Source organism: Protomyctophum bolini (assembly GCF_963924005.1).
Source record: "Protomyctophum bolini genome assembly, chromosome: 3".
Classification (NCBI taxonomy): domain Eukaryota; kingdom Metazoa; phylum Chordata; class Actinopteri; order Myctophiformes; family Myctophidae; genus Protomyctophum; species Protomyctophum bolini.
In genome coordinates, this window is record NC_137864.1 from 28,396,137 (window position 1) to 28,466,954 (window position 70,818).

The window sequence follows — 70,818 nt, forward strand, 5'->3', positions numbered from 1 at the left end:
ATAATACATACAATTTATATAGCACAAGGTACCCAAAGTTGCTTCACAAAACAGTAAAAACTAATTTATTTTAAAATAAACTAGATTAAAAAGGTTCAAAACTAGAATTTTTTGGCATGTTTGTGAAGCTTTTCGGTTCCACACCAGTAACTGCTGTTCAACACTAACAGCTACATCCATGACCTCCCTGCAACAACATCAATGAAGTATGGCTATGCAGACGACCCGAGTACTGTGTCCCAGTCTGGAGCCGTAGCTCTCATGTCAAGAAGCTGGATGCTGCCCTCAACACCGGATGGGCCACCCCAAACAAACTGCCTGCCTGCCTGTTCTCGCTGGAATCACTCCAACAGAGGTCAGACGAGAAGCAGCCACGCTGGCCCTCACCGGGAAGGCACAGCTGAGTGAATCCCAGCCATCTCCTCCACAAGGTCGTCAGAGACACCACAGCACACGTGCCTCAAGTCACGGTGCCCTTTGCCACAACACACACACACACACACACACCAAGTCACAGCGACCTTTGCCACAGCACACGTGCCTCAAGTCACTGTGCCCCTTTGCCACACAGGCCCAGGAACTGCTCCACACAACACCAGCTGACACCTCCAAGGCATCCTGGGTGAAGGCAAGACAGAGGGACCAGTGGAATACATTGAGGACCCCAAATATGTTCTTTGCCAGCACCTCCCCTGCAGAAGTGGGACATCTCGGACAGTGCCCACTATGAATGCGAGGATCCACTACAGACTGTGGAACACGTAATGACCATTTGCCCCAAATACCGGCCACCGAATGGTGATCGTGGCTTAGGTGACCTAGACAATGACACATTGTACTGGCTTGCTGCAACAGAACTGAAGTTCTATGGACATACGGCAGAAGATGTTTAAGAAACGTATTTTTTGTAATTTCTTCATTTTTTCGGCAAACCTTTGTGGCATTTAATTTATGGAACATGTGGATGTTTCTTTATTTATTGGTGAAGTTTTAGTGCCACTTGTGGCATTCTTTGAAATGTATTGACACGTTTGATATATGTTTTTGTTAGGGATGTCCGATATTATCGGCCGATAAGGCATTAAAAATTAATAACCCTAACCCTTAATTTTACTTTATTTATTCTTTTACATTAAAAACATCTATACAAGCTCACAATACAATAAGACACATGTGAGCTTGTGAGAGATTAGATCATTTTAGATGAGACATTTTGCATGAGTCATTATTAATAATTACTTTTGGTATTTTAAGTACATTTTATACCAAAACCTTTGTACCTTTACTCGAGTACATGTTGAATTGTAACGGAGTATTTCTATATTGCAGTATTGCCTACTTTTATTTAAGTAAAAAGTTTGAGTTATGTTTCCACCACTGGAAAAAGCCTGCATATCGGTATCTGTTGATATCGGCAATTAGGAGTTGGACAATATCCAACACTGACTGTCGGACATCCCTTGATTTGTGTGATTTTTGTGGAGCTTTTAGTGAGTTTGTGGCATTTTGTGCAGCTTTTGTTTGTTTGTTTTGTGAACGACCAAAGAGCACACCCAGTATGTATCACAAGGCTATTCCACCAGTCATCTACATCTCATAAGCGGCCATGAACTAAACACCACAGATATCACAATTTGACTTTGGCAGCAGCAAGAAACGACTGATATGCAAAGCTCTTCAGCCATGCTTCTCTCTATACAAACACTCATAATGTCCACATGGACATCTTAGCTGTCAGGATGGGGTGGTTCACACAGGAGACCAGGTTCAGTGTTCTAGCAGCATCTACGGTCATCTCCATCTACATTAGAAAGAAAGAAAGACATCAGAAGCTGACCATATCACTCACAGTAATAGAAACATTTTAAAAGGATCTCTGGCTAATAAGACAAATATTCCTTAACATTATACTTGCCATCTATAACTAAAATTGTAAAATATAAACCAGTTAAATATTTTATTTCTTTCATATAATCTTTTACTACATAGGAACTGTTCCCGTCGCAGGTTTATGATGTCCATGTGTGGTCCAGCGCTATGGAATGCACTTGCTAATAAAAAGTACTTAAAATATTGCTTTGATGCTTATATCAATTAAGCTGTTTTTGTATTAGCAAACACACGGACAGGCCTCTTTCATACTAGAGTAGCCTAATTCATCCGCTTCATTTACAGACATCAGTAAAACGTGACGTGACGTCCGTATTTAGAATACAACAGCAGTGCTTATTTTCCAGATCCAAACTTAGCGTTGCACAAAGCTTGCTTAATAGCGACATCAATTCATTCCAATCCACATTAAATGTCGCGCTCTGCGCGTTCATTCATCCGTATGGTATCGCTCATTTCATTAGCTTCAATAGCGTGACACATCCATGGTTAGATCCTTCCAATCGATCCAATTTCAATACTTGTGTCCGTATCAGAGAAAAGATTTCAACTTGAATGTAGGACCAATATGCCTTTCTTTCTTTTATCACCAGAGATATACGGTTTAACGTGCTCACACTTTGGGACTTGGGCGTCTTGTTGTTTACTCACTTGTAGTCGTTTGTCGATGGCGATTGATGATGACTGTCAAGTTATTCAGGATTTTCTTCAGAAACCTTTTTGCCCAAACTTGAAAAACGGCTTAGCCGACAGGGGGAACTGTGGTCAACTCAAAAAGACAACTTCTTTCCTCTTTTGTTTGTTTTTACTTGAAATTGTGGTACAGGTAAGTACAGTTGTTGGTTAGGTATTAGGTATTTAGGCATTAGGTTGAAAACCTTAAACAGAGAAAAAGACAAAAAACAAATACAAGCTGTCATTAACTATGTAAGGTCTAGCCGCAATTTGCAACTCTAGATTTTTTTTTACAATTGGTTGAATCTAGAGTTGCAATAACCTCCATCGACTTCCTATGCATGTTTTTTGGTTTGTGACCTCCTGGTCTTAAATTACGTTAAACTCACCAACATTGCAGCTGTAGTCCAAGCTTGAATTATCCTCTTTCGATCTGGTGTCGCTTGTTTATCATAAAAGTCCCCCGTAAAGATGTTATGAGATACTTTATGTCCAAAATATTGTTGTGGAATATTTTGGACAGAAAGTAGCTCATAACTTTTTTTATGGGGACTTTTATGATAAACAAGCGACACCAGATCGAAAGAGGATAATTCAAGCTTGGACTACAGCTGCAATGTTGGTGAGTTTAACGTAATTTAAGACCAGGAGGTCACAAACCAAAAAACATGCATAGGAAGTCGATGGAGGTTATTGCAACTCTAGATTCAACCAATTGTAAAAAAAAATCTAGAGTTGCAAATTGCGGCTATGTAAGGTCATACTTAAACAAAAACAATAACTGAAATTCACTCATTTCACTCGAATAACCATAGTTACTAATGTAACCTACATGACTGAATCACTAGTCACTTGGGTAATCTAAATAAACAGGTTGTTTTAACTCATATTTCTTCCATAATTCAATTCAAGATCATCACATCAACTTAGCAAGCCTATATGCAACTTAAATCAAACTTATAGCTAATTATAGCAGTTAAATTTGGCCTAGCAGCACAAAAACATAAATAACTTTTATAATAAATTTAAGCAACAAAATAAACTTCAATGCAGTAACAATTAACGCACCAGTGGCATTCCCCTTGATGGCTTGAGGTTTCGGTCTTCCCAGCTCCAATGTTTGCAGTTCAGTTCATGAAAAGTCTTTCAGTTGTTCTGCTTCTCTCCATGCTGTGTTCTCCACTGCTGCTGCTCTCATACTGGACAAACACTTCCTGTTTTCAGTGCCTCGCCCCAATCAGTGATTGTCACCAGGTGCTGACTACTCATGATCAGTGATTGACACCAATGATTGATGCCAAGGAGGCGGGGCTGCGGGGAGCCCCCATGAGGATCATCAGAACTCGTCGGCTCTGTGCTGTGAGTTTGCATATCTGCTATTTTCCAGCATAGGACCGTTGCACAGTGAAGTATAAACAAGGCTTTAGGATTTATAAGTCGTTTTTAGAATCCTCCTCCTCAGGAGCATGCATGCACGGATATCCCAAGCCGTGCGGACATAATAGAGTTTTTCGCTAGATTCATTAATTATTACTTTACGTTTACAATAATGCTTAAGAAAATATTGCAGTCTACAACCAATAAGTAATAGTAATGTTTGGCTATAATGGACAATATTAGCCTAGCCTGGGTTATATAATATTAGCCTTGGATAAAGACTACCATAGATGTATTTTATTGAGTTTGACTTTTACTTTCGTATTCTAAATGTTAAAATTCATAAAAATACATGAATCAAGAAAGGGTTTCTTTATTTTATTTTGTATCACTTACACAAGCAGCAAAATGTTGGTACATAAGGTTTCATTCGCTGATATAAGGTAAAACATGACACATTAAGTAGCCTACCGTGTCGTATGATTATGTTAACAACAAGTCATATCACCAAAACTAAGGCTTGCTGCAATACCCGATTGAAATCTGAAGTCATGATCATTTATCATATATTCTCAGTCAACAAGTGTTAAACAAACTGCAGTTTGTAGCACACACACACACACACACACACGGACGGGACGAACGCAGTGCAAAACATTTCCCCATGCCTTCGGCCTGGTGGAGACGATTTTTGATCGTTTTGTTTTGACTCAGCATCAGTACCACAAAACACCCTCAGCTCTTCTCGTCACTCACTCGTGCAGAGATGCGTTAAGATCGATGCAGAGAGGGGTCGTCCGACTCGTCCAGCCTCTCTGTCTCCGCATAAAGTATCAGGAATCATATAAAACTCGTTCTCTAATAGTTGTCCGTTTTTAGCAGAAAGTATAGAAACGCATGATTAAAATAAGTTGTTTTCCGTAATATAACACACATCATGGAAATGTGATTAATGTCTTCTAGGGTGACGAACAGAGACGCCCCCTATTTTTTAGCATTAGTGGTATGTCCCTTTACCACGCCGCGCGGGCAGAGGGAAGCGTGCGCACAGTACGGGAAGAAAGACAGTGGCTGTATTTTCTTCTGGTAAACACCATCGATGTGACGGTTATTCTTCGTATAAACTATGGATATATATGTTTGTGTTCATATGTGTACTCGTAGCTGTAGCTTTGAGTGGCTGTATTCTACATAGCGTAACGTGCATCCAGTTAGCATGTATGTTGTTATTGTTGTCATTCACAACTGTTGATAAAACTGTAGCGCTGGCGTCTTTCCTTTTCAATGCAACATTTTCTCGGTAAGCGTCAGACGTCCCAGATGTTACATTGCGTCGGTGAATGCGTCAGATTTGGCATTTCTGTAATAGTACTGAAACGGAGGGTCGTGTTTGAATGAAACGAACTGTCTAGTGTCTACTCTAGGTTTTTGTGCAGACACTCAGTAGATAAGGGGGGTGGGACAACACACCGCGAGCTTACAGTACACACCCACTGAACAGATAAATGAACGTCCTCAACGTATAGTTACGTCATCTGACTCATCTCTATCTGACGTATATAGTTTCAGTGAAAACAATAATTCAAGTTCATGGTCTCTTGCAGTGTGCCAATTTCTGCCAAAACGTTCGACATGGCTCGAGATTTCAAATCTGGTGATTTGATCTTTGCCAAGATGAAGGGCTATCCACACTGGCCTGCCCGAGTAAGTGTATAAATCTGTTTAAGCACATTCTACCATGTAGGCCTACTGCAGCTTGTACTGCAGAAATAATACATAGAAATGTATTTATTTTCTGCAGTCACACATTTGAATGGTCCAGTGAGTAGTAGTATCACTAGTACTTTTTTTTTGTTCCTGACTGTTGAGCTTACTTATTCTTGACACAAAAAAATTGTTTTCCTCTACTAATGAGGAACAGATGCAGAAATATGTGCCACCTCTCTCTCTCTCTCTCCCCACAGGTTGATGAGGTACCTGATGGTGCTGTGAAACCATCCAATGTCAAGTTCCCCATCTTTTTCTTTGGCACCCATGAAACGTAAGTAGGGTTAATTATAATTGGTATATATGCTTTATGTTCATGTATTCAAGCTCGTAAAATTAACAGAGTCAGCATACTTCCCATTCTTGCAGTGCATTCCTGGGTCCAAAAGACATCTTTCCTTACTTGCCAAACAAAGACAAGTATGCCAAGCCCAACAAGAGGAAGGGCTTCAATGAAGGCCTGTGGGAGATTGAGAACAACCCCAAGGTGGAGCTGACCGCCCCCAAGGTAGAGAGCTCCGTCTTCTTGCTCGCCTCTGAGGCAGATTATACAAATGTAAAACCTATGTTTCTAATTGCTATATCAGTGTGTGGTTCTCAAAGCTTTTTCATGTCAAGAACCCCTAAAAAAATTATTAATTTGGCCGCCGACCCACGTCTCAAAATATTTTGTTCCAGGGACCCCCAGAAGCAAAGATTCTGGGGAACTCTGTTCGCTTTAAAAATATTATATTCAAAGATTTGCACAACATTTCCACGATTCCTCCAAAACAAGCTCGCAGGGCTGCACAACGTGGCGCACTGTGAGCTTGTATATCTGATATTTTCGAACGATACAGATGCTTTCCCGGGTTTTAATGATGAGCATTTGAGCATTTATATAACTGCTATCCATCAACACACTACTTACAGTTACGTGCATGCATTCAGGTTTATCCTCATTCACTGCAAGCTGCTCCCATGTTTATGCTCTCAGGGGTTAAAGAGTTCAATTTACATTGTGGATATTATGTACCAATAATGTAGAATGCTCTTATGTTTTTACAGTATTTAACATCTTGGCCTCAGGCACAGATGGGTCTCACCTAATTTGATCTTCTATCTTCCATCTTAACATTGATTGTTCATTAACGTTGATTATGTAATCTACAGGAAATGTTCTGTTAACATGCAATTACTTACAATACTGCACGTATGCTGTCTGTAACGGTATACCAAATCTACGTTGTTCAAATTTAAGTGGAGGTTTTCTTAACAAAAATACAGTTCTTGTATTGTAAACCTTAAATCAAGTCATTGAAAACTTGTACCATGAGCCCATTGCCCTCGACTAAAATGCTGGACATTTACCGTAATGCGCTTCAGCTGTCGGGAACGTACACTGGCGCTATACTAGCCAGAAAAGAGTTACATCTTGCTGCTACTTGGGGCTACTTAGTAGCTAACTTGTATGAAGTGTGAAAAGTCTTTAGTGCAATATTAAAATTAAGATATATGGATATGCAAAACTGTCTGTCCTAAAGTGAGATGTTATGGTTTATTGTCTTTCTCACTGATTCTTTCTCTTTGGGGTTTAAGCCGGTCGGTGTAGGGCCTGCAGCCAACAAGGATTCAGACAGCAGCCCAGATGGTAATGAAATGGAAGTGGATGAGAAGGCTATAAAATCCAGAGTAAGTCCTTGCAATGAAAACGATTCCTAAGTCATACACATACTAATAATACCAAATTAACTACTGCTTCGATTATCACTGCTTCTGCTACATTGAGTCCTGCTTTTCCGTGCCCACATTGTCTGCTCACATACTATATCTGCTTCTGCTGACTGTGATATCTTCACCATTGTGTCTCTGTTTCAATGTGTATAGTGCATGAAGCGTTTTGCAAAAAATAAATAATTGCCCCTTGCCTACCTGGTCCGTGCGTGCACAAAGTTAGTTTAATATAGAAATTTCAAGGCCTGGCACAACCAGAGGGGATCATGGGACCCTAGCTTTTAAAAGACTCATTTAACCCCCCTGCACCCACCACCCCCTGGCATCCTGTGCCATGTCTTGGGTCCATTCAGGTTCAAGGAAGTGAGACTGGACAGGAGAATGAGCAGGAGGAGGATGTGGAGGGAAGGTCTATGGAGGCCTCTGAGCAGGGCCCCCAGAGCCAGGATGTACGTACTATGCATGTTGGGATATCACATGAGGGGTTCTCAGCTCCAGTCTGTTTATTCATTCCAGTCCATTGGCACCATGGAGATAATTTAGACCTGGAACATCAGCTAAATGTAATTAGGTACCTAAACACTTGTAGACGTATGGATTTCCAGGTCTGGAGTTGAGAACCACTGAAGTTGTAGGTTCTCCCTCCACCACCCGTCTCACCACCAAACGGGGAAGCATGCAGCACTTAGTGGTTTTTCATTTGTGGTATTTTATTTTTCCTTTCATCAATCAATCAGTCCCTTAGTAGGACTACAAGGAGATATTGGTGCTTAACAGTGACACCGCTGTCTTTGTCAAGTTTCATCACTGGTTTGCAAAAACAAAGTAAAAGGATATAATCACTGGTTTTTGCAAACCAGTGATTATACAAATATTATTTGCATAGTACGTACAAATATTATTTGTATAATATACTTGTATGGTGAGCAGGTGACTTTGTTTCTTATGTGAAACTGTTTGGCACAGCTGATTAGCATTCTTATACACTGAGGGGCGGCAGTGAGGTAGAGCGGCAGTCCATGGAATCTGAAGGTTCCATGTTCGATTCCCAGCTCCTCCTGGTTAAGCGACAAGGTGTCCTTGAGCAAGACATATATAACACTTCAACTCATATCAATCCTTAACACTTTCCATCCCTGTGATGTTTGCTTTAACTCTGTCAACTTGCTCTTGATGACACTGAGACAGCTGTCAGTTTAATAGCATTACAGTTGTGTTAACTGCATTTTAATTCATGTTTAATCGTGTTAATTTTTGCATGGCTGTCTGTGTACTTTGGAGAAAGGTAAGTTGTGTTTAGTCATTTGTGTTTTTGTGCTCGCTTAACGACATGAATACTGGTTTAAGCGCAAGCTCTTACTTGTAATGAGGATGATCATAATGTCTTCCCTCCCTGACCCTCCCTTCATCCTGCAATCAAACAGATGATGGTTACATTTTGTTCTTCCACTAGATGGTGCTAAGAGCCCAAAAACATGATCCACATTTGAGTCAAGGGAGGCAAAGAGTTATTCTGCCACTTTGAAATGCATAGACTTATCTAATTTCTGCACCCTTTCGTAATTACCAATACCACGTACCAATTCATGTGCTCTGTTCTATATGTATGTTGTTTAGAAATGAGAAACATGTAAAACATGGTTTATTAGCTGTGAGAAAAACAGGATTGATCATAGTAATACGTTTTATCCTTTTGGATTCCATTCGCTGTGTTCATAACCATTTTGTAAGCCGTTACAGACCATGACAACTGCACAACCGGTGAAAAGGAGGGTCATGACCTGTAATGAAATTGATTAAATGTTTCATGTTTCAGGACTCTTCACAGAAGGACTCTACAGACATTCCCAAACCCAAACGAGGAAGGAAGAAAAAGGTTGGTCCTATGCATTGGTCAGCACAGTGACTAGGGACTACAATATTAGAGGGAATTGGAAATTGACTAAATTGGGAGGGAAGTTTTAAAATAACTGCAAAAAAGGAATTTGATAGTAACTAGAAGGTGCATTCAAAGTCCACCATTACACCATTTTATTTGGATATCATTCAGCCACTGTAGGCTTTAACATACACAAACTAAATTGGTAAAGACAGATTTTGTGAATCACCTTATCAGTGAATGTGCTATAACAGAATTACATGGATATAATCTTTATTTTCCCAGAGTGAGGCTGACCAGGACTCTGATAAAGAGGATGTTTCTGCCAGTCCATCTAGTCCATCAGGTAGTAGACCATACTGTCTCTCCAGGGACACTGTAGCTTGTCCATGTGATGTTATGTTTGTGACATGCATTAAGAGGCAGGAAATAACAAAAACAACAACAGGGTTATCAGGGTTATCAAACCTGCTATGTTTGCAGCAAATTGTGTCATATTAACCAATGTGCTCAGTGCAATGGTGATTAAATAATTCATGATGTCACTACTGTCTGTGTGTGTGTGTGTGTGTGTGTGTGTGTGTGTGTGTGTGTGTGTGTGTGTGTGTGTGTGTGTGTGTGTGTGTGTGTGTGTGTGTGTGCACTTGTGCGTGCGTGCACACTTGTGCATGCGTCTCCCCAGGTGGAGAAGGTCCTAAACGTAGAGGCAGGAAGCCCAAAAGTCTCCTTCAGATGCAGGATGGACAAGGCTCTGGAAGTGAAATGTAAAATCCAAATCACACTTTAAAATGTCTTAGAATTTAAATAAGCTTATTCCTGTTGATTATGATTACAGTGCGAAAATATATACTGTATATCCAATTCCTTATACTGGCAACTGAATGTATTTCCTGGACATAACCAAGGAAGCTTTGAGAAAGAAAGGAAATGGTCACGTGACACTTTCATGGGAGCCAAAATTCACACCGGAAGTTCAATGAATGAATACATGGCAGTAAATGGAATTGGCAGTGAATGAATTTCTGAACAATTGAGACCTTTGTCATATAATCGGTTCAGGAATATAAAAGACATATCACAGGTTGTTTTCTAATCACTTGCTTTTCGATGTGCACAGAGTGCAACTGCACAGTATATCATTTTATTTGAGGATCTAAACCGCAGCAGGTATCGTTTCTGGCTCGGAGGTATCGTGAGATTTGACTGATAGACCGGAAACGGTGGGAAGTCTCGCGATACTTGGAACGTTCAGAAAGGTGCTTTGTGCTCTTTAGATATTATACCTCTATAAAATGACACGGTGTACACATCGAAAAGCAACACAGCAGACAATAATGTGTTACATATCTTTCCAGAAGCGATTACTTTACAAAAGGTCTAGTCATTCAGAAATAGTGTTTGTTCATGAGCTGGTCACTGAGCTCTCATTGACTCCAGTGCATTCTGCCAAACTTCCGGGTGTAGTTTGGCTCCTATGAAAGTCTCCATGAAAGTGTCATGGCGCAGCCCAGTCACGTGACCATGTCCTTTCCTTCTCAAAGCTTCCTTGAACTTAACACTAAAGTATCTCCATTCATTCAGGGACTCCACTGAGTCAGAAAAGAAGAGGAAGAGAGCAGGGGATGACAAATCTAAGAGTGGAGATGAGGAGAAGAGGATGGATGGTCGGAAGAAGGAGGAGAGCAAAGGGAAGGAGGCAGATGGGAAGGAACCTGAAGGCAAGAGGAAGAGACAGGGCAAAGATGACAGCTCCTCTGGCTCTGATGACGAAGAGGTAAGTGAGGGCGACAGTCGATCCACTCCACTTTTCTATCTAGCCTTCATCAGGCTGACACAGACACTGATGAAGGCTGGATAGCCGAAACGTTTGTCCCTGTTAAAAAATGAAATGAATGTTTTGAACTGCAGTCTTGGTGTGTGCGGCCCACTACCGTTATTTATTTGATATGTTTTAAACGGGTAACGTACCTAAAGTCAGAGTGTGGTGGTGGTCACATAAAAAGTAAGATAATCTGAAGTGCCCTTCCTTCATACAATACAGTATGCATGTTTAAGTGGTGATACTTTCTGGCACAGGCCTACAGCTTTCCACTATGCCATTTAAAATATGTGTGGTGGATCTAGTAAAACAGGTTTACTAGTTGACAGCATGTCAACCTGTTTAAATTATGTATTTTGCATCAAGACAAAATATGCACAGTGACTCTAGAGGTCATCTTGACTGATAAGTTTCCCTCGTGTTTTGTAATGAGCAGAAAACCAAAGGCCGGAAGAGACAGCAGAACTCCAAAGCAGATGAACTGAGGGAGTATGTACTCACACACACACACACACACACACACACACACACACACACACACACACACACAAACTCGCTTATAATTGAGTGTTTCTTTGCAGACAAAACAAGGATGAAGGTAAGAAGACTGAAGAGAGGAAAGGAGACAAGAAGAAAGGTGAGCTGGCCTATAATTGGGCATGACGTGCATTGCAGGCACAGGCACTGAGACGGATTCAAACCCATCATACTGTAAATATGTTGTTAATGCACTGTTGAGCCCTCACTCCAGGAGATTAACCTTTTTTCCCCCCCAACAAATGGTCACATAAATGTTATTTAATATTTAACGCCTTTAAATGATGTTGAAAATATCAACAGAAATGTAATTTTTAAAATCATGAACTCACCTCTATGTATTACATATTAGTTAATATACTGTAGTATACAGTAGTAGCAATAAATTATTGTTTGGGACCACACATTTATTTTCCACAGAAACCTCGACAGAGTCCAAACTCCAGAAGTTACACAATGAGATCAGACTGTCGCTGAAGATTGACAACCCAGTAAGTTTGACCACTGGAGACACACAGTGGTCCTTATTTATCAACCTAACAAGAAATCAGCACAGATCCAACCGTAGGAATCCTCTCGTGACAAAGTACATGCTGCAATTCTCATTTAACTATCACAGGCACACAGCCTTAAACATTCTTATTTCAGAGCCCTTGTTTATTCTATTTATTTCTCCCTCCTATTCTAGGATGTGAAAAGGGGCCTGGATGCCTTAGATGAGATGTGCACCCTCCAGGTCACCACACAGCACCTGCATAAACACAACGAGCTCATCACCTCGCTCAAAAAGGTAGACAACGCCTCTCCAGATAGAATGTATAGAATGTATTCAGCACCCATAAGATGAACATAGCCAGTTGCCACTGCCTTTTATTGAGATTTCTTTACTCATTTTTCTGCACTGTAATTTTACTCTTATTTTTAATCATTTTGTTGAAATATACTGTACAAACAAACTTAATTTGATAAAATTGGAAAAATAAATACAGTTTTTTGCTTCTTTTGTGGCTACACCTCTGTGTCCGTGCCTCATGTAAACTAAAGTTGTATGTGTTTTGTCAGCTCCGGAGGTTCACGGCTAGTCAGGACATCATGGACAAGGCCGACATGCTGTACAACAAGTTCAAGAGTATGTTTCTAGCGGGGGAGGGGGACTGTGTGCTCAGCCAGGTGCTCAATAAGTCTCTGGCTGAACAGCGGCAATACGAAGAGGCCAAGAAAGGTGCATTGAAGAGAGCTGAGCAGGCCAGAGAACAATCCTCAGGTACCTCATACACATACTGTACTTACTTATCAGTTAAACCCTGTTTGTATTTTATACCTAGGCTACCATATTTAACAAATACTAGCCAGTGCATATAGGCTACTTTTGATTATTGTTTTTATCTTTAGGAAAAATAATTTACCCTTTGCTAAAAATGTAAAAAGATATCCAGTAATTGCAGAGAAACTAAAATCATGCTAGGCCCAGTAACTATACTGCACCCGAGATGTTCTTTTTACAAAAACTGCAACATGGAGCCATTTACTGTGTCCATGCCTTCTTTTCCATCGGCACAAAAAGAACAGGTCATTTTGGCATCTGAACAGATTTTTCTGTTGAGTGGACTTGAAGTCACTTTCACTGCATTAACTACTTTTTTTTTAAAGTAGCACCTGGCACCCCTTTGGTATGTCATATGTGAAAATGTTCACAACATTTTTCAAAATATATATTTGACTCTAGTTACTTCAAGTCCCGCCAGTGGTCTGACCCCTCTTTGCGACCATTGGTTGCTGTTGCTTGGGTGGACAAAAACCCTCTCAATCCATTGAAAAACTTTTTTTCAGTGGCCTCGTACAGTAGAGCACTGAATCTGTAACGATGGAAGTTGAAGATCCATGCCCCACCCGGCTATGCAATATCCGTTGTACCCATGTCAGGGTACCCGTTCCACCCATCTGTCTGTCCCTTTCTTGCCCAGAGATTTTTATATCTTTCTGTGTCCCTTTATTCCTATATATGGGGTTCTGATGTCGGAACATGCCAGTGAGGAGTTTATAAAGAATGTATTTATTGTGTGTGATTCATGTCCCACAAGCACAAATCTTATTTTGACTCATGTATGTTTTTGCTGTAAAGATAACAAGATGACGAATGGTGACTCCAACCCAGAGGATAATAAGCAGGACACTGACAGAGAGAATCTACCTGAGGAGGCATCTGCAGGAGATGGGAGCCGGTAGGAAACAAACCAATAGTCACGTACTGTATGTTACTGTGGTACATCCATGTATACACACTGCAAATAATAAACCTTAGCAATATCTTTTACTTGTATATCTTAAAATATGTTTTGGTTATTGAATCTGCAGTGCTTCAAAAGCGCAGGAGGAGTCCACTTGAAGATAAACTATTTAGCTCCGGATTTCCTCAGATGGCTTCATCCAAAAGTTGGCTTGGGATCTTGTGTCCAATGTTGTCTTTTGAAGGTCACCTGAGTCCTGTCAATGACCGACCCATCACACAGCACATACACTAGAAACATTCTAGTTGAGTTCTAGACCTCTCAGTTCTAGCAGATCATGTCCAGAGTCAAAAACGTATTACGTTTTTTTTTTCCACTGATGTTTTGTTTTATAAAGTTATCCCACTCAGGATATTACATCTGACAATGCCTCCTACAATACAGTACAGTGTCACCAGTCGCAGATACTACGTGTTTATTTACAAGCTCACGGGTTGCGGATGCAAAGTGTTGTGAGCTTATAAATTGATGGCATGTTGTTGGAGCAGTTCTGTGGTGTGTGTCTTGAGGTTTTTTTCTCTGAACTTAAATTTACAAGATTGCACTCAATTGCACTTGTGTCAGTTACAGTGGTCTGTCAATTTAAGATACAATGTGGAGTGGATGTGCAATTCTGTTACTGACATTGACATTTATACAACTTGCAGCTGCATCAGATGTGAGTTATTTTTTTTTACTTTTACTCAATGTACAGTACATTCATGTAAAGGGGTCTGGAAGGATCCTAAATTCCAGTTTGCCAAAGTTTTCTTTTGCCAAGAAAATGCTTTATTCAGTAGTCTTTTTTATGTAGTGTCTAAAATAAGTATTTGTGCCTGTCTAACGACCTTTTTCATCTGTTAATAAAGCAATGTGTCTCATTCTCCATTTTGACTATTACTGTTTAAGTCAGATATAGGATATTGTCCAGTATGAGTAGACTGGAAACCTGATGAATCTGAGGCCTCCTTATCTAATTGTCAAAGTATGTATGACACAGGAAATATCTACATTTCGTGGGGGATGTGGTGCATTGCCAATTTTTTTGCCGTTTGGTTACCCAAACAAAACGGTGCTCCCGACACAACCTCCCATAAGATATATATATTTTTTAAAACATGATTTGTAATGTTGATTCCCTCTACACACCTTCACCGGTTTGCTGGTAAATGAATACATTTACGATAGTTTCCATCGCTTATCGCTGAATTGTGTCATTGGTTACTTAGTATATTGATCCAGACTTTTATTATACAATTGTTGCATCTTCTCTATATTACTATTATTATTGTCTACTCTAGGGTGTCAATGGTGACCTAGTCTCTCGAAACAGATTCAAAGGAAAAAAGGGTGCCGTTTCCTTTGTTTTGCCAATGGGTTGGGTTCCCAGATTGAACTGATTTTGCACCAGGTCCAAGACCCAAATGTTTAATTTATGATTAATTCATGATCCACTATATGAAATAACAATTTTCCACCCCATCAGATTATTTTAAAGTACTTTGGGGTCCTGCCTTGCTATTGTAGGAGCACCAAGTTGAAGGAATAAAATGTAACTTACATCGCAAGCTTTTTATAAATGAAATATTTATTTGAAATAGAAACTATCAGTATACAAAATAATCTAAACATTTCTCCTTAACAAAAATAAACACCTGTGTGAACTGAGCACTGCAACTATAGGGACACGCGGCCAATCATTGGAGTGGTGTGCACTGCTCAAAAATCTAATGGAACAGTATTTTACAGCATTAAATAATGAAACTCAGTGGTTAACTAAATACTTCAGTTGAAGGCACCAGGGTCCACATAAGGATAGGCCAGGAAATCTCCAAGTTTGTTTCCTTCAGTGTCGTAGTGCAACATCCGGAAGCATTTGTCACAGAACAGACAGGGTTCACTCGGAGCAAAGCGGTCGTTGATCGTTAGCCATCTGGAATTAATTAAGGTATAGTTAGCGAAGAAAAAAGTTAGAATAAAAATATGAAATAAAAAAAGCATAACTGAAACTGTATTGTGTGTTTACAAAACTAACTGAAATTATACAAAAATGTGGATGGTTGCTGGTTCTTATGTTTTTATTGACAAATTATTAATAAATTATAAATTATTATAAAAAACATTAACTAACAAACTAATAGCATTTTCAAAAAACATAACTAGAAAATCTGCTCTAAAAATACTAAACTTAAACGAAAAATCCAAAGCACTAATTAAGGTTTGAAAGGAAGGACAACAAAAGTTGCCATGCCAATGTGCCCATAGCTTCCCAGTTTAACATAAACCCTGGTGTATTTGGTCTCATTTAAAACAAGAAAAATCCTTTAAAATGTTTAAAGGAAAACAAATACACAAAAAAGAGAAAACAAATACACAAAATATCTAATGATGTGTACAGCAACCGATTCCTTAACAAAAAAGTAAAACACCTGATAAAGTTTTATATTAAATATGCAATAAAGGAATGACCATGATTTTTTGTTCTTTACCTGCCGATAAAGATGTGGCACACACCGCACTTCCGGGTCATGACCCTGTGTTTGTGGGTGAGCAATGGGTAAAGATTCCTGTCTAGACAATCATCTTTATGAGCCAGCCTGAAACGAAATAATACAAAAACATGTACACAGCACCAGTTAGTAAATGAAATGGGAAAGGAAAACATTTGTGGCACACCTTCAATCTCAAAGGACCACTTCACCACTTTTCAGCCTTCATATAATTGGTTCTCACTAATGTTCATGATAAAATGCCACCATTTTGTTCTACTCTGTCTCATAGGAGGGCTGTCGGCAGTTCAGAAACCCATATTCTAGTGACGTTAGGCTATTTATTTATTTAGGCTATTTAAGTATTTAGATTTTTATTATCGTGAGATCGATGGCTTCCATTATCGCATTGCAACTTTTAAGGAATAGAAAGTGCAGTTTCTATTAACTTGAATTCCCCATCGATGATGTCACTGGAAGATGGGTTTCTGAACTGCCCATAGCCCTCCTATGAGAGACAGAGTAGAAAACAATTTGCTGTTTTATCATGAGCATTAGTGAGGACCAATTATATGAAGATAGGTTGAAAAGTGGTGAAGTGGTCCTTAAAGAAATACAAAGGAGGAAGAAAAAAAAGGCAAAGAAAGAAAGCCAACATTTGAGTATTTCAAGTCCCTACAGCCTCAACAATCAATAACACGGTGAAGGTGGCAGTATTAGCTCAAATGACAGCACGGTAGCACCAACCTGACATCAGTGATGATGACGAGATGCTCACAGTCTCCCTGGTGACAGTAAAGGTAAGGGAAGCCCACCTTTATCTTGAGGTCCTCAAACCTTGTGCCTTCCATCTTGGCATTGGTGTATGAGGGGAAGTCATGGGTCCTTGCCCACTCTATGGAGGTCCTGTTCGGAAAACACGACAGCACATTTGATTAGTAAAGCTGAAAAGAAAAATAACATAATAGGATTTTTTATTTACACATTAGTAACAGTAGCACGTTTATTATCATTTATTGGAAAAGTTTAATCAGAACATTACAGGACTCTTACTGGGATTAAACCCAGTTTATCTGTGATTACAATCTGTTCTATGCTTAATCCACAAAGAATGGTCCATGTAAATAGCTTAACAATGGCAAATGCCAAAAGGCCAGAGATATGCAATATGTAGCCATTAGTAATTATTAACTGTGGGAGAGAAAAATCACAACATAACATTTAGCATTATTCATAAGGTCTCAGCTTTCTCAATCAATGAATCGGGAAGTAAAACGTACTCGCTGATGTCCTGACACTCAGGAAACCGCATGTCATTGTAGAAGACTCCCTCAAAAAAGAAGAAGGCAGACTTGTGATGATCCTGAAAGAGAGAGAAACAGGTTTTTCTTACAATTTACAATTTACAATTTAGGCATTTAGCAGACGCTCTTAATCCAGAGCGATTTACATGGTAAGCTGGCCTCATAGTCATTTCATCTTCAGATATTACTGACACTAACCAGTCTCTTTGTGTATGTGTACACAAATGCTCACCTTGCTGATAAAATCCGGAGCCATGTCGGGCGCAAAGCTGAACTCTCCACACACCTGCAGGTCACTGACACAGCAAATGCCATCCCTCAGCTCTGTGAGGAAGTGGGAACCCGGCATCAGCACGGTCATATGAGGTCTCATTTGCCTGAACTAATGAGAGAAGAGGCAAATGGTCAGTACTGTCGTTGTGTCTCTGATGGTAAAATACATGTTTACTACAACGTTACAATTAATGTGGGAAAACAGTGCATGTGGGAAAAGCGGAAGATTTTACGGAACGGAAAGCAGGGCCTGGCTGTTTGGCCGGGTCTCGTTGAAGACTATACCCCTTGAGGGAAAAAAACAACCCCCGGCCACCATGGTAAAATGCGTCCTCGATGACAGAGCAGCGATTAGTGTTCTTTTTTTTTTGAGTGGTATAACCACTCCAAGGAACAGCAATGTCCGTGTCTATGTGTTGGTTCACCTATGTGACTACCTATGTGACGTTAATGAGCACCAGTATGACTATGAGTACCAGTAAGGGCGCTGTTGTGCCAGAAACAGAGAGAGAGACAGTGCTGCACTGTTGCCTGCTAATGAGAGCGAGGAGGGGGTGAGAGGGGAGTTGCACCACTCAGTTCTCACAGGTGTGATTTTTTTCTTAGCCATCTGCCTCGGCCTGCGCCAAATCGTGGCCAAAAATGAGCAATCCCAGTTCTGTTTTCCCCACATGTGCACCACAAACACTTGCTAGATTTACAGTGTGCCATCATCTTGGATTTAACTTACTGTACCCAGGATTGACTCTCGTATTGTATAAAACATTTCCATTTTACTGATTGATTATACAGAGCACATGCTGAATGAATGTTGGATTGCTTTGATGCCATTTCTGATTTGGTGAAGGTGAATGTATAATATCAGAGTCAGATCAACTCACTCTATCAAAAATGGCTGGGTAGTAGATGTTGAGGGTTAGCATGAGCTCTCCTTCAGGGATCATGTTTTCCACATTCTCAGAAGATCTACCAACAGTTAATCTTTCCTGGAAGACAAAACACAGGACCATGTACTGTATGACAGTTATTACACACACACACACACACTTTAGTTCTTTATTTGAATCCTCAAATTACAATTAATTTTACAAGGAAACAAATATGATGGGGTCGACAGTTCATATTCACTCAAGGATACACATGGCACCTCCTCCACACAGACAATCTGCCTATAACAGCCGAAACAGAACAGTAATTTGGCAAGTTGTTTGGCTTTCCTCTTTGTCATGCCAGCTATTCTTAGGCCACTCAAGGTCAGTTTATGCACGCACACACACACACGTGGGTGTGTGCGTCTCTCTCGCACAGTGCACATGATGGTAGTTGGTCAAATCTATTGTTTTTTTGGGGGGAATACAGTGATGTAGTAAAACAAAGCATCTTTCAGAAAGAATGTACTGTAAATCATCCATCCCACTCTCTTGTCAACAGACTACATAGCAGCACTGTATAGCTTAGATTAGAAGACCCACCATTTCATCAGCGTAAAGATCGTGTCGGCAGATCTTATTGATCTTTAGAGAATTTTTGTAATCTTGCTTCTTCTTTCTTTGTCTGTTCAAATATAATCACAGAAGGAGAATGTCAATGCATGCATGCCATAAAAGTTAGTTACTTCATTTCAGATTTGAAACTGTAACAAGCTGATCTGCTGTTCCTACATCAATGTTTGTAGAGTTGGATCCTCGGGCACAAAGTCTGTGTCAGGGGGTTCGTCCAAAGGGTGGCAGCGAAGTGAATCAATACTTGAAGGAGAAACAAAACAACAGGGTAAGGCTTATACTGGACCAAATAAAATAAAAAATAAATTAAAGCTGGACAACAAATTATATATTATATATACTGCTGTAACAATGCTTCTTCGCTTTTATACCGTTGGAAAGCCTGTTTATTTCCGTTTAAATGGTGCCCCATGTGTATTGTGTAAGGAACATGCATTTTTGGGATTAGCAGTGCAGCTATGTAGGTTGGCATGACAAATCTAACAAACCTCTACCTATGCCAAATAGCTTATTCTGCTGTTGATGTCGACTCTTGTTTTGAGACTCCTACCCCAGGTAAGGTACCCACGGTACATGGGGTGCTGTGTCTCCCCATATGATCCATCCTATGGGGAGACATACAGAGCCCTGTTCATGGACACTAAGGTACCATTGGTACCTTACTTGGGGCAGGATGCTCAAAACGAGTCAATTGGCAAGGAGGGAAACTGGTTGTTGTTGTTGTTGTTGTGTGTGTGTGTGTGTGTGTGTGTGTGTGTGTGTGTGTGTGTGTGTGTGTGTGTGTGTGTGTGTGTGTGTGTGTGTGTGTGTGTGTGACTGGTTACGGTACATGTTCATTCATTGCCTCCAGTTCCTGAAAACGTTACATTGGTGTCGGAAGTGGTCGATGACCGCTGGAGCCTGGAGCGTGCCCTTGTGAGGGATGTGAGGAACTCACATCGGCCGTGCTTCAGAAAGGGGGGGTATTGTAACGACCCTGCAAAAGACCCGGCCGTAACTTGCTCCTCCAAGGGAGCTAGCTCTCTTGGCGTGGCTTGTTGCCTGCGGAGTTGAAAATCGGGGTTCGATTCCAGCTCCGGGTGCTAAACATTACAATATATACACACACACATATTGTACCCTTTTTTCCCTCTTTTCATAGCTGAAACCCACGGTCCCGGCCTGGGGGTGTGCTTGGCTGGACTCCTTATTGAGCCTGACCCGGGGTCTCAAGTTTGTCTGCCCGTCTGTCGGCTTGATTTTGATTGATTGACTAATATTAAGTTTGCAGGGGGGGAAAAAATCACACCTGAGGGGCGCTAATATAATAAAGTCTAACTCATGTTGATATGGTGATGTAATGGTGACAAGTACAACTCAATACAAAAACTGTTAACAGTGAGTGGACGACACTGTTGTAAACTCTAATTGGACCTCATAGGGCCCACCATTTTCAATTCATCAAAACATTTAGAGACGTACGAATATACACAATAATCAAAAAGGAAATCAATCATCATAGGAGGTAAAAAGGGCAAAGAAACATACAGCGAGGGGGAACAGGGCCAGGGCCAGGGGTGGGTGTGGAAGAACTTCATATGTCACCGGCCCAGCCATAAATAAAACATTACATGACAAAGTATTAGTCAGTAGTCACTTTCACATAATTAGTCAGTGTCCGTTTACCTGCAGGTGCTTTTCAGTTCAGTCATGGTCTCAGGACATATGCCCATTTCCGTTGCAAAGGCCGCGTCAAACGTATCCTCGTCTTCCACCCGATAAGAGTATAGGGACGGCTTCAATCTTTCCTTCCATAAACGTTTAAATGTCCCAATATGAAATATCGTGGTGTTAACACCATCAATTTCATAATCTGGGATGTTCGGATTGCTCTTTGTGTCGCCGCTGCTGGAGGCCGCCATGGTTTGTCTCAAAGTCACGTGATAGATTGGAGGCTCTTGGGAAGTGTAGTGTAGTATTATTTAATATGTAAATAGATGATTAGTGGTGGTGATCGGGATCAAGTTGATGTTGGGTGACAAACAAGTGTTGGGACTGGTTTTAAATGTACATCTTTGCTCTAGCTCTGATCCATAGCTCTAATGCCGTTGCATTTGCTATGGACCAGAGCTATCTTTTCTCAGGGACAATAATGATGATAAATTATTTCCCCAGTAGGTGGCGGGAGACGCCTTCCATACACATGCAGCAGCAAGTACGTGTGAATGAATCATGAATGAAGAAGAAGCGAAACACAGCAAGACCACGTGGTTACAGAGCAGGGTCAGGTGACCACACACACAGAGCCGGGGGAGGAAGAGGAAGAAAATGGAAGGGAACAGGGACGAAGCAGAGAAATGTATTAACATAGCATCCAAGGCCATTGAAGCTGGCGACAAAGAGAAGGCTTTGAAGTTTCTGAATAAAGCGGAGAAGCTGTACCCAACTGGCAGAGCCAAAGGTACCGTCATGTCGGGGTTTGTTGACAGTATAAACGCTGTCTCTTCGGCAGGGGGGGAGGAGGAGGATGTGGGGGAGCGGTCAGTGCTGTCAAATGGATATCAGACGAGCTAGCGGTCCACGGACCGTCACATAATAACTGTCACATATCTGTTTGTCGCGTCTCTGGCTTCTGTACACTTAAATGCTGGTTACCATATGAATGAATGATCGCACGTAACAAATGCATAGTGATGTTTATTCATTGACACCCACTCCTCACGGTCGAATATTAGGCCCCAGTTTGGCTAACGTCTGTTAGCTATAGCCTTAGCGTTTCACCATTATGCAGAGGACCGTAGCATCTTTTCCTCCTACTGCTTTCCGGATGAGTGTTTAATTTGAACAGTGTATTCGTTTTGAAGTCCAGCGAACGGTTAAGTGAGCCAATATGAAGATATTTTGCATTTAAATTGAACTACCCGAAACGACAGGCCCGATAATACACATCTGCCTTTTAGTGCCTTTCGTAGGTAATCATAGATTTAACTCGTGTGACTTCATAAGGCTGAGGGTTTTGCACAGAATGCACAGTCAGTTGCACACATGGGGTAACTGTTGGGGAATTTCAGTGACAACAGAGCAGGTTAGTGGAGCAGAGAGAAGAGGTTAGCCATTGTTGCCCATCCATTAATTGAATGATTGACCCAGACCCTGTAGATATGAATCCAGCAGCATGTAGAAGATAAACCAGTGCGTGCTGTCCGAGAGAGAGAGAGAGAGACTTTGAACCAACAGTAGCCTTGGGGATCAATATCATAGATGTATTTGATCGAGTCTGACTTTTACTTTAGTATCTATGATAGATAATGCAAATGTCAAAATCGATAAAATACTCAGATTGGCTGGATCCAAGGCTAAACCAACAACTTCTGTGTAGCATTCCAAGTGCAGCAGACTGAGACTGGCAGGCTTACTATCAATTACTATCAATATATATATATATATATATATATATATATATATATATATATATATATATATATTTGCACACATTTATATATATATATGTTTAAGACATACGGTAAGTGCTACAAACTAGATTGTCAATGAACAGTGCTGAACAGAATCTATATAATTAGTTCAGTTTACCATAACATAATATACTTCCATTTCCTTGGATACATTTGTTTGGCTGTTTCTAAAAGAACCACATGGCTGCTTTGTTGTATTAAGATTAAATTAAAATGTAATTGTTGTGCCTGCAGATGGTTGTGATTGGGGCCTAGCCCTCTGGAAAACGGATAACCTTAGCTGGCCTGGGATTGGGCTTGGGGGAGGGGTCTTCAACGTTTTTCAACCCAAGGACCCCCTAGTTAAGAGAGAGATGAAGCAGGGACCTGGATTTTGGATCAAATTTTTGGATAAAGTTCTCCTCAGAATAGGGATGCTAGGTTTCAAGTGGTTAATGTAAAATCCTATGACCCCTAGTGGTTCCGGAGTCTGGACCCCCTGTTGAAGACCCCTGGTCTAGGGGTTCGACGAAATATCAATATTGCAATATGTATATATACACTTCCTCTTGCGACAAATTATTGATATACTGCTGGTGCCAAGTATTGATATTTATCACGCACAGGTGTTCCACAGATTCCCCTGTGTGCAAAGAACAAACTCACAGCACAAAACCACTGGACGAGAGCAGCACACATTAGATGCCCTAGTTATTAGTACAACCAACCAACCCTAGTCAACACAACAGCTTGCTGACTCTGGATGGCAGAGATTAATGTAATTTATTTGTAAACCAATGCCATCTCCTACATTTTCCTCTTATCTCTGTTCTCATATGCTGCTCACATTACTCTGCGCTTCATAGATGATAGATGGATATGATTTTGATGTGTGATATCAAAGGTTAAACAGAACATAATTCTGCAAGCAACAAGTCCAACTCTCCTGCTTCAAACCAAAAGCCTTCATCAGTCATTACTGTAATTTCAACACTCTTGCATGCATGTTAAAATCTTACTTTAACATGTATGACAGCAGTGACGTGGGTATGAAAGAGGCACTGTGCAATTTGTTGTAACTTGCAGTCTTGTACATTGTTTCATTTATATTTGCCCAGTTTGTGATGCTCAGTAAATAATCTAATAAAGTATCTACATTATGACCTGTGCAAGCTTTCAGATGAGATGGGGTGACAGTGGCTCATGTTACATAATGCATATGCAGTTTTCATAAAGTGATAGAATAATTTACTGACTGAATAATATGCTTATTTACTGACTAAATAGTATGCTCACTTACACACATTTTCAGTTTGTTATCGAGTAGTATTGTGAACATTTTGTTGATTTATATTCCTCAAGGAATGAGCAACTATACGTATATAAAATATGGTTATATTAAGGTTGGTTTGGGAATACTATTTCATAAAATTAACTCATCTGTTAAAATGCAGCAATAACTGTCGGACTGAGTTACACTCCCTCACTCTTCTATAATCTCTCATCTTAAAGCTTGACTAATCCCACTACCAGAATCTGAATTGGGTCGAAGTGGTGTCTGGTTGCTACTTGCTAGGTCCGAGCTTACCAACTCCACACTTTCACAGACTATGTATTTGGTCTCCCTGCTCCTTTATTGAGTCATTTAAATTCTGTGTCGGTTCGAGACGACTAGTTAGTTGTCAAGTGGTAAGGCTAAGTGGTAAAAATGTCAGCACTTGCGTAGCAGAGCCATGTTAGAAGAATCTGAGGTAGAACAGGAAAGTTACAGAGGGTAGCTTTTAACAGTGTCTAAGACATGAGGTTTTGTTGACAAATGTTATCTATGTCTGCATAACTGCATTAATTCACTTTGGAGGTCTTCAAGTCCCAGACTCTAGCCTTGTACAGTCTTTACATAACTCATGTTGCTGAACTTGTTTACACAAATAGTAGGTATCAGCCCATGCCTGAACACAACGTGTCATGCTGCACTGATTGACTCCCTTTTCTATCCTCTCTCCAGCCTTGTTGGATGCGTTGACAAAGAATGGGAGTTCAGCTGGGAATGGTGCATATTGTAGGAGGCCAGCAGGTTGCTCAGAAAGCACTGGTGCCCAGCCAGACAGGGACAGCCATGACTCTGGAGGAGGCGAGTCAACAAAAGGCTTCAATAAAGAGCAGGTCGAAGGTGTACAGAGGTGAGAAACACTTCATAACACCATAAGGTGATTGTATATGTGAGCAAGCAATCTGAGCATGCTTAATTTTGTAATCCCCCTCACTCACAACTTAAATTCCAAGTAGTTTAATGCAGCAGGACTATGCTGCAGTCTAAGGAAACTTAATTTCTTACCGTGTGTGTGTGTGTGTGTGTGTGTGTGTGTGTGTGGATATGACAATCTGTTAATCTCATCTGCAGGATGTGAATACATTTAATTATGTTTAAATAAAATAGAGAGTGGTTTATAATATGAAACTTGTGTGAAGAAAGTAGACGTTTGTGTGATCATTTGGCCGCCTATAGTCTGATGTGGTTCTACAGTTAGGGGGATGTTAATTACATGCACATAATACTCTGCATACTCTGAATAATCAGCTTAGTGTAGGGTGACCATATTTTCAAACACCCAAACTAGGACCCTCACATGAATGTGCATGCTCATGGATGAACACTCAGCATTTCCATCCAGGATGGGAGACCTTATTTTTAGATGCATAGGGCTGCACTTTTCAGTAGAATATGATGAATGTCTATAGATGTAAGTGCTGAAAGTATAATTATTTTAATTGTGGTGAAAACCAGGACATTTGGGTAGTAAATGTTGGAAACTGGAACACTTAAGTGTACTTACAGTTATCTGTCAAGAATTGGGACACCCAGCTTGAAACCAGGACAATACCGGACAAACCAGGATGTTTGGCCACCGTAGGATAAATCTGAGTCTCAGTGTCAATATTTTTTTCTCCTTTTTTTGGCAACAAGAACAACCATGGTTTTCATTGAGGATAATAATGATAAACTAGCAATGTAAAACCCACAAGCTGAACTCCAACTGAAAAATGCAGGAGGCCGTTGGCGTCGACCTTCAGCTTTGCAACATGCCCTTTCTACTTTATTTCATTTTTAAAATTAAACATTGAGTTTTGAATCTGAAGAGTTAATACATTCACCTCTAGTCTATACTGTACATTAACGTATAGTACACTTATTTCTGTTGTGAGATGTTAATCTGAAAGCCATTTTCAGAGTCAGCACACACAGAAGTCAAGGCAGACGGCTGTGGGATGTGAACTCGTGAAGCACAACGTGTTGAAAGAAACGACACAAATAAAAACTTCGGCGAAAACGGAAGCCCAACACGAGGATAAAAGAAACATTCATTCCAAATGTCCAGTTTGCTAATTCACAACTACTACTACTACTTTGGTGTTGTCCAAGAAGAATACAGGCGGTAGCATATTAAGTTATTTAATACCTAAAACATTATAGTGGCTATAGGCTATTATGCGGAATGTACACTAACTCGTTTACCTCTGAGAATGTTTTAATTCTGGATACAACCATAAAATTGTCTATAGTCTAATCTAATGGAATAAATTGATGATCAAATGCAGGAGTTTTGACAATTCAACTAACTAACTAGGGCCGTCGCCTTGCCCCCCCGCCCGGGCCCTCCCTCCCCTTACTGGTGCGAAACAGGGTAGTAAAAACGGGGACACGTCATGCACACTGGGCTCACTTGCTTTCTGGACTACAATTCCCATAATGCTTTGGTCCACTGCACCTCCTTGTGATGTAGGTGGATGAGACAACATGTAGTCCAGGAAATAAGTGAGCCCAGTGTCCTGGTCGCAAAAACGAGAACTGTCAATCACAACGACTACTGGCCAATCACAGCAGGGCTTTCCTAGAACGTTGGTGGGATACATAACGCGTCCATGACATCCAGCCAGGACATCATGGAGCCCATGGACACCTTGAAATACTGAAATATCTAAAAACACATATTACCCACAAGAAAACCCCAGGAAAGTGTTTCTTGTCTCCCAAACATCATTCAAATAAGATCTGGTTGCAAAAGGGGTGAAGTGGCCCTTTAATTACTGTAGATCATTGAATAAACAAATATGATTAAGAATGATAAAAGTTTAATTCTTGCACTGACACCATCTCCATCCCCAATATGTGGTGGCATGTTTTTTGTACACTTTGAGCAGTTGTACACTGCTCAAATGGTAAATTAGGTCTATTTTACAGCTAGTTATTGAAATTTGCTCATTTATTAAATTAAATTTAAATGTTTATCTTTTTATAAAAACACTGTTGTGTTTAATATTAACTTTGTACCTCGTACTATGTCATTGCATTGCATCACCATAGTCTCTTTTTCTGGAGATGATTGCTGTGTGAGGTGTCTCAAGTGTTATACGTCTGTTTAGTTTCTGTGCAGAGATAATTATTGTTCTCTAAATTACCTACTGTAGATTACCACATAATCAGAACACTCATAATCAGAGTTTGACAAGTAGTTGATGTAATAAATGATTAATATATATTGGTTTTGCTAATATTTGTTTCGTAGATAACGAAGGTTGCTGATCTGCAAGCTCACAAAGTGTCACATCTAGACATGCTGTGAACTTGTAGATTGGTTAGTTTGGCTATTTTTAAAATTAAAATAGATCTAATGTGGTTCATCATGATATCAAGTGATTGTTTTTTAATCGTAGATAATAATAATAATAAAACAGTTCTCCTTAAAACTCAGGGAGTCAGTTTCTTGTGTATTAACATTCCAAATCCTGTCGGAAGTTCACTCCGGTCAGTAAAAAAAATGCATTTCTGCCTGCAAGAAACCGTTTAGTACTTAAATCCACTACTGAGCCTTGTGGGAGAGTGCTGGGATGCCCTTTTCTTAACCCCAGTGGTACACCCTGTCCCATCCAATCAGTTATATGCCAACCTCTTGACATTCTTGCTGACTGAATACTTGGTGAATCTCACTTTGGAAAATGTTTAAAGATAATTTCACTCATCTGTTAAAATGCAGCAATTACTGTCAGACTGAGTCACACTCACTCTTCTGTCATCTTCTATCACTTTTAATCAAACAAAATATTTGTGTATTGCGTGAAAGCTTAGATGGACAAAACATTTTGTCGGAGGATTAAAAGCAATCAAAAAATGACTGTGCTCCTCTTTTTAATTAAGGATAATACAACATACATAGTGACAACCTCGTCCACAGTATTCTGCAGTTTGAAAAGATGGCATGATGCCTACATTTTGCGGAAAACCAGCATGGTTGTTATTTTCATCAATGTGTCTGTGTGTTGTGTTTAGGATAAAGCGGTGTAAGGACTACTATGAGGTGCTGGGAATCACTAAAGAAGCCCATGATGATGAGCTAAAGAAAGCCTACAGGAAACTAGCCCTCAAGTTCCATCCAGACAAGAACCATGCACCTGGAGCAACGGATGCCTTTAAAAGTACTGTTCTTTGGAATTAATGCAATAGTTCTATGTTGTTTGGGCTGTTTTTACCTTCCTGCTTAACCAGAGTCCGTCTCTGCATCTGTGTGCAATTTGAAAGTATATTGAATAGTGAGCTTAGCCTCAACTGGATGTTTGTGGGATCAATTGGTAGCATCTCTCAAAGGTAGGCAAATTGACCTTTTCCAACTGTCTTAACTGTTCTATACTATAGTGCATAATCTAGTTTCTTTGTTTGCTTGCTTCTTGCATCATGTTTTTTTCACCTTTTTAGAGGAGCTTAAACTTGACTGTTAAGATAAAGGTGTTGAGCTAGGCTAAGCTCACTGGTCAATAAACCATTAAACTGCACACAAAGACATAAAAAGGCATCCATGTGTTTGTCTGATTCTGTGTACGTAGGAAGAATACTGGTCGTAAATCTTCACCCCAAATCAAACTATCCCTTTAAAAGTTAAATTGATGCAATGTGTTTCCCTTTTTATGATTGATTGAGCATTTTACTGGTTTATCTACAGTACCTTACAAGACACTTGCAATGGACAGAAACTATCAAACAGATCATTGGTTTAAGATAATTATGAAAATGTAACTCCTGGGTGGACACATTTTGCTGTTTAGATTCGTTAATATGTCCATAGTGGGTTATAACAGACTGAGAATTTGTCTCTTATTACCTCTGCCATGTTTTCCATCCAGAGATTGGCAATGCATATGCAGTGCTGAGCAACCCTGAGAAGAGAAGGCAGTATGACCTGACAGGAGGGGAGGAGCCTGCTAGTTCAGGCCACGCCCATGGTGCAGGTTTTGACTTCCATAGGGGCTTTGAAGCAGACATCACACCTGAGGATGTATTCAACATGTTCTTTGGAGGCGGGTTCCCCTCCTGTAAGTACACACATAAAGAGGCTTGCGCGCGCGCACCAGGGGGGCAGTCAGACAGATATTTTGTGAAGCCACAAGGAAATCGGGATTTCCTGAAAGTTCATATAATGGCCTGTTGTGGCGCTGTCATTGGGCCCAAAAAAACCCATAGCCCCATAGAAGTCCATGTATTTGGGCCCACTTCACCTAGACTGTATTACCTTAATAAACATGGTCATGAATACTTTCTGCTTCCAGTCACTAGTTTAAAGTCTCATTTCTAATGTCATATTCTTTTTGGAAAATGATGGTCCCAATTATTAAAAAAATGTCCATAAAGTCGCACAAGTTCTGAGGTGCGTGGCTACCGTTACAGTCGATGAACGGGATCCCCCACCCACTCGAGTCAAAATAAAAACCAACGGAGAAGAAGGGGGTAAGTCCCGCCTCGTTGTCTGGGCCAGCCAATGGCCAGCTGGGCCCAAACGGATCTAGAAAGATGACGACAAGGAAGGACTGACAGAAGATTTTACGTTCATGTTAGACCCGGGGAACGCTTTGTCCATATTTTTTAGTCTATGGCGCGCACACACACACACACACACACACGCAGTGATGCAAATGGCCTTTTCATAAATGTCGCCCTCAGGGGGTGCTGGGACGCAATACTGTACTCGGTACTGTACTGTAAAAATATATATATAATCAAATCGTCATAGAAACACTATCGAAATGATGATAACACACGTGCGCCGCCTTTTGCACACGCTCAGACCATTGAGATCAAATTCTTTACGGTAGCTTGTTTGAGCATAACAGCGGAGGCTTTAATATATAACTTTTCACGGATGATGTTTGCATAATACTTTGCAAATATTTAAATGGTCAGATTTGGAATTGTTTATTTTTTTCAGATACATTTTCTACATGAATATTATTATAACCATAAGTTAAATGCTGCCATATGACACCTAATGTTGTTGAAGTGGGACTCGTAAAATGTCCCTGGGGTCCATCTAAAAGACCACACCTGGGTCCTGGGACCCATTACATTTAAAGCCTGTTTACATCACTACACACGCACGCACGCACCTGGATTATTGTTATTGATCAGTATGCAAAGCCACTTGTTGATGTGGAGATTGAGAAAGGTTTACCAGTAACTTGGAAGCTGATTTCATCCTCCTCAACCTCACAGATGTTGATTACCAGTATGCAAAATTGTTTCTCTTGTCCACAGCGAGCCCACACACCTTCACCAATGGCCGGGCACGCTACAGCCAGCAGACAGCAGAAAACAGACAAGACAGAGCAGAGGAACGAGGAGATGTACGTACTGTATTATTAACACTTTTGAATATGTTCAATCATGTATGAGTCAATATCACTTTAAAAATAAATGTGGTTTCCCTCATAGCATCAGATTGTGCTTGTTTGTGTGCAGGGTGGCTTCTCCATGTTCATCCAGCTGATGCCCATTGTGGTGTTGATCCTGGTATCCATCTTGAGTCAGCTGATGGTGTCCACTCCCCCCTACAGCCTCTACTCCAGACCGTAAGTACACACACATCCAAAGAGTGGGTATTCCAAAATATGTTTCAAATTATGTCTTAGTGGAGGCTGACCTAGATGTGGCGGCGATGCATCAGCCATATAGTGTTCTAAGAAGCAATGTGTGTAACAATAACACAGTAATACACTACAGCAGTGACAGAATGGACTGATTTGTCCTCCCTCCTGCCCAGGTCCACGGGTCAGACCATACGACGGCAGACAGAAAACCTGCAGGTGGACTACTATGTCACTAGAGATTTTAAATCTGAGTACAAGGGCTCAGCCCTGCAGAAAATTGAGAAGAATGTGGAGGATGACTACGTGTCCAATATCAGAAATAACTGCTGGAAGGAGAGACAGACAAGTGAGTGTCATGTGTCTTCAAAATATCCCTCAATGAATCTGCAGAATGTAACAAAAAGAGAGATGATTGTTGGTAAAAGATATTGGAAATATTCAATATATTACCCTAACACAACCTAGATATTGGCAGTGTTAGGTATTTATTTTCATATAATATGATTATTGGAAACATTGCCATTGTTTACACACTGTTTCTGTATGTCCCATCCAGAAACAGACCTGTTGTATGCTGCCAAGGTGTACAGGGACGACCGAATGCGGAAGAAGGCAGAACTCATGACCATGGACAACTGCAGGGAGCTCGATAGACTAAATGACCTGTTCAGAGGAGGTTGAGCGGGCAGAAACTGAACGCTTTTAGATCAGAATTATAAATATTATATATATATAAATAGATCTATGTATGTATGTTTTTTAAGGAAAGTTATTGGAGCTAGGAGGAAAAAATAATTTTAGCCTTACTGTGGAATATCCCCCCCCTCTCTCTGCCTAAACCCCTTTCCAACATGGCACTACTGGACTTGGCTTCTTGCAGTTGCACCATAAGGAACCAATCTGCCAATACATGTGCCCCACAGCCCACACCACCCCGAGCTTACCCATTGTTTTTCTGGATTTGAGAAGGACAAGGGATACTTGATTGTAAAGCAGAAAGTGCTGCACCACAATGGATTTGGGTAGCAAGAAAACCGAGATGCTCTGCACAAACAAATCAGACTTAGATATTAAGTTCATTCCAACCTGTTCATTCCAACCTGCTCAAAAGACAAAAAAGAAGAGAAACTGAAACCATGGCAAGTTTTGAGAACTCAGAAGATGCCTGAATGCTTCCTAGCTTACAAACTCATCTCAGACATTTTGGACGGAGTTCCATGTGGACCATCGGCACAGCAGTCAACTGTGTTTTTATTTTGTTTTGCTACTACTTGAAAGATATTTTATGTCGTCCAATCCGAAAAGTGAGAGATGATCAGGACTTGATGGAAGGACATTAAAACTGTTCAACAATATTGTACATTTTGTTTTTGAATGTTTCACATTTTATGCTGTTATTTAAGTAACTAGGGAAAACAAGGTTTTTCTTTAATGCTCGACTAATCATTTGAATAAAGTAAAAGGTAATGCCAGACTGGATGGGTGTGCCTTGGTGAATCAGCTGTTGTATCAAGACCCATGTTGTTTTGTATGTATAGTATGCACTACTACTAACTTGAAATCACCCGGACATTGAAGAGTTGAGACGAATAACCATTTAAGTCTATAATATTATTTATAAATTAATAATCCATTATTTTTTCCTTTCAACTCTTCTTATTGTCCCCTATCACTGTCCTAACCCATTCCAAATAAAGGCTGTGTGTATGTGGATCCCCCTCTGGCCTAGTGATACCGTATTCGGTTTCCCATGCAGGAGACCTGTGTTCCAAATCTGAGCAGGTGTTATTTAGACATCTCCCCTGACTGAGGGGATTCCCATTCCCTATCGACATAAGTGGTAGATGTGCACACACATACACGGTTAACCTGACTCCGCCATATGGTGGCGGTATTGAGTTCACAAGTGTGAAGCAAGCTTCTTCAATCTGGCGGAGTCAGGTTAATAGTACTTTAATAGTATACACGATCTCCAAGACTATATTATAAAATAATTACTAAATGTAATAGGGGGGAGGGGATCAAACGTATATTACAGTGATGAAACCATGTCCCAAAAGCCAAAGGTCGCGTCATCGCCGTAAACATGCCTTCCAGTTTCCACATGCGAAGCAGCTTCCTGTGTGATCCGGTGTAGAGACCGATTTCCGTATCCATTACTTTGTATGCAATTTCCATATCCGCTCAACCTGCAAAGCAGTCGCTACAAATAACGTGACGACACTAGCACTAAAACAGGAAAACAAGAACAACGTTAAGCTGTTGACAGCTCAGAGTCAGACTGTGTTCTCTGAAGGAGCATACACATTTGAATAAGCAGTGAAATGACCGGACGAGGCGACGACTGAAATGACAAGTCGGTGTTTGAAGGAATACATTAATTCCAGCTTTTGAACTTGTCTCGCATGTGACGCGAGGCTGGTCTCTGGCTCTTTGGTCAAGAGCTTTTCGTCAAGTGGACTATGCATCAGCACAGCAGCCTCTCTGCTCTGCTCTTCTTGTTGTACTTCTATGGTTGTTTACCCCATGCGTCTTCGGGAAAACAAGAGCCAGAAACTCCAGACTGGCGAAAGACTTTGAAAACCATTCGTAACGGAATACACGATATTGACAAATATCTTAATGTTGCACTTGACTTGTTTGGTGGAAACGATGGGTTATGTCAATACAGTTGTGCTGATGGTAAGTGCATGCGTGTGTTCTCTCTTTCTCACATTATTTTGTTTAAATATGGGAAATGTATGTTTAAATGTACTGTAATTCTGCAAACTGTTAATAAATATTTAAATCAATCAATCAATCCAGTCCAAAAAAACAGTACAGTGAGACGTTTCATTTGTTCCCTAAAAATAAAAAATGAAGCCTATTCCTTTTCAGTTATTGGCAGAGTAATCCATGTATTAAAATATCCATCATTTTCTCATACAAACTGTTGGTTATCATATCAGGGAAAGATAAGAGAGCACGTCATGTCTTTCTTTATCTTTGCTCTGTGCTCACAGGTTATACTCCAGTGCCACGTCCTGGCTACAAGCCTCCATCACCCAATGGATGTGGATCCCCGCTCTTTGGGGTTCAGGTTAGGCTACTTTATATATTATATTATTTTTATTTTATATAATTCATTTCAAGCCATGATTGTCCAATAACATGACACTAAATCAAAAAAGCACTTACATTTGTTCGGTGCTGTTATAGGTACAACTGATTTTCATATTATTCCACGAAGCTCTGATTGGTGAATCAATATACAGCGCTTGCTCCATGCGCGCCGGCCCCTCTGGACCAGAAAGCACACTGACTGGGTCACTGGGCCATTACTGTGCCCCAAACATTTTGTGTTTACCTGGTCAATTGTTGATGTTTGTGATGATCAGAAGAAGTTTTGATAAATAAACATGATATTCTATCTACAGGACAAAAAGACAATAAAATACTTTTACACAACACACAGTGATATCGATATGTCTGTCTCTACAGTTTGACATAGGCATCCCATCCATGACCAAATGTTGTAACCGGCACGACAGTTGTTATGACACTTGTGGGCATCAGAAAAACGACTGTGACGAGGATTTCCAGGGCTGCTTGGAGACCATCTGTAGAAATCTCCAAAAGACTCTGGGATTGGCCCATAGTGTCCAAGGTAAGCAGTTGAAGATATAGTACACACTACACAAATGAGAGAGCTGAGAGATGTTTTTTGATTATTTGCGCCATGATTACACAATACAGTACACTACACAGACCTGGAAAACTAGACAAGACACTATTACAGTACACACATTTCTTTAAGAGATTTTCTTACCGTGGTACAGTACATTATTGTGTTGAGATTGTCATTCTGATTCTGCCTACTTGCCTATAGCGACAAAAGGGGAAAAGTTCACATTGGCTGTTCCCAGAAACAATAGTGTTTCAATCAGCTGCCACGCCCTGTCAAAGTTTCTTTCAATTCAACTTTATTAACAGACTCAGGTCCATAGGGATACATACACGGGGTTAACATACAAGAGATACAACAGTCAATAAAAATCATAAAATAATGTAAAACAAATACATAACTTACATATCTTAACCCACAGGCAGAACATACAGGCATTTTAGCCAGTGTACCCTTAATCTTGATGTATAATGTAAACAGCTCACTGAGGGGCTTGAAAGCGCTACAATGATACTGTTTGTTGACACATCCAGCCTTTTCATAAACTTCTTAAACATTAGATTTCTTAGTGCTTTAAAAGTCCTCACTCCAGCCGTGACAAACATCTGGCTAGCACTGCCCCTCTGAGTATTCTCATCATTATATGCAACTTGCAACCTGTGCATGTTTTATAACATGACCACAGGTCTTTATTACATTCCTATTGACCATGTTAGTCCAATTAAGATTTATTTAGGGCATCAGTAAATAGAGTTAAACAACAAAACATATAATGAAAATCAAGGCAAAAAGAGAAAATGTAATAACAGTGTAGTGGGTCAAGAGTAACTAAGCCATGATCTTTATTTTCCTTCTGCAAGGCAGCCAAGATAAGATAGACAAGAGATAGACTACAAGAATGACAATACAGTTGAAAACATCCAGTGACTGCCAGTGTGTGGAAAGAGAAAGCCAACTGAAGTGTACCGTACTATTGCAAGACCGTAACCCCTTATTAATTGTTACATCAAATCCTACACCTACAGTATCACAACAAACAGGGGATGTTATCTCAGTTTATTGAAGTTATGTATTAGCATTAATAACTTTCATTTATCCTGGTTGTGTTCTCCATCTGTCTGTAGCATGTGAATCAACGGTGACCTTGCTGTTTGATGCCGTAATGCACCTAGGGTGCAAGCCCTACCTGGACAGCCAACGGGAGTCTTGTATGTGTCTGTACGAAGAGAAGATGGATTTATGATGAACTCTACAGACAAGAAATGTGTGACATGCGGTGGTGGACACTGGACAGTAACAAAGTACATTTACTTGCGTACTTTACTCAAGCACAGTTTATTTGTTTTAATATCTCTACTTAAAGGAGCATTCAGTGATTTGGAAAACCCCCCCGGTCCGCACCGGTAACAAGATGTGCACATGCACACGCTCTACAGTGGGGGGGAGGGGGGGGGGCGTGCAACAGGCCAACAGCACGTGCATCAAGACCCGCCCCCACTGCTCATGATTGGAGGAAGGCCCCTCTCATTCTGATTGGATGAAGGCTGGGCCCTCTAGCCAAAAACGAAACCTACATTTGTTTTTCTACCCCAGGGGTTAACTGGGGACAGGTAGGAACTCCTTATATGGTCATTGCATTCAAAAAATTGAATTAAGTGCAATCACCGATGAATGCCGCCCTGTTTTAAATAAAACAAAACACCATTGGAGCAAACCTGTGTGCGGACTTCCTTCTCTTCACTCACTGTATTTACCTTAGTCCAGCACCAGCCAGGAACTGGATGTGTGCAAGCCACCTGCTTTTTAAACACAATCACTGAATATACCTTGAGTGTTTGTATGTTTGGATACTTGTGACTTTAAAACACAGGTATTGTACTATGATTGATATTTGTTTTGAAAAATGTCAAAGGACATTAAAAAGAAAAAACCTTTAACATAATAATAATAAATCACACATACACGCACAAACTAAACTTCTGTCAAACTCAGTTGATGTTCTCTCAGGGAGGTTTGGCTGCTGACTTGAATGGAGAGTTGTGCTCTAATTATTGTATTATATCAATATGGCTTTCTGCCATTTCTTAACTGATCACTTTGTTCATTATAGTTATTGAAATGAAGAAAAAAACAATGTCAGCTTTAGGTGGTAGAGTTGGGTATTTGAGTCCCAGATGACTGGAGACACTATTTAATGGTATCTAATCTGTGTGTGTTTGTGTGTGTGTGTGTGTGTGTGTGTGTGTGTGTGTGTGTGTGTGTGTGTGTGTGTGTGTTGTTTTGTTCCTGAATAGCCTCCTTTCAATAATATTTTATGTCATGCAGGATGATCATGTCCAAGATGACTTCTGTCCTAGAGTCATAAATTAATATGGGTGGTGATATTGAAAGTGAAACATTGGAATAGTCTTTTTTCCCATATAGTGTGTGTGAAATGAATTATAGTTACATTAAACTATAGTACTCATTTGATTTGGAACCCGTGCATGATCATAAGTGCACCTTTGCTTTGAGGCTATATTTTCCTACCTTTCTACCTAAAAGTGAGTTCTTTCTTGCCATTGGTTGTTTCTACAATGTGGCAAATACGGAAGTACTTCATAGAAGGCGTGATTGACTGGAATGAGTACCAATTGCGCTCTGCCCTTGAAATGCTCAACCAATGACAGTATGGAGGTGGGACAATGCGTGCATGGTCACTGGGGCTTGTTTGACAAAGCAAATCCATTGTTTAGTAGTAGTTCTAACTGGAGGTAACATATTGTACCATCATGTCTAGTCCTGGAAATAAATCCGGTGAAGGTACGTTTTACACAACACATTGTATTTGTATTACGGCTTTTTTTCATGTCATACTAATCTAATGTTGTCCGTCGGAGACTCGGAGTCTCCCCAAGCACATCGAAAGGAACATTTAGATTCCCCGTTGACAGTTTTGCGCACAACTGTCTTTATATAGTACCTTAAACACATTTTATTCAACTTTGTTAGGGTCATTGCTCTAATTGCTCTGTTTTCCACTTTGACAGAGAGTGTTGCTACAGACAACAAAACGTACATGCCAGCATTGCCAGGTAAGTGCTTCAGATCACTTGTGTCAGGCTATATCATACGTGTTTGGAAGTTTGTTAAGGGCAAAGCTATTGAGTGTGTTATGTGTTTCCCCACTCCCCAGTAAATCCTCACTATAGCTAAACCGAAAGAATTGTGGTGTGGTGTGATACTCCTGTGATTGTGACACTATTTTACTGCCCATCATGTATCAGTATGGGTAGTAGGTGGACCTACACACAACACCCAGGCCCAGGTGATAGGCTACATGGCAGCAATAAGGAACACAGTTGTCATGGCAGGCTATTGTTCTGTCCCTAATGACGTCGTGTCATGCTATCCCAGCTCTTCTTTCTTTTTTACAAATAGAAAACCATGCTTAGATCCTGCTGTACTTGGCCTTAACACAACAGGTTTAGCAATGTATAGGGTGTGGCAGGCAGGCATGGTGTCACATTGTATTAATAATTTACTGTGATGGCCACTGAAGGCTCCTGCGAACTGTATGATTTGATTTTGTGGAGCAATGACTGATCCCAGTACAGTGCTAGCTCAAGAAAGGCCTGAAGTAGCTCAATCCAATCTCTAATAATGTAACTAATGCATAATTTGAGATGTACAAATTCTGCAGGGTGAAAAAGTATATAAAATATATAAAAGTATAAATATAAATATGAGGCAATTTGTGTCACTCTGGTACAACTAAATACATTTTAAAGTTGCAAGAAGGAAGACACAAGACAAGAGATCGGCTTACGTTTTATGTTTCAGTTTTTAGTATGGTTTAATGAATTGCACATTGCTTAATGCTTATTCATTAATTTGCTTTATTTTATAGACCTAGATGAGCCAGATGCTTTCTTCAGAAGGTAAGCATTTACGTACAGAAAGTCAAGAGTCATATCCACATTATCCAGTCCATTCAAGTCTGATAACATTTAAATGAAGCAGTGTGGTTGTCTTAAATTCTACTGCCTACCTTCATCACTAATCTTGTTTATCTTCTCATGTCTTCTCTATGAAGAAGCACTTTCTCCATGGATCCTGCAGAGGAGTACAAGATGGACCACAAGAGACGAGGTCTAGCACTCATCTTTAACCAGGAAAGCTTCTATTGGCAGCTGATGTTGCACCCTCGCAGTGGAACCAACGCGGACAGATATAACCTAGAGAAGAGGTGCTCTACCCTACTAAATCAAACTCCTTTTTTATATTTCAGATCAGAAAATGATCACAGTCATGGTGAGGGTTTACATTTCACAATGACAAAATGATACCTATTTGAATTGTCTAATAAATATTCCTGCCCCTTTTATATAGTAATTAAAATGCAGACATAATTTGCTGCTGTCATGTCAGCGTAGAGAGGTACAGGAAATACATCTACGTATCAAACCAGAGACTCACTGTCAGGCATTAAAGCCCATGTGATATACTGTACACCCTGGCTATCGGGGTGCCTCATTTGCTGCTGTCTTCAAAGAAATAGAAGCATGATACTTGCCTTGGAATATTCCTCATGTTTGATCATGTTTTCTTCTGCTGTAGATTTAAGGCATTGGGTTTTGATGTGCAGGCCTATGATGACCTGAAAAAGGCAGACATCATGACCAAGATCACTGAAGGTACGTAGACACAAACACACAATGGCATATACTCTGCTTTGTTTGAACTGGAGGCAGACCCTTGCACTTTTTACTGTGTTGCATGCATGCAATCTGGTCACCTTTAGGTGAAATTCTCTATAAATCACCTGTTATTTGTGCAGACCCGTTGAGAATGTATAGAGGGGTGCCTGCTCAAAGAGAAAGTGAGACATACCATACCAAAGCAAAATACTGATGTATGCCTAATCAAAGTGAAAGAGTGATGCATGTCTACTGTCTGTTCAAAGCAGAGAGGGGTCTGGGATATGTCATGACCAATATTGCCCTCTACTGGATATAAAACGCAGAAGTTTGAAGTAATATCACAGATTCCTACCCGGTTTGCATTTTTTCCCACATTATGAATTCCCATAGACCTTAATATTGCGTCAAATAAGAACGGTTCCAAAAATAAACAAATGATCATGGCGGTTGACTGCATTATGAAGAATCAATTTACGGCAGAAAAATGCTAATGTTACTGAAGCCGAATTAGTACAGAAACAGACTATCAATTATGAGTGACTGATTATCGTAAACGATTCAGGGCATCAGCACCACCTCTCTAACAATATCGCAGAGACAGTTTGTTTATTTTTGTACCACAATGCTTATGTGAGACGATTTTAAGATGACCCAATGTTATTCTCCATAGAGAAAATACTTACGTAAACCTGGGGATGAGCGAATGACATCAGGTCTTTGGTAAGCTATAGTCTGTTTTCTAGAGTAGGTTGCAAGTGTAGAATTTAACAAAACTGTTTGATGTTTTGCCAGCTGCGGAGGACAACCATACCGATGCAGACTGCTTTGTGTGTGTCTTCCTGAGCCACGGTGAGGAAGACCACGTGTATGCGCATGACGACAAGGTCTACATCCGGGATGTCACTGCTCTCTTCAAAGGAGACAAGTGCAGAAGCCTCGTAGGGAAGCCAAAGATCTTTATCTTACAGGTATAGTCAGAATTTATGTATTGAGTCATTGCAGGCAGAGTGACTTACAGTACATGCATACATACATACTGTAGCTTCATTAATCATTACAGTCACTTAGCGGCTCAACTGATGAAGCTTGACATGATTTTATCTGGTTGGTTGTCATGTCCATTGCCAGGCGTGCCGTGGAGACAAGCATGATGACCCAGTGACCCCGATGGATGTAGTAGACAGTGCCAACCAGGTAGTGGTGGATGCTGGGGTCTTCTACACACTTCCTGCTGGGGCAGACTTCATCATGTGTTACTCTGTGGCTGAAGGTGAGACACACACATTAAGAGAGTATTGTCCCACCAGAAAAGTGTGTGCTAGGACCCCCCCAACCCTGGCAGGCACTTGGAATTGTAGAAGTTGAGGCATTACATTTTGTTTGACTTGGTTCCACAGATAAATATTGTGAACAGTTTTAGAACCACTTTGCTAGGCAGTGAGGCATTCCTTAATCCGCAGGCTTTAGTCTTTGTACATTTTGTTGAGTAATCCATATTGTCCGTTTGTTCAGGTTACTATTCCCACCGGGAGACCATCAATGGCTCTTGGTACGTCCAGGATCTGTCTGAAGCCTTGCAGAAGTTTGGAGATTCCCTTGAGTTCACAGAGATTCTTACTCTGGTCAACAGGAAAGTTTCTATGAGGAGTGTTATGAATTGTACTGACCGGAACGCAATTGGAAAGAAACAAGTTCCCTGCTTTAACTCCATGCTCACCAAAAAACTCTACTTCCGACCAAAAAAGGTGATGGATTGATCCCTTTTAGTTTTGTAATCAACTCTGTCACTTAATATTCAGGGTCACACACACATCATCCATGTATGCTTCAAATCATTTGGTAATTTAACTGGATGTCATGCCATTTTTAATTGCCATTTCCAGTTATGTCTGCGTGGACAAATACAGCAGGACACAATGCACTATGCATGCACAGTGATAGGTCTTTTCAAACGTGCAGTTTGTTAATATTGGCCTCATTCATAGAAACTCTGAAGCAAACTGGTCCCACTGCAAATGTGCAGGAATGGATCTGGTACTACAGAAAGGTTGCCTTCATTTCAAGTGTCTAGTCTTGAAGATTTGTAGGCCAAATCGATATAAAAAAAAATAGAGGATCACCCACATCAACAAGTTTTGTCTGAGAAATTGGCCCTGATTCTTTTTTTTCTTTTTTTCCATCAAAAAGGGAATTCATGTTTGTTTTAATTTGTTGAAATGTAGCTGTTTGTGATTAAACATTAAACTATGCGTATTTGCACCCAACTAAACAATCATGGGAAAATACCTCAGGGATTGAAATGACAGCCTAGATACACTACCAGCTGTTTCTCTGGACCTATGAATGACTCAGGAATATCAGTCAATACTGTATGAACATACAATATGCTATACAGTTTATGTATGTACCTATATCCTAGCGATTGCTTAATTTGATATGGCAAATATCAAATTAAACATGTGATGATCTTATTGTTAGTTTGTACTCTACTGTGCAAGTTTCTACTTTTTTCTAAAGCGTAGCTACTACGTTTTATAGTATGAAACTGTACACAATTTTAATCTTGTATGACACATACAGTTTTCCATCCTATGTCTGAAGCAACTCAGGATTCCTTTCCATATTTACCAGTCATCAAGTGTCAAGTGATTTTCAGACCTTAGCAACGACACCATAAACTCTGAAGACGATGCTGTATGTTTATTCCATGAATTGTGAGTTGTAAACCAGTATGTCTGTTGTTGAGGTGCAGTGATGTAATTTAAGGGACCTACATGTCAACTGTGGGTGAAAATAATGTGTGTGTGTAAACTGTTCATTTAATATTTAGCAATGATTTTTCTGAATACCGGTACTACTTTTTGGTAAAGAAAACCCCCATTATCTTACATTAAGGAATGTTTGGATTTTAATCGTTTCCTGATTACAATAAAGCATCATGCAATTTCCAAAACTGCAGCTATTTAATGATTTATAGCCTGGATACAAATTCACGTTACTTTTTATGATACAGATTACTGCTATTCTATAAGAATTGTACCCTAAAATGTTCCAATGTCTAAGAGGATGTTTTCACTTGTCACGGTTAAGGAGGGGTGGGGGTCTGTAGATTGGTGTGGGGATGGGGGGTAAGTGGAAGAAAGATGTTTTTATATATTGTTGTATTTAAAAATTGTATACGAGAGACCAAAAAGATTGTAAACAAAATACTGGGTGACATGGATTAGTCACAGGCACCAGTATGAAAATAAAGAAATTATATGGGACTGTTTTTTGCTGTGTGTGTGTACGTGCACGTACGCAGAGAGATAAATAGTTAGCCTACAGTTCTCACGAACAACTTAACAAGGAGTGTGTTGCTCTCAGAAGGAGGATGGTTAAAGGAAATCATGGCAGTAAGGAAGGTCACAGCCCTTTTTGGCACAAAAAGCATGTGTATGTAAGGTACTTACATACTGTACTGTGTGCACAGGGGAGGTACATTGCAGTGTACAGCATTCCACTTCTGACTTGCATCACCAGAGCTGTCCTACAAACATTTACAGCTATACTTACATAGCTATACATAGGATATTATTAGAATTGTATGGGTTTTTTTGCAGGCAGTTCAGTTTAGCAGGTGATTATCCATTGATCATTGCGACTGTAGGTCGCAGATTACTATGAAAACCTGTCAGTCCGTCACGCCACCATATATGGCCGTCAGTCCACCACGCCTCGTGACACTCCATATATCGTCGTCTCCATACTGTATATGAAGATCACGACACTGACATCAAACCCTGGATATCCATACATGGATAAGACTGGATCATCTGGATCTGCATACCAGCCAGAAACTCTACCTCTGACCTCAAACCCTTAGATCTCCATATATGGAGCTGACCTGTTCTCACATTCCATATGTTGATCTCTCCCCCCCACCTGTCTGGACTGATACCTGTCCATTCAAACTCTAGATGGGCCCACCCCAAAGGCCCATGGCCCTATTTATTATTTGTTTAGTTAAGGTGAAGTTCAGTCAACACTAGTGCTTGCTTTGGTCACAGGGGCGTGCCATGAGGAACTGATCACCCTGATGGATTGGTGGCACCTTCATCTCTCCATGACAACACTGAGCTGGCAGGCCTGTAGCTCGTTTAGGCTCCATTTACACTATCCAGTCAAATCTGATTCAAATCAAATTTATTTCTCAAATCTGATCTTTTGGCCCGACCATTCACACTGCATTTGCAAGTGACCAAATCCGATCTGTCACAGATCTGTGTGTTCAGACTGGCAGCCAAATCTAGCCTGAATCAGATCTGTACATGTGCCACATCCAGATTGGAATCTCATTTGTTGAGTCACATACAAGTCACATGGTATCCGATTTAGATCAGGTTGTTGCATTCAGACTGAGACACATTCTCAGCCTGAATTGGTAAGTCACATTGGTAAAAATCTGAATGGATGGGCGAGGCATTTAATTAATTCTCCTAGTATGGCCATACATGTCTGTCTGTGTTACGTGCCACGTAGTGTAGGGTTGCTCTGTATTCCTCCCCCGTCTCTCCTTCCCTCCACTCATTCTCTGCAGGTTTGAACTTTGAAGTCCCCGGTCACCTCATCTGTCAATCAGCCTGTTACCTGACTCCACCCTCATCCAATCACCACCACCTGCTGCCTATAAAAGGCCGTCAGCTATCCATCCTTCCACCCATGAGATAAAAATAGTAGACTCCATGCCTCCATAAACATTAGTTTAGGTATTATATTAGAAGGTAAGACACATTTAGTGTGGAAAAAAATGCCACAAAATAGAAAAAGAAAGAGGCAATGAAGAAGCTTCGGACCAACGTCAGCATTCATCCATTAAAATTCCCCTAATCGAAGCACACCAAAACCACACCATTGACCAGGATGTTGCATTTCCAGACCTATACACCCAAAAGAGACCAAATTAAGGAGATAGTCAGACAAGCAATAGATTTGCAACGTTTGTTGCAGATGAAGAAAAAAAGCCCTAAATCATTATGTATTGACACCCCATAAAGTCCATGCCATTGCCTACTTTCTACCATGCCTATCATTCACCAGGCATTAGTGGCAGGCCGTTCCACTGCTCTTGACCCGGCCCTCTAGTGGTGCTGAACCAGACCTGTTGTGGTGTGTTCCTGGGAGCATCTGGAAAAGGAATGATCAGTGTCTGCTGTCTGCCAGCTCATATATTTCTATAATACTTATTATTTTGGGTTTGTGTGGATTCACACCTTTATTTACATTATAAAGAAAACATGTTTTCCTATCTATAAAAGTTATCTGAGTGAACTACGTATAATTATCAGATGGAAACAAGACACATGAACAAGCTCAATACATTTGTAATATTTATTTTTTATATATTATTCAATATTCTTTAAAAGAACATGGTTGACTTAATTATCAAGATTGTAAACAAAACACTGGATGATATGGATTTGTCATAAAAAGGCACCAGTATCAAAATAAAGTGGAAGAAATGCAATGACTGTTTTTTGTTATGGTCTTTTTATGAATGTATGTGTATGCTTGGATGTGTTTTCATGAATGTGTATTTTTGGGGACTGAGGTCTTCATTCTCATTAACTTTATATATTGCCAACATTCTGTGCATTTCAGTCAAACACTGAAGACAGTGTAGAGCTGAGATAGTTGAACCATCTGTTGATGTACTACTGTGTAAAGGATGAATGAGTTAATTTAATGTGCGTACATACTGTAAAAGCATGTACATGTTTATGTATGCTCACGTTGTGTGTGTGTGTGTGTGTGTGTGTGTGTGTGTGTGTGTGTGTGTGTGTGTACGTGTGTGCAATCGTGTCTTCATGGCTTTTTGGCTATATATACTATATATTCATGGCTTGGGTTGAATCTGCTCTACGGGCATCTGTAGTTGAGTTGGATTCCTGAGACGTCTCAGATCCTCCTCCACCTGACATAATGAGAAAAACGGATATTACTGCTGCAATGTTATATAGATAAAATGACAATCATGGTTATTTGGCAATATATTGAGTTTACGACATCATGATTGAATTGGTACTACCACGAATACCAAACGAGTCGCCCATTTACCAACTCGCCCCGGGCATAAACTCAGTAAAACTATGCCTAACCCTATTCCTAAACTTAATCCCAGTAAAACTATGCCTAACCCTAAACGTATTTCTAACCTTATTCTCAGTAAAAAACAAAATAAGAACTGCCGCACCGAGCGGTCGGTGTGAGGTCGGCGGGAAAAGCGAGTGCGAGATGGATTATGGGCGACGGTACCCAATACCACTACCTTTCTACTACTACTTTTACTGTTACTTTCCAAATATCCTTCACTTCAATACCTGATATTTGACATTCCTTCATCTCCCTTGCACTATATCATCTCTTTGGTTTCATAAGTTCCTCATGTATTCCGTCTACCTCTTTATCTTCTATACTGCAGTCTACTGCAGTCTACAGCAAGGGGCAAAAAATCCCTGAAATGGAGTTGCTATCCATTTTTCCGCACACCGTTTAATACAGCTTTGTAGAGTTATGTTCATATTTTGTGTCTCTCTACAAAATTTTTGTATTTTGAACTGAAATACGTGGACAGGTTAAAGACAAATCCGGAGCTAACAAACCAGGTATAGATCTTCCTTCAGCTCATTGTACTTCTCCACGTTGAAATTCTGCCTCTTGGATCCCTTGTAGAAGTAATGCAGGAACTGCCTGTCCTTAGCCTCTGGGTAAACATAATCCTGCAGACAGGAAAGTTGTGATTGTTAACAGTCTCTGAAGAATTGAGGCTAACAGTGTTATTACTCATAAACCATTTTATTCTGCTTGTGAAGTCCCACCATTTATATTGGTTGGTGTTTAGATTAGGCTACTCTGCAAGCCAATGTGTGTGAGGCACACTGATGGCTCACTGACCAGATAGTAAAAAAGTGGGACCAGATCTCCCTATCGATTTTAACAAAGGAAATATATCCCATTTTTCATGAGCTGTCTAACTGACCATATTCATGAGGCAGCCATTTTACTATTACAGCATCATCTGGGATGGGAAGCTCCACCTCCACAAGGTGAGTTTTCCTTGAGAATGACATAAGAGCAATTGTACATTTAATGCATGAACGGTGTTCCTTCTATCTGCTGACCTGCTTAGTAAGGACGTAGTAGGCAAAGACTCCAATGCTCGTGCTGTAAGTGAGGAAGTAGGTGACAGGCTCCATAACGTCCCAGGAGTAAACCCACCAGGTGAGCCAGGCCAGTGCCCCACCCTGCACTGACAGCATGGCCAGGCCACCCCACACAGCCCTGGATGTCTGGAACTCAGCCTTACGGGAGATCTGGGCCTTCATCTGGATGGTAAATGACACAAGGACAGGGACCACAGACCTCATTAATTAATATTGTTGTATGTATGATCAGTTGAAAGAGTAAGTGAAATGTACAGCATCCAGGCTCGAGGTATTATAGATTAGTTTTATCTTTAGATAATTCACCAACATATTACAGGGAATCCACATAATCTTCAGAAAATCTAAATTTAGAGAGATTTGTAGAGATATGCACGTGCAGTCACGCACACACACACACACACACACACACACACACACACACACACTGACACACACACACACACACACACACACACACACACACACACACACACACACACACACACACACACACACACACACACATGCTGTTTATAATAAAGTATTCGATCAATCAATACACACTACCTTCTCCAGGGGTGAGAGTTCCTGATTGAGGCTATCAAGTCTCTCCAGCAGTTGCCTCTCTGTCTGCATGTGGTGGCCAGGGAGGTGGAGTGCCACCTGGAGCAGATGGACCATGTGCTTCATGTCTTTTAGCTCCATTGCATGCTCGCTAGAACAATGCTCTGTAACAGCAGAAAATAAAAACTGGAGCATTAGCATTCACCTCTTACAGGAAAAGGTGTTAATGGGTGGATGTTCTGGGTGAACCTAGCCACAATTTGCAACACTACATTGTTTTATAATGGGTTGAATCTAGAGTTGCAACAGCCCTTTCACCCTATGGGTGAACGATGAAAAGAGCTCAACCGGGGGGGTCCAGAGAGGGGTTACCCCTTACCCCTGTGTCGGATCGGTGGTTAGACTGGCATATTCACCGATAGCGATATGACCAGATATGGCAAATAAGGGCCGATACCGATACAGTAGGCTATACATCTCTAATTGTGAGTAAGTAAGTCAGGGTGCTGACTATATATCTATTACAACAATAATGTATTTAACTTTGGGGAATAAAATAGATGTTGAAAAAGGTGTTTGTTTTGAGCAATATAGCTGTCTGTTGCTTATGGTAGTAGGAACCTTTGTAACAGGTACTGCGTGACACAGGAACCTGTTAATGGTTGCACCTCTGTTTAGTTGTGGAGAGTGTTACAAACTGATTTGATAAACTATTGCTCGGTTGGATACATTCATGGGGAAAGGGAAGGCACTTTCTCCCAAATATAGGTAAGACATACATTATTGTTTATTGCTGCTGTTTCTTCTGCCACTGTGCAGGAATGGTAAAATGTGAGCACAAGCCATGTGCTTTGGGAAGGCCTCACGCTGTTTACATGCTTGGTGTAAATCTCTGGACATGATGCTAGTATTTAATTTACCCCCAATCCAACTCTTGATACCGAGTACCAAGCAGGGAGGCATTAGTACTTTTGTTATGACTCAGCCAGGGATTGAAGCCCTGACCTCCCAATCTCAGGGCGTACCCACTAAACACAAGGCCAATGAACTGGTAGAAGAACTGAAAAACACCAACAGTGCAATAAGTCCTGGGTGACTAGAGAGCTTTGTGTTGTTCTGGATACCTTTCTCGGGAGAGTGGACGTTGTACACTACATCGTTGATGATGAGCTGAAAGTCCTTGTCCAGTAGAGTGTCGATCAGGGTATTGTTGGCAATACACTGTCCGTCTGGCAGAGAAACAATATCTTTTATAAGCTGCCTTGACTGAAGAAAAAGTTAGTAGATTATGTTTGGTGGTTATTTGATGGTTATTTGCTGTAGAAACCATATATGTATGGTTTCTACAGCAAATTCAACTTGCATGTATAGTATTATCATCATTATGTACTGTAGTGTATGCAACCTACCCTCGGCGAGCACAGAGGCGGTGACTCCAGGGTCCTCCCTTTGTAGGTCATTGATGAGGTCTCCCACACTCATCAGCATTGGTCTGAGGAAGAACAGACACGTCTCACTCCTGGAGGGGAGAGGGACCTCCAGCACAGGACGGCCATGTCTGTACTGCAGAGACACGTCTGGGGACACACAAACCAAGGTGTAGCAAGATCTCAGCAGCGTGTTTACTGCCCTACAGACATGGGCGGATTTTGGGGGGGTGCACTGCACCCCCTGGCAAAAAAAAAAAAAAAAAAAAGATTTTCTTTTCTTAACTTATGGCTTCTGACTGTAGTTTGTAATCATCTCTCTTATCATGATATGATGACTCGCTGTACGGCTGTAGTGCATGTGTGTATGTGTGTGAGCTGCTGTACTACCTAAATAACTCATTTTTAGGGGTTAGGGCATTGTAAAAACGCTAAAATAATAAAATAAAGGTTAAAAGAATCTCTCGCCAAGCATTCGCACCCCCTGGCGTCAAGTTCAAAGTCTGCCTATGCCTACAGAGTGACATAATGACCTGGGCAATTGGGCATTGAAACTGAGTAAAATCTAAAGTATCTCTCTCAAGTTTGTGCAGAAGTGGGTAGTATATTGTTTATTAGTAGCATTTGCCGGTGGCGAGACAAATATCGATACATTATTGACTACTACATCATTCACTCCTATACCAATAAATGATACAACTTCAGCCAGGATAGAAATTAAACTATGATATATTTTGTCTCAGTTGCATAACTTCTGCAGTTACTGTCTTTGTGGGGTTTAAATATTGATTAAAGTAATACAAATGCAATCATCAATCATAAAATCAGATGTTTTGTTGTACTCTACATGTAGTAGCAGTAACTTACCAGTAGAGGGTATGAGTGTACTGCAGAAAACACCTTGATAACGCCCTAGCAGTGGCCATCTCTTTAGTTGAGGCGAGACAGAGAAGAGAGAGAATGAGAGAGTTTAGTATGTTGAATATACTATTGATCTAACATCTATGGGATTGGGGGAAGCATACACTATTGAATTGAAATGAGAACAAAAGAGAGAAAGAAGAGACAGCAATACAAACAGGGCTCTCCATATTTGGCCGAGAGAGAGAGAGAGAGAGAGACAGCTTATTGAATATTCTAATAACACTCAAAGTGGTGACTCCAGTAAACTTAAACGTTGGCATAAAGATAAATGGTGTACAATACACCATCAGCAAATTCTTATGTAGAGAGGAATAGTCAGCAGATCTAGGGGGTATTTAACTGTATTTTATCTTTGGTGTACTGGCTCTGTGCCTGGAAAGCCTGTATTACAGCATGAATTTGTGGTATGAGAACCAACTATTCCATCTGTGCAGGACAGGTGTGAGTGGGTCTGAGATTCAACGGGCAGGCAACCACACAAAGGTAGATCCGAGTAGTGTTTGAAACATGGGTAGAGCTGTCATGATCGTGACATTTTAGTTGATGATTAACTGTAAACTGTCAAACAATTGTGGTTAATGATTTAATTGTGTTTTGGGCAACAATACATCAAATATATTACTGTTTGACTTTGTAAACAAAAAATACACACAGATAAGACAAACGAATAATGAACTATGGCCAAAAAAGAACATACTGTATATCCTTAAGGTGATTATGTAATAATTGTGACAGGTCTAATGATGGGCAGGCACCCACACAAAAGTAGATTTGATTGAGTGTGAAAACATGATTTCTATCATCAATATTGACATCTTAAATATAGTAATCTTAAATCCCCATCCTCCCTGCAGTCCTAATTTAAGCATTACATAAATACAAACTGTCCAATCCGTCAATAACCTTTACTGATGCACAGCCTTGTTTAAATGATTGTGTTGAAATGCGTTTTCTTTTCTTCAATAAATCCTTCCTAGGCTAAAATCCATATTTATTGTGGTGAACACACTCCCACATAGACAGCTTATCATCCTGCCTAGCCAATAGGATTACTGCTGCCCAGCCCATTGTTTAGTACACTTTGAGCATAACAGCCACAGCCCTTTGGTTATGTGCCAACCTCTGAAATGGAGCTGCATGATGAATCAATCAATCAATCAATCAATTAATCAAATCGCCTAATTACATAGCACACCGTTTTCTCTCCATAGATAACTATACTAATAGGCTTATGGGAAGTTATGACACATTTCATGTTTTACCACTGTGTAAATAAACTAGTACTATTTAACCAGAATACTATTGATCCAACAGCCATGGAATCAGATGTTCAGTTATGTGCAGTAAATAACTGTAGGGAACATGAACTTAGATTTTAATTAACTACTGCAGTCATGCAGTACAGGGATGATTTAATCATGTAAATGTAGACATGTTTACAGTGCTGTATGTACTGAAGGAACGTGCAATATAAAAGCAAAGTAGTCACATGGGCTACAAACAAAACTGCTGCTTAATTTGAATTCAGTATTATTTAACTGAATATGGCTGATTAACAAATTGACATGATGCTGCCGTTACATCGTGGATCAAGGTCTGCCAATAAATTCATATCACAATGTACTTGCTGAATAATTTAATTCCAATATGCACTATGCAGTATATATGCACCATGTGGACAGCTTTTATCACATAGACCTATTTGTGGGTGTTCTGTGTTTGCAAAAAACTACAGCTTTCACATGCTCTCTTTAAATGTAATGCAAGATTTTCTTGGACACTCAACTTAGTTCATGTCCAAACACAGCATGAAAGCATGATTTAAATGGGCTAAAGTAAACACTTTTGTTAAAAATTGCAATTTACAATTGTCAGTAGCGTTTATTATAAATGTAATCAGCTGAACAAAGTCAAACAGTTCTTACACAAAATTATATATGGGATCATCAGTAGTGACATTCGGTTGAGACAGAGGAGCCCAAACCACATCCTCCGTGAGGAGGAACCAACAGCTACAGGGAGGGTTTACAATCTGCCTCGTATGGTGACGAGGCTGAGATGTTTGCTGTTCAGCTGCTGCTACAGGGAGGGTTTACAATCTGCCTCGTATGGTGACGAGGCTGAGATGTTTGCTGTTCAGCTGCTGTCGCCAACATCTCATCAGCCATCTTGCCTATTGACTGTCTCTCTGGAGACAGTGGGGGTTGTAGCATGCCACTTGGACACAGGCCAGGGTCTGATCAGCCTTGGTCGGGTCGCATGTTATAAGACCCAGAAACACTGATAAACGATTCCAGGTTTACAATACTGATGATGTGTCAAAGTTTATGCATCAGTAGATGTTTAATTTACTGGGACAGTATAAATGGTGCATTTCTATAGCGCCTTTATCCAAGGTGCTTTACAGAGATTGTGCATTACATTCACCCATTTAACAGCACATTCACACACAGATGCCGGAGGAAACCATGCAAGGCATCAACCTGCACATCGGGAGCATGCTCAAGGACACTTCGACACTAACTCTGGGGGAGCCCGGGTTCGAACTGGGAACCTTGTGTTTCCCATCCGGCCACTCTACCCCTGAGCCACATAATAGCCCCACATAATACATTAACAAGCCTGTATCTAAAGAACTGGGGTTATCTGCTATTATTTCATGGTCCAACTGATTTAATAGTTTAGCTGATTCACATTAACCTGTGGTCCTGCACCTTTAAAATGTAAATGGACTTACTGGTTAGAACTCGTTAGCATGGCAGATTTGTTACACAAATTTGAAGGGGAAAAGTGTGGAGCAAGTATAGCAGCTGGCATTGCAGGCTCCAGTAACTAACTATTAGCCTAGTACAGTATATGCTTTGTCTATAGTTACTTATAGTATAGTATTAGTATTTAGTAATAGCTGAAATAATAGCCATCTCTTAGTTTCCTTCAGCACAGAAAGTGCTGACAACCACTCAGACTCCCAATGCTACCCAATCCTGTCGTCCTGCCAGGGAAGTCATCCAATCAATAGCTATCTCTGTAAGGAAGTGCATCCTCGATCGTATAAGACAATGCCACAGAACCATTGAGGCATACTAATTGAGCAGTCATGGCCATGTGCATATCTGGAGTTTCTTGCACTTCACTGGTTCCAAGATCGAGCTTTAAAATAATCGAAATACAAAGAAACATACAGCTGTGTGACCTGTTTTCTCATGTTTAAAATTGACTTATTCCAATGAATGTACTACTTGCCAGTGTGCTAATGTAAAGGTGATATGGTACACAATCCATGCCCAATGCATTTTAAAGCACAGAACTTCTCAGCCTGGGGCTATATGATCCACCTTTATCCAATCCATTTTGCTAGCCTAGGATGCCTCAGGGTAGAAGCCCATTTAGACCTCAGGCCGATTCTAAAAATGCCTTCTAAATCCTGACCTAAGCTTTCTGAAAAAGTTCAAATATTTATAAAACAAAATACAAAACAATGATGTTGCTATACTGTACATAGCAACAACTACCCCAAAAGGGGTTCCTGCCCTAAATGGGCAATTGAACATGGGATTGACTTTGTCCTCATCTGACTAATTACCTAAAAAAAATGTATGCGACACAGACAGCCACAATACTAGAGGGAGCGACAACGCCAATCTGGTACAACCCACCTTTAAATCAAACATGGGTACATTTTCCTTCTATAGCATTGCCACCCAAGTGTGGAATTCCCTGACCCCATCCCTTAAGAAATGCAGATCACTGGTACATCATCATGTCTATTTGTTCAGACACTAGGATGTAAAATTGTCCATTCATTGTCAATGGGAAGTTAATGTTTGTGTAGCCGAAAATAGCCGATTTGCTTGTTTGTGTAAGACGAAAATCTACACTAATAGCTGAATATAGCCCCTCAAAAAAAGGCAAAGAAGTTTAGGGATAAGGGGTAATGCACTAAAGAAAATAGTGCCCCACGTGTTTGACTGTATCGTGCTGTTTGCATTTCTGTCTAATGAAGTATTCAATCAAGAATGATTTGAAAAGTAGTTCCTGGGAAAATGCAGCCAACATCGACTTATTTATTATTGGTAGCATTTTAACCACCACCCCAGCAACCATATTCTAGGAAAAACTATAGCTTACAATGCAAAGCAATTACCAGTTAACTTACAGGAAAACGGTCCGTTTACCAGTATATTGGCCACAGCTGTGAATAGACTGACAATGACATAGACGTGACGTTGGATTACTGGACCATCCAACCTGGTGCGTTCAGATCGGGTTCACGTCGGGACACACTCATGATCTACGCTTCAATTTAAGTGAAGTTTTATGTTTTCCGCTTGTTGTATCACCTCAGTGCTCTCTGTTTTAATTACTTTGTTTTACTTTACTTGTGTGCACAGTGCACTATAGCCCTGGGGGCACTATATAATTCATCATTATTGCTTGTTCCACAACCTGCAAGGAGAAGCATAACCTTAACCCTGCACCTGAAAACATCCTTGAATGGGATGGGAATGCATGATGTACTGACCTTTACTATCATTCCAGACTGGAGTGGCAGAGTAAAATGCCAACAGCTCTGCAGAATAGATTTAGGTTATCTCAGCCTTTGCTTTGTGTCAAAAGTACTTTGTGGAGAAGCATTCATAGTCAAGGTGCATTTGTTCAGTAGAGCTGCTGGGGTCGCTGCTAATGGGAAAGGTGCACAGATCAAGTGTTGAGCATCAATCACACGGACCATGACCATCTGTCTCTTCACTGAAGATGAAACATGGTTGTGTGTGTGAGGTGAGCATAAGAGTGAGTGTACAAGAGAGATTGCTAACATGGTTAAAATTCCAACACCCGGTTGACTCCAGCAGTTTATATGCCACATGCACTATACCATTCTCCTTATATAATAACTATCATATAAAGTGCCCTGAAGGTCGTGGGCCACAATACAATAAAATAAATTCCAAAAATGCCATTCCTTTTACAAGGTTACAGCTGCAGCATGTTGCCTACTAGTGCTGCATATAAATACTGTACACGGGTTCAGTCATTTTGTAATGGGATGCTGCAATATAAGCAATGCCTCTCTTATGACATGCATACAGTACTGTAGGAAGTTGTAGCAATGTCTATAAAACAAAGCGGCGTACACAAATTGCTCATTAATTAAATTCGGTTATTTCTACACTTTTAAAGCATATCCGTGGTTAAAATTGGGCATAGTTAACAATAGATGGCAATTGCCAAAACAAAAGATAGCATTTTTGAGTATTTTCTATATCAAAGGCAAATTAGTTCCTGTCGTACAAAAACTTAACGCATAATTGGCAGGTAACACATTTAAGCATTGAGCTGGATATGGTCATGAAAAGGCAATTCAGTTGGTCTTTAATCTTTCTAATCTGTATTATATACTGCACCTAGACGGCTGGAAAATACTGCAGGGTGGGGATAGGCAAGGGCCAATAAATACAACAGAATACTCATTATCAGATATCTGTTTGAAGAACAATAGGATTCAAACCAGGGCTGAGGCAGATGACAAGGATGCTCACTCTTACAGCCTGCAGTGAAAAATGAGCCCATTTGAGTCCGACATAAAGATAAGATGGAGATGAGGGTGGTGTTTGTGTGTGCGAGTGTGTGTGTGTGTGTGGATATCAGCATGCAAGAGTGCCAACTATACACAAAACCATTTTCTGTAGCAGGTTGTGAATGTGCGTTGTCAATTGTTCACATCTGCTCCGCCTCATCACTGGCTGTTTATTTCCAAATGTCAACTTTGGTTTATACTGCTTTAATGGCCACTCAGTAACACTTAGTGAAATGTGATTTTTCGCGAGTATCGAACGATGACAAAATAGACCGTAAAACAACAACCACATGGGAGTGATTGAATGCAGGTATTTTCAAGTAGTCATCATACCATTCAAATGTGGCTGTATCCAACAAAAGAATAAGATATTGTGCTTCTCTTCTTGCCTAATGATATCTTTGCTCTTTACTGGTAATACCATGCTTTGAAAACTAGATTTAGTTTTGTCCAGCTGATTAATGTAACCTCAACCTGTGATTAGTGAGTAACAGGAAAGAATCTTAATCTATGGAATTAATGGTGCATGAACCCCCACGTGTCAGGTGGGTCTATTATGGAGCCACCCGACAAAATAGTGGTGGTTCCCAGGTTGCTCTTGTCAGGATGGTAGTTACCCCTGCCCTGATATAGTGAATACTATAAAACTTTAGCTATTAGCCATTTAATCGTGTTTGTGGCACATTTCTGTTTGCCTTTAGGCTTTGTAAACAAATTTGTCATATGTGACAAATAACTTAAATATATATAACATAACTAATTAGATTATACTTAGAGAACCTACAGAGAACATTTATTGTCACCAAGGGGACATTTGTCTTGGGCACAGTGTTAGTCTATTGCTCAAATATTTTAGCATTTTTGTTTTTCAGTTCAACAAATGATATCTTTGAGCGGTTTGCACTTTGGCACAGACAGTCTTCTTGATGACAGTTTTGATTGGTGACAGGGTTGGTTTGTATTCAGAGGGGATGGTGGTGCCAGTATGCAATGATTTGTGTTTGTTGTTTGTTGTTTATTGACTCATACACGCTCTGTGCTCATGGTCTCTCATCTATGAGCTAGCTGTTTGTGCATGCTGCATGGTAAGCTTACTTTTGAGTTGATATTAGACCTTTTAAGTCATCAGCCTGAGGCAGTGAGTCACTGGCACTGCTGGAAGGAGTATTATTCTTCAGTCATAAAAACGGCTTTATCTCAGAAAGAACAAAAATCACCAAACTTGGTAGATCGTTTCAAACTATCAGCTAATACTTACAAAGTCGTATTAAACCATGAAGGTCAATTTATACTTTGTGTGAAAAACATTTTTAATTTGAGCTAATATTTGACAATACAACTGGAAATCAGCAGAATGGTGTGAGTTCTGCCAATGAGGGGGCAGAAAACAGCCCGGTCCCATGGTTCATGCAAGTAGTTTGTCACTCTAAAGCCCATAGACTCCAATGCATTCCGGACACTTCCGATTCAGGCCTTTGTCACTCTTCGCCAATAGAAGTCTATGTAGAAGAGACTCCTTTGGACTGACCCCATGAAGTGAACAGAGTTGTTGTAACTGTCTCATCTATACAACTCTGTTCAACACTAACTCTGGGGGAACCTGTGATCCAACCTTCCGGTTCTCTCTCATCTCTCTCTCATTCTCTCTCATCTATACGACTCTGTTCAACACTAACTCTGGGGGAGCCTGCTGTGATCCAACCTTGATCCGGTTCCAAGCTGCCGCTCTACGGCTCTACATTCTGAGGCACTGCTTTAGAACCATAAGTCTCACAAACACAGGTCTCGGATTCCGCTGCTCCAGACAAATCTATCCATATAAGCCACACCCATTGCACTGCATAACACTGAACACATTGTGGTTTAACAGATTTTTATTAATATCATCTCTTTTATCTTCTTGAGACTGTAGCTGTTGTGTGCCTTTTACTTGATTGGTGATAGGTATTGATGATAATAAAGTTGAACTTTGAACCTTCTGTGCATGGACCCACCAATAATCATGCAGTCCATGACGCACGGACGCACACGGCAGGGAAGATAAAGCTGACAATTCTCTCTAGGCTGTCATAAGAGAAAATGAAAGGGAAGCACATTTGTGTGATAAGGAGCCCAGGGCAGGGGCAGAGAAATGAGGGTGTCATGATTACTGCCTGCTGCCAAAATGAACACAGCCAGTCAGCCACTCCAATTTTGTGTGACCATTAAAACCACTCGCATCTAGGAATGCTGTCTTGTTATTCAGTTCACATTCTGAAAGGGATAAATGAGAAACGTTTGCAAGCAGGGAGTAATAGGGAAAACTCCCGGGGCATGTCTAGGGATGTACCGATGAGACAATTTGGCCGATATCGATATCAGATATAATTAATTGCCATTATGGCCGATAACCGATACAACCGATGTCAATATGATCTCATTCTGTATTAAAAATATATAATTATTTTGGCTATTCTGAAAAAAGGCTTATTCCAAACTAGGGTTGCACCGTTATTGAAATGTTGGCTCATATCCCAACATAAACAGCTTGAATGTAGTATTTCTTTCTTTCGAGTCAATAATTTTAATTTGCAGCCTTCATCATCACAAAAGGCTTTTTCAGGCTTTTTAATTTAACATTTTCAACATAATTATAATAAAATGAAATATCTGCTAAATCCGATATATTATTTTACCGATACCGATTTCCGATTATCGGCCGATACGGACGATGCGTTTGCCGATTAATCTTCCATCACTACTTGGGTCCCATGAACGGTTCCCGAGCCATGTGGCCCTGGTGAGAGCAGGAGTGGACCTGGTGAGGAGCTGGTTCTGCAGGAGCCTGCAGAACCATTGTGGCTCAAGAATCCACCACTCCTGAATGAAGTGTCTGGTGCTGGGAGTCTGGTGCAATGCACACGTCCTGGACCTGGTGAGAGGTCGCATAGGAGGTGCCCGGACAGGAGTCAACCCACAGAGCCAAGTCCTTCCACACTCCAGATTGATCTACTGTCTGTAACTCCCAGTCCCGGCAGAGTAGTTACGGAGCAACGGATTGTGTTTTTTCGTTCTACAAGTACACCCCCTGGACATCATGAAACTAGTATGTCCCAATCCAACCCTTGATGCATCGGGTGCCAAGCATAGAGGCATTGGGTTCCATTTTACAGTCTTACACACACACACACACACACACACACACACACAGTCACACAGTCACACACACGACAAACAGACAAAGGAAAAAACATAATCTACCCCTTGCATTGGTCCTGGTTGGCAGAGATAACTTGGTTACAGATTAGTGTGATTTCGAATTGAAATGCACTAATGCAGTAATGATATGATGATGATCATTTGGTAGCAGTGTGCATCTCTCCCTTACAAGACAAGTTGATATGTATCTAGATACATGGGATACGATGCGATTCAGAGAAGATACATTTTACTTACTTTGGCACTTGGCAGTTAGTCAGGTGGAGAAATAAGAAAAAGAAAAGGCTTAGCCCTTCAGGCTACAGTGCAATGAGGTGCAACTCATTGCACTGTACTGTGCAACTCGGCATACACTGTTCTTGTTCAGCAATGCCCTGCACAATCACACAGACACATTAAAACCTGGAAACTTGCCCCGTACAACCACAATCTTATACTGTTGACCACCGGGTAGTTGTGGGTGCAGTGAGCAAGGGCACCAGAGGGGTAAGTGGGGCCATTCGCTTCCCCTCCAAGATTCTTCCTGGGGATCAAACCAGGAACCTTTCAGTGCGCCTCTAACATTTTAGTCCACTGCTGCCCCATCCTATGGTCATAGGTCTTCTGCAGAAAAAAATATATATGTGCACATCAGGAGCAGTTAGGCGTTCAGTGTCTTGCTCAAGGACACTTTGACATTAACTCTGGGGAGCCTGGGTTTGAACTGGGAACCTCATGGTTTTCTAATTCTGCTGTTCTACAGCTTGACAGATTTAGCTCGTTTTGTGCCTGAGATTGGATTTAGTTTTATGCTGTATGGTCCTGGAATGAACTCCAGAAAGACATTAAAATGGAGCACTAGTTCTCTAACAGTTTTATTTAAAAGGGATAGTTCATTCATCCCCAAAATTACTTTTTCTATCAATTACTCACTCCATGGAGACTTGAATAAATCATTTGATGACTAGCTCCCCATGCTACCACTGCTGGTTGTGTTTTTGCTTGTTTTGTATTTTATGTTATAATGCCTAGGAATGAGCAAGTAATCGGTCATCATATCGGTGTTGGGCTGTTGGCCGATGTTGGCAATATCGGTATTGAACCGGTATTGGATAGGTTTTAGCCACTATTTTATTATTTATATTTTTGATAGCCCCTCTTATGTCCAGCTTTGAGGGTTTGCGTAAACAAACATTGTTTTGCTACCACCACCTACTGTATGACTAGTTTTTAGAGTGTAAACACAAACATTGCATAAACACAAACATTGAAGACAAAAGTGAGGATGCAAAAAAAGCGGCCCTCACTTCACACGGGTGTGATTTTTTATTTTAATACAGAATGAGATCATATCGTCATCGGTTTATATTGGTTATTATCAGCCATAACAAATCGATCAGAAAGTTCCCATTCCTAATAATGCCTGCTTGGCTGCTTCCTTGGCCAGGGCTCCCTTGTAAAAAAGAACCATCAATGGTTGAAGTCCAGCTGAAAACAGAGTAGTCGGACTCGTAGTAGAAGTATTATACAACAGGTCGTTTCTAGGAAGCAAACTCATTGATTGAAACAGCTTTCTAGCCATGCTTTTACCACGATATTGGAACACCTAATCAAAACAAAGAATTCAGCCGTGCTTTTCTCCCAGAGAGCAGCAGACTCGGTGGCGATTATCTTAGTTTTAAGGGAAACTGTTGTATAATTGCAATATTACAGTCGAGGGTGTTCTTTATCGTCATTTATGCACTTCTGCAATGCCTTTTGGAAACGTAAGCGGCGAGGTGCACATTAATGATGATAAAGAATGATGTGTAATATTGCTTAAGTATATGGTGGTCTCTATGGGGAAATAAATACTGCAGTTGTTAAGGGATGCAGTATTACAGCATACAGTAGGATCCATGTTTATGACACTTAAGAGAACAAGGCCTCTATGACTCGGGAGACAAACTGCTGTCATCATATTACAAATGACAAATAAGTGTCTACCCGGCAGTCCAGTACATCACCTATACATTATAATTGAATCTATAGCAATTGATTGTGAAGGAATATTTGCCCATGGAATTAATAGATAATTTGTTTGGAGAATGCTCTAGAGACCAATATAAGGCTAGCTCCAAGATAGTGAAAAGCCTTTTACCAAAAGAAGAGACTATGAGTTAATATTCCACTTTCATCCATTACTTGAGAGCAAAGCACCAGATAAGGAAAATACCACATTTCTTATCTCTTAGCTGTAGCATTGCTCTCACTGTAGGCTCTTCCGGGACTTGACAGTGCATGACTGAATGCTCTTTTACACAAGCACATGTTACAGAAAGTTACATTTACATCTGAGGTCTGCATAGGATTTTCACAGTTTGAACATGCCATTCTATTTCTGCCTATGAGGCTGTCTTTTTTTAATGGTTTTCAATGGGAATACCATTGGCTATCCATGTGAAAATGCTCTGTTCCCATTGAAAACCATTGCAAAAAAACGGCCACGACATAGGCAGACACAAAGTTAGGTGTGACATACAACTTACACTTGCAAAATTAAAATGATGTGACAATAAAGTCGATTGATGGATTCAGAATCTTGTTTAAAGACCACTTAAGATTTCTCAACCATTTTCCCCTACTTTTCAGCTACTTCTAAAAAACAGCAATGTTTAACATATCCAGCATAGATCTATGCCATTCCTTTCAAAAATGTTGAGCATCATTGCTCTGTAGAAACTAGAAAGTGGCAATCATATCTGCAGAGGCAACACCATGAATATACTGTAATAGTCTCTGAGGGTTCTGCCCACCTGCTCCTTCTCAGCACTCAAGACCAGTCTATTTCTGTGGACAGCATCCTAATGGAGAAGGGCTGGAGTTAATCCCCTCACTCATCAGTCAGGGCCAAACAGTGACAGAATCTCGTCTCCTCTGGCTTACCAATAGCAGGCTGGACAGTGGACACTGAATCAGAATGTTAGACTGAACCCTGAGCTGTCAGAACCAGATGTCAGCCTTGTCCAAACGTTACCAATTACCATTTTCCAAAATAGCCAGTTCAAATGTAAAACATGATCCGCTTGGAAATGGCAGCTTCACATGCAGCTAGTGTGATGTGGGACGATTTTGTCAAGACTTATGATAAAACAGTGCAATGCAAATTGTGCAACACAAAGTATGCATATCACTCGTCAACATCAGTGATGTCAAATCACATTAAAGCGAGACACCCAAAGCCTTCACCCAAGCAAAGTACTGAAAGCAGAAAGGCAGACTTCACCGTGAAACCTCGCCATTGTGATGACTGGCAGGCAGAAAAGGTCATGATTTGATGGTAGCCGATGATGCGAATACAGAGACACCCTGTCGCCAAACACTGTGACAGCGCGACGAGAGAGAGAATATATAATAATACCGGTACAGACTTGCCCCCATTTTTACTGAGGTTACGAATAACATATGGTGACCGTGTTTTGTATTCGCTGAGGTAACCGGAACACTCCTTAAGATGTTATAAATGTTTATATCCAGGCCATATAGCTACATATTGTTGAACGTGTTGTGTCATTACCGGTACTATTATTATTTGGCATTGAGGAGAGCTGAGTCAGACACCATTCTTCCTAATTTGTCAAACATAGACCTCGTTAGTTATAGGCAGATGCAGCCCAGGGGTTCTCAACCTGGGACGCACACAGATGTATTAGGCGGTCAGTAGTTTATTCGCCTCTGGGAATTGTTAAGAATTCACAAGGAGACAAGGATGGAGTGTTGCTTGTAGGCACAGTGTTTGCTGAATGTAGCACAGCACAGTATGGAAAGACACACTAATGTGGGTCTGTTTACTCTGTTAGTATGTGTGCTTCTAAAGGAGGGAGGGAGACAAGATACTCAACAGTAGTACAATTTAAATACAATACTCCTCCATGACTGCAAACAATCCTACTCCACAAAACACACATCACTACAATATACAGCATAAATGAACACAGCATAATGAAACTATAATGTCACCAATATTCTGTATTAGCCCCAAATTACAATGAAATAGAATAGAATGAAGTACTGTATATACACATGGTTACCATGTTAGAGGAAATCAAACAAACTGAGCTGATTATTAGTATTCATAAGGCTTAAGCAAAACAGACATTACCCAAATTCTGGTGACTTAATTGCTTTGAGTCAGTGACTCGCAAAGATTCATCAAATAGTGAATTCAAGTGAAAACATTAGATCTAGAGAAAATACACATCTCAAACTGTTTCACTCTCCTCGTCTCTCCTTCTTTTGGACTGAGCAGAAAACTCATTTAGAGCATTAAGAGCACTGCATGACTTAATTGTCCAATTCAATTGGGGCCTTTTGAACACACGCACGCACGCGCGCACAGACTCGTATCCCATTCATGAAATACCACCTCAAATAAGTCAATTATCGCACACAGTACATATAAATAGAGATGATTAGCTCAGCTGTATAGTTATAGCTGTTATAGTACTGCTTTTTGGCAAATGTACTTTCAAACTATTTGTGTCTGATGGTCAAAACGTCAATAACATTAATCAAGTGCTCCTGCTGTGCTGTACAGCTGTGCAGTCATAGTAACAGAGCGAAGCACTGGACAGGATTTAACGTGGGATGTAATTGCTAACACTAATTGGTTTTGACAGATGAGCAGGCCCAGTGAGCTTTGCTCTGCAGCTGCCCACAAAATTACTCATGGTTTTTACATTAGGTGAAACGTTCACCCAAGGTGAACATAGCATATAGGGTAGCCTGTCTCGGCTACAGTACTACTAGGGAAGAAAATAATTACTTCATAAACATTTTCTTGTCTTGGTATGTTTTATCCATATTGTCACCTTTAACATTAAAGGACCACTTCACCACTTTTCAACCTATCTTCATATAATTGGTGTTCTTATCCCACGATTTTGCAACCCATTTTTTTCACCCAGTGTCAGTTATCTAATGTAATCCTGGGTGCTACACTTCCTCTGCCAACCTGGGGGGGCAGCGGACTCAGACTGACCTCTTGCTTCCTTCTATGCATGAAGAGTCCAAGCTGCTTCTTTTCACCCGACAGGGGAGAGTTTCCCCGGCCGGACATAGCGTGTGGAAGGAAGTAAGGAACACATTATTCCTACCAGTTCCTTTCCCCTCGATCAGGCGCCCCGGCTGGCCAGGGGGAGGTAGTTTAGAGACCAGGATTACTGCATGTTTTTGTGAGGGTACCTACCCTTGGGGACAAGGGGAGAACATGCAAACTCCACACAGAAAGGCCCTTTCGCCAACCCCGCCTCGGGTATGGACACTGATGACGCGGAGGAGAGAACGCGCCCCCAGCACCCACAGCTGTGAGGCGACAGCACTACCAACTGTGCCCCGTCCTCACTAATGTTCATGATAAAATATCACAATTTGTTTCTACTCGGTCTGTGTCTCATAGGAGGGCTTGGGCAGTTCAGAAACACTTCCACCAGTGACATCATCGTTAGGCAGATTAGCCACTCCTATAGACAGCTATGTGTCCCTATGTGTGTCCCAGTATACATGTGTACGGGAGGAGGACTTTTACAGTACAGTACTACAGCACCACTCAATTCAGAGAAGGTCTGATTTTAAACAAGATTTTTGAGGGGCACCTATGCCCAGCTTTGAGTGTTTGTGTGAGATTATCGCGAGAACAATGGCTTCCATTATTGCATTGCACATTTTCAGGTATAGAAAGCCTGCAGTTTCTATTAGCCTGGATTCCCCATTGATGATGTCACTGGTGGACGGGTTTCTGAACTGCCCACAGCAGTGTGTGTGTGTGTGCGTGTGCGCGTGCGTGTGCGTGTGTGTGCACATGCATGCATTGAAAAAAGATTTTAAGAGATACATTTATAATCAAAAAAAGATTTAGGTTGGAGTTAGGATTAGACATTTAGAAGTCACATTTAGGTCAAGGAATAAGACACATAGTTACTGTATGCCTGATTTAAGCTTAGTTGCGTCCTGTGTGCTGGTGTCATGTCAAGATTGTAGATTTTTTGGCTTTAGGTTTACGGTAAAAAAATGATTGCCAATTTTTTAAATGTGGCATTCATAAAATCGGTGTCCTATAATGTTGATCCTGTCCTCACACAACACAAGTATAGTAGATTACTATGAAAACCTGTAAAACCTGTCAGTCTGTCCATCGGTCCGTCACGCCACCATATATGGCCGTCAGTCCATCACGCCTCATCACACGCTCCATATATGGCTGTCTCCAGATATGAAGATCACGTCACTGACCTCATCAAACCCTGGATAGCCATAAATGGATCATCACCTAGATCTGCATATATGGAGCTGGCCAGCAACTCTACATCTGACCTCAAACCCTTAGATCTGACCGCTTCTGACATATGTACATGTTGATCCCTCCCCACCCGTCCTTCCTCTTCGATGTCTCCCTTTCGTGTTTCGTCTGATACCTGTCCATTCAAACTCTAGAGGGGCCCGCCCCAAAGTTAACTCTGGTGGCCAACAGCTTATCTGAACTCATCAAACCCTGTACACTCAAGACACGCTCCATATATGGTCAGACCTCATCAAACCCTGTACACTCAAGACACTCATGACAGTTGGTTGACCGTAACTGGAATAAGTGGACTGTATCATACTGCGCTGTTAAAATGGGTTGGAAAGAAAAGGGCCAACCTAGATACTAACCTGCAGCGGCACACTGCATTAGCCCTGTCCTGCCCCAGCACCCAACACAACCTAGAATGCAGAGTACAGGTTGAACAACCATTTTGGCCCTTTCTATAGTATCCAACCCATTTTAACAGCTCAGTAATATACCCATTCCAGTTACGTTCAACCAACAGTCATGTTTTGCCTTTTATTATAGGTAGTAGACTATCAGTTGTTGGTTGAGTTCACATGGCTTGAAGCCAAAACAAATCCCAAGACTGAAAACGTTTTTTGCAAATCTGCACTGATCTCATTAAATAACCCCTATGAAATCCTCAGGACTCAAATCAGTCCCCAGGACTGAGAACTTTAAGCCCTGAGTTCAATATTTCTAATTCCCTTTCAAAGTGGCATTTGACTTGAGTATCAATTAAGTGACAGTCAAATCACTTTTGAGGAATTGTAATCAAACGTTATAAAACAAATTAAAATAGTATGTTTATACAGAGTAAGGTCATCACCTGGTAATGACACAGTCCTGTAGCTGAAAGGTCAGAAGTGCAGTCCTTGCAACCACAATGTTTCCAGCCAGACAGGTCTAGTCCAGAATGCCACTTAAGCACTATATACTTTGTTGTACAACAAATAGTTGACCTACAAGCTTGTAGATGTTTGGAAAATTTGAAAGATCTAGAAAGCTTTTGCCTATAATGCCATGTTGAAAGTGGTTATCACTTAACATACCTATGTACACCCGCACAGTATAATTGGTATGAAGTGTAACTGAATATCGCTGTTTTAGTATCCCCACTTAACCCATTAAGACCAGAGTTTGATTCTACAAATGTTATGTTATGGTTATGGCAAAACTTAACTTAAATAATAATCACTATTATGGATCCATAAAACATGTATTCAGCTCTTTTTAATGCATTAATTGCATACACTATTCGGCGATATATTTTCTGCTTATTTGGGCCGAAACCGAATAGGCCGAAAAAGCATTTTTAGCCCTTTTCTGCCGAATATTTTCTGCGGCCGAATATTCGGTGCATCACTAAACAAATATCTAACATTGAAGTAAAGATTGTAGTGTCTGTATTTTGAGGAAATGTTTACATCCAACTGATGCTATGTTGTAAAAACAGAGAACTGACCCATGGTTTTATGTAGCCTAATTTACTGTAGGCTTACGCCATTGAAAAGCATAATTCTTCCACGCTGTCATGACTAAGGAGATACCAGTAAAAATAAATCGGGTTGGGGGATTCATTTACAATTCCACAATCTCGTGTGGTATCGAATGCGCATACCGTAATCACTGAGGCAGTAGCATTGACTTTACATTAAAGCACACTAGTCAAATTACTCTCTTTTATTTCATTATGGATTTTATTTGCACATCGCAGTGCCTTTCTCCCCAATAAATGTGCCTTGTTTTCTCTGTAGAGGACGATGGTAGAGGAGCAGTTCAGAAGTTCAACGGCTGGCCTGATCTGTACATGTTGTCACATTATATATAGCCTCAGATGTGCTTGGTTGGGTTTACTGGGTTGTTTGATTAAAGGTTTGAAAAGCAGGCATGTCCTCTGAGGGTCACTTCTTCAAATGTCCAGTCTAATAACTGTGAATCCAATTCTGATCTGCCCTTGGGCAAAGCATTTCACGCCCCATTGCTAGAGTGGCCATGGTTGGAATAGGAAGCCTATAGCTTCCTCTGCAGTGACAGACTGTGGTGACCTGCGGGAGCAATGTGGTCACGTTGCAAAAGACTAAAGACTAAAGACCAATTCACAATCTATTTCTATTTTGCTGGGCAAAAGTGGATAGGGATAAAGGCAAACATGTATTTCCTGAAACAACATCTGTTACTTAATAAATGGCCTAAGAATTTTCACATATTATTTCTGTGGTGGGATGGTATGGTGGTGATGAATGAAAAGAACAGCAAGATAGCCTGCTATATGCTGATTGACATTATTGCTTGCTCAGTAGAGGCTGAGGCTTTTAGGTATGAGCAGGCATGGATACAAACAAACCATATTTTAGAGCTGTGTGCAAACTGACTGAGCTTAGCTACATGATGTGTGCTTGTAAAATCTGGCAATGGCTGGTTAAATTAACACAAACACTTGACACTTAACACATTATATACTGACTAGTCTATCTATATTCAACTCAACATAATTGTCACATCACAGTGTAAAAAAAAGTGGGTGAAATGCAATGCACTGCCATACAAGCTCCATTATTTGCATATATTTAAGAAATAGAGAAAGAAATACACAAATGGTGCATGTTTAAAAAAATAAAATAGTACATGGAATGGAATGGAATGTTAAAAATATCGAGCAGGTAGGTTATAGCAGGTTAGGTATAACAGATATTATGTAGCCTACAATTTGCAGGGTTTAAAATGTGAATAAATGAGGCTGTTATAGAATAGCAGCAACAGATAACACGTGACAGTGTGCTGTACATTAAATAAATGGCAGTGGGACATAGAAGGACATGATGTCCAGTGAGTAAGCAATAACATGGAATCTGCACGAGTGCAACAATGGTGCTTTATTACACCTGAATGCACTGTGGATAGAAAATCGTGTAGGCTATGCCTATGCCGGTACGGTACCCTACTTAAATAATCCATATTTTATGATTACATGATAGGCAGCGGAGCGGTGCTTCGATACGCGCGACTGAGTGCTGAGTCTGCTGACAGGGACTCATCTTGACAGGGACTTTTGAGTGCGAATTGTCAATCATCATGTTAGAACTAGCGTAAGTAAGTCGCCTACACAAGCAAGCACAATAAAAGTAATGCTTTCTTTTTAGTAGCTGTATTTAACACAAGTTTAGCTGCTACAGGAGATTTTTTTTTTTAAATATATTGCAATCGCAGTCATATTAGAAATCAATCATTTTCTCCCCATAATTCCGATCCTCATCCATTATAGGCTATTCAGATTCAGAAGAACCGGCAAAATAGTGAGGAATGTAAGGAATGTATCGTGTCGTGCAGTAACTGTAGTACCTACAACTGAAACCTGGAGACTGGAGAGCACAACTTCAATAATCTGACCGAGTCAGACCGACAATTGTCTAATGTAACAATTTATAAAGTTTCATGCAGTTTGTTTACCTTCTGAAACAAGATAACTGGACCACGGGATGTTTTGAGAGCGGAGTGGAAAGGACTTCCGTATAGTGTCGCCTGGAGTTTGGCGACCATCCGCACCGAAGCCATCGCTACAACTGAACTTAATCCGGTCGTTTCATAGCAGCTATAGTGGTTCCTGCACTACTGTCGAAAAATGATGTGCCAGACCGCCGGTCCCGGAACAGAATGTTTTGTTTAATTTGTGTTCGTGTGTTGTTGTTATAAAGCAACTGAACTGTAAGGAGGAGGAGAGGAGTTCTCTGAGTCAGCAGCTCGATGACAACAATGCTACGTAGCGCCCGCCGGGCATGGCTTTCTGCTCTCCTTATTGGTGGGTGGAAGACCGAGCAATGTCAGCAATAATATAACAATGTTCATAATACTCTTATTGTACAGTAACCTATACTCCTAACTCAACTGTAAGACGAATGTAGACTAGTTGAAAAGTCAGCAACCGCGACTTTCCAAAATAGGCAGCTTTTTCCATGGGGTGAGGTTTGCAAAGCAAATCATATCATATTTATTATGCACTTTAAAGCATTGTTGAAGACATGTGTCATACTATATGTAGCCTACTGTACAAATAAATACAATGTTAGTTGTGTCATTATAACCACTGGGACTATAGCCATTTTCAACCTCATAGCCTATTGGTTCTAAATGAACAAAGATGGCACCATTTTACTTGCTTTGTGTGTCTCTCTTCTGTGTCTCAGAGGAGGACTACTGAGGTAGGGATTTATTAGGGTTTGGCCTCAACACTAATCAATGTACAGCTGTCATTTCTCAAGACAGATTTTCAAAATAAATAAATACATAGATTGTACAGGAGTAACTCGTTTTTGCAGGATCTCACTCACTCAGTCCCAACCTTCGGGCAACCATCAGCCACTGGACAAAATGTCAATAAACTATACAGAACCTTCGGGTTCTTCATGAATATTTTAACCCCTGACGGATAAGCCTGGTGTGTTCGCTAGCTGGGGCCTGTGCCAGGTTATTAAGAAATCTGTGAGCTAGAATGTTTACTACTCTATGCAAGTTAGCCTTTTATCTAATTAGACCATGACCTTCAGGCCTTAATGAATATCGCGCAAATGTGGCTATATTGTCTGCAGTATGTACACACAGTTGGAACTAGACTTGACCTGTGTATGGTTTGCATGTTGTCATACTTATATACTTGACTTAAAATAACATATATAGCCTACTATGTAAATGTAAAGCTCTATGTCACTAGTGTTTTACACACACACACACACACACACACACACACACACCAAAGAAAATAAACCAGGAGATTACTTTTATTTCTTACAGAACCCTGCAGAAACCTTGGTGGAAGGATGAACGCAGTAGGGGAATCAGAGAGAAGAGCCAAGGTAAGAGGGCTAGGCTTTGCTGCAAAGCTCACCATTTACTGACAGACTCAATGTGCCCTCATTGGAGGATTGGGTTGTAGGCAATACATTTTATTTTCTTCTTTCATGGCACATTTAGCTCACCTTTTCTGCAGGATTCAAGCAAGGATTCTATACTGATTTTGTAGCAGAGTACAACAACCGCATCATAGTATTCAGGGAATATTATCAGAATAATTTACAACCTCGGTGCAAAACAAATGCTTATGGATTCAGAATAATGAAAAACCCCTAGTTTGACACCACACATGCTACTTGAAGCAGAATTAAACAATGTAAATGTTTCCTGCATGGACGGGTACCCCAGCTTTCAGCAGCTGTCACAGATTCCACTATAGTGACATTTTATTTCAATCTTTGTGAGATGTGTTTCTAGACAAATTTTGTTTCTAGACAAGGTGAAGACATTTCTCGGTAAGGATCTTTTTTTAATACCGCCTGACTATAGGGGAGGAGACTATTATCATGTTTAGAAACACTGCCACATACCCAGTGTTTCAGTACGTCTAGTCTAGAGTAACACAATGACCCTCTACGCAGCTCAGTAATGCATGTCATTCTACATGACTCAAGTCTTACTCTTTAAGACTGTCGAGGAAAGATTGGACAAGATTGTCCCTGCCTGCAATGTTACTACCAGCTGCATTCTGCATGTGGCTGTTACTGTACCCAGGCCAGATCTTATGCATTGGTAATCTCAATGACCTATGGCCAGATCCAGACTGTTACTGTACCCAGGCCAGATCTTATGCATTGGTAATCTCAATGACCTATGGCCAGATCCAGACTGTTACTGTACCCAGGCCAGATCTTATGCATTGGTAATCTCAATGACCTATGGCCAGATCCCATACTGAGTTTGGGTCATCCTTGGGTCATCATCACTGTTAATTTAACCAATTCATTAATTAATTTAACCGTGAGATTGACAACAGCCAATAAAGTAATTTGTTTTGCCTATAGTTAGTGTATTGTATGCCAAGGTTGCCATTAGCCAACAACTAAATCAGATGTGTTCTTTTCTATTGGCCATAGGCAGGCTGAGCAAGGCCAAATGAGGTTATTGATGGGGGATGGCTGTCAGTGATTCTGAATCCATTCCAAGCATTAGTTTTGCACGACATCGTCGTCATCACAAATGTGATGAGGTCAGCTAATTTGGCTGGATATGTGGATATGGCCGAATTTAGGCCAAGGAGCAAAACTAATGCTTGGAATGGATTCAGAATCATGAAAACCCTCTAGTTTGACATGTCACATGCTACTTAAAGTATGATTAAATTTTGCCTTATATTGGTTGTCTATGGTGTGGTATACAAAAATGGCCATAACCTTTTTTCGCAATATTTCTGGCAGAGCAGACCTCTTATTCTGTGGACATTAAAAGACCACTTTTCAACCTATCTTCATATAATAGGTCCTCACTAATAATCATGAACAAATGGCACAATTTTTTTCTACTCGGTCTGTGTCTCATAGGAGGGCTGTGGGCAGTTCAGAAACCGTCCTCCAGTGACATCATCGATGGGGAATACAAGGTAATAGAAAC

General features: G+C 40.5%; 6 protein-coding genes and 1 long non-coding RNA gene across 9 annotated transcripts in view; 4 read left to right on the forward strand and 3 right to left on the reverse strand.

The window, feature by feature from the left end:
• Positions 1-13, reverse strand: part of LOC308313114 — a 954-nt gene extending 941 nt beyond the window's left edge. Inside the window, exon 1 of the long non-coding RNA XR_013963845.1 lies at positions 1-13. This exon is cut by the window's left edge and continues 218 nt beyond it. This is a non-coding gene — a long non-coding RNA (uncharacterized lncRNA).
• A 4,951-nt stretch (positions 14-4,964) lies between these two features.
• On the forward strand, positions 4,965-14,812 carry psip1a (PC4 and SFRS1 interacting protein 1a). 2 transcript variants are annotated; one of them, XM_080760018.1, is made up of 17 exons: positions 4,965-5,028; positions 5,547-5,646; positions 5,907-5,983; positions 6,079-6,217; positions 7,288-7,380; positions 7,776-7,871; positions 9,239-9,298; positions 9,587-9,647; positions 9,984-10,065; positions 10,883-11,075; positions 11,557-11,609; positions 11,702-11,757; positions 12,078-12,148; positions 12,346-12,447; positions 12,720-12,921; positions 13,780-13,879; positions 14,013-14,812. In XM_080760018.1, exons 2-17 carry the CDS (start codon positions 5,575-5,577, stop codon positions 14,041-14,043), a joined length of 1,488 nt encoding a protein of 495 aa, XP_080616144.1. In that variant the 5' UTR covers positions 4,965-5,028; positions 5,547-5,574; the 3' UTR covers positions 14,044-14,812. The 2 variants fall into 2 exon arrangements, with proteins under 2 accessions (XP_080616144.1, XP_080616145.1); XM_080760019.1 differs by lacking the exon at positions 7,776-7,871.
• A 679-nt stretch (positions 14,813-15,491) lies between these two features.
• On the reverse strand, positions 15,492-21,337 carry snapc3 (small nuclear RNA activating complex, polypeptide 3). Its single transcript, XM_080760024.1, has 9 exons — positions 21,158-21,337; positions 19,652-19,735; positions 19,463-19,544; positions 18,872-18,976; positions 17,950-18,099; positions 17,694-17,776; positions 17,161-17,319; positions 16,414-16,521; positions 15,492-15,857 (listed from the first exon to the last, which is right to left on the reverse strand). Exons 1-9 carry the CDS (start codon positions 21,202-21,204, stop codon positions 15,710-15,712), a joined length of 966 nt encoding a protein of 321 aa, XP_080616150.1. The 5' UTR covers positions 21,205-21,337; the 3' UTR covers positions 15,492-15,709.
• Positions 21,338-21,781: 444 nt separating this feature from the next.
• dnajb14 (DnaJ heat shock protein family (Hsp40) member B14) lies at positions 21,782-32,306 on the forward strand. Its single transcript, XM_080760029.1, has 8 exons — positions 21,782-21,932; positions 24,929-25,103; positions 28,250-28,395; positions 29,098-29,286; positions 30,503-30,591; positions 30,707-30,816; positions 31,008-31,180; positions 31,391-32,306. The coding sequence occupies exons 1-8, from the start codon at positions 21,800-21,802 to the stop codon at positions 31,513-31,515; spliced, it is 1,140 nt and encodes a 379-aa protein (XP_080616155.1). The 5' UTR covers positions 21,782-21,799; the 3' UTR covers positions 31,516-32,306.
• Positions 32,307-33,058: 752 nt separating this feature from the next.
• On the forward strand, positions 33,059-36,350 carry pla2g12a (phospholipase A2, group XIIA). The gene is made up of 4 exons (XM_080760028.1): positions 33,059-33,516; positions 33,837-33,913; positions 34,315-34,480; positions 35,623-36,350. The coding sequence occupies exons 1-4, from the start codon at positions 33,297-33,299 to the stop codon at positions 35,739-35,741; spliced, it is 582 nt and encodes a 193-aa protein (XP_080616154.1). The 5' UTR covers positions 33,059-33,296; the 3' UTR covers positions 35,742-36,350.
• An 851-nt stretch (positions 36,351-37,201) lies between these two features.
• On the forward strand, positions 37,202-42,133 carry LOC308313111 (caspase-6-like). 2 transcript variants are annotated; one of them, XM_080760027.1, is made up of 8 exons: positions 37,202-37,300; positions 37,528-37,572; positions 38,388-38,418; positions 38,577-38,726; positions 39,098-39,174; positions 39,973-40,148; positions 40,309-40,450; positions 40,693-42,133. In XM_080760027.1, the coding sequence occupies exons 1-8, from the start codon at positions 37,270-37,272 to the stop codon at positions 40,935-40,937; spliced, it is 897 nt and encodes a 298-aa protein (XP_080616153.1). In that variant the 5' UTR covers positions 37,202-37,269; the 3' UTR covers positions 40,938-42,133. The 2 variants fall into 2 exon arrangements, with proteins under 2 accessions (XP_080616153.1, XP_080616152.1); XM_080760026.1 differs by having other exon boundaries at positions 37,203-37,300; positions 38,574-38,726.
• A 2,463-nt stretch (positions 42,134-44,596) lies between these two features.
• Positions 44,597-68,083, reverse strand: LOC308313108 (calcium uniporter regulatory subunit MCUb, mitochondrial-like). Its single transcript, XM_080760023.1, has 8 exons — positions 67,831-68,083; positions 49,223-49,283; positions 48,338-48,505; positions 48,053-48,157; positions 46,932-47,092; positions 46,341-46,544; positions 45,822-45,938; positions 44,597-45,133 (listed from the first exon to the last, which is right to left on the reverse strand). The coding sequence occupies exons 1-8, from the start codon at positions 67,933-67,935 to the stop codon at positions 45,056-45,058; spliced, it is 999 nt and encodes a 332-aa protein (XP_080616149.1). The 5' UTR covers positions 67,936-68,083; the 3' UTR covers positions 44,597-45,055.
• Positions 68,084-70,818: the final 2,735 nt, after the last annotated feature.

Excerpts from the sequence above, each read along its gene's own strand:
- pla2g12a (XM_080760028.1), top strand. The coding sequence starts at position 33,297 with ATGCATCAGCACAGCAGCCTCTCTGCTCTGCTCTTCTTGTTGTACTTC. Across the intron at positions 33,517-33,836 it reads TCAATACAGTTGTGCTGATG|GTTATACTCCAGTGCCACGT; the intron begins GTAAGTGCATGC and ends CTGTGCTCACAG. Across the intron at positions 33,914-34,314 it reads CCCCGCTCTTTGGGGTTCAG|TTTGACATAGGCATCCCATC; the intron begins GTTAGGCTACTT and ends CTGTCTCTACAG.
- dnajb14 (XM_080760029.1), top strand. The coding sequence starts at position 21,800 with ATGGAAGGGAACAGGGACGAAGCAGAGAAATGTATTAACATAGCATCC. Across the intron at positions 28,396-29,097 it reads AGCAACGGATGCCTTTAAAA|AGATTGGCAATGCATATGCA; the intron begins GTACTGTTCTTT and ends TTTTCCATCCAG. Across the intron at positions 30,592-30,706 it reads GAGCAGAGGAACGAGGAGAT|GGTGGCTTCTCCATGTTCAT; the intron begins GTACGTACTGTA and ends GTTTGTGTGCAG.
- snapc3 (XM_080760024.1), bottom strand. The coding sequence starts at position 21,204 with ATGGGCATATGTCCTGAGACCATGACTGAACTGAAAAGCACCTGCAG. Across the intron at positions 19,545-19,651 it reads CCAACTCTACAAACATTGAT|ACAAAGAAAGAAGAAGCAAG; the intron begins GTAGGAACAGCA and ends ATATTTGAACAG. Across the intron at positions 18,100-18,871 it reads ACCCAGCCATTTTTGATAGA|TTCAGGCAAATGAGACCTCA; the intron begins GTGAGTTGATCT and ends TTCTCTCATTAG.
- psip1a (XM_080760018.1), top strand. The coding sequence starts at position 5,575 with ATGGCTCGAGATTTCAAATCTGGTGATTTGATCTTTGCCAAGATGAAG. Across the intron at positions 6,218-7,287 it reads TGGAGCTGACCGCCCCCAAG|CCGGTCGGTGTAGGGCCTGC; the intron begins GTAGAGAGCTCC and ends TTGGGGTTTAAG. Across the intron at positions 11,076-11,556 it reads CTGGCTCTGATGACGAAGAG|AAAACCAAAGGCCGGAAGAG; the intron begins GTAAGTGAGGGC and ends TGTAATGAGCAG.
- LOC308313111 (XM_080760026.1), top strand. The coding sequence starts at position 37,270 with ATGTCTAGTCCTGGAAATAAATCCGGTGAAG. Across the intron at positions 38,727-39,097 it reads AGATATAACCTAGAGAAGAG|ATTTAAGGCATTGGGTTTTG; the intron begins GTGCTCTACCCT and ends CTTCTGCTGTAG. Across the intron at positions 40,451-40,692 it reads GTGTTACTCTGTGGCTGAAG|GTTACTATTCCCACCGGGAG; the intron begins GTGAGACACACA and ends CCGTTTGTTCAG.
- LOC308313108 (XM_080760023.1), bottom strand. The coding sequence starts at position 67,935 with ATGGCTTCGGTGCGGATGGTCGCCAAACTCCAGGCGACACTATACGGA. Across the intron at positions 47,093-48,052 it reads CGTCCACTCTCCCGAGAAAG|AGCATTGTTCTAGCGAGCAT; the intron begins GTATCCAGAACA and ends CTGCTGTTACAG. Across the intron at positions 45,134-45,821 it reads TGAAGGAAGATCTATACCTG|GTGGAGGAGGATCTGAGACG; the intron begins GTTTGTTAGCTC and ends TCATTATGTCAG.